The sequence below is a fragment of the Astatotilapia calliptera genome, chromosome 2 (assembly GCF_964374335.1).
Source record: "Astatotilapia calliptera chromosome 2, fAstCal68.1, whole genome shotgun sequence".
Taxonomy (NCBI): Eukaryota; Metazoa; Chordata; class Actinopteri; order Cichliformes; family Cichlidae; genus Astatotilapia; species Astatotilapia calliptera.
The window spans coordinates 10,362,550-10,434,638 of record NC_137423.1 but is presented as its reverse complement, the minus strand read 5'-3'; the positions used below and the strand labels follow the sequence as shown (position 1 = coordinate 10,434,638).

The following is a 72,089-nucleotide window of genomic DNA, read 5'->3' as shown; positions in this document are numbered from 1 at the left end:
TGTGTATGTGTATGTTTGTGCATTCATACAATAAAGCATCTCACTCCCTTTGTCATTGTGCTGTCATGTTTGTTTTATTTGCGTGGAAGACAAGATTGTTATGCATACAACCAGAGTCCCATATAATAACCACATGTTGACACCGAGCAGACCCCAACAGCGTCGTTGTTCATATGTAGAGACGCGCAAACAGCGGCACGAGCAACACTTTTGCGTCGAGTCCTCCGTTGCGGCTGGCGTCGGAACGGCAAACGTTGACTTTGTTGATCGTGGCTTCTATCCTGTCAACTGTGAACATATACCATGGTAATTAACACGTAGTTTATATATTACACAAACATACACACGTGTGGCATTCGGCGGGCTTACGTTTGGCTAAAATGGCATACAGCTGCACCTTGGTGGTGTCCACGGGCTGCAGGGGGACCAATTTGGGTATGGCAATGCGGCAGTCGTCTGTGCACACTAAGGATGAAAAGAGTGCATTGTTATTTTTTTTTACTCGACACCCCATCCAACAACCGTGTCGATATCGTGATATCGCAGAGGGGGGGTAGGGGGGGGAATATGTGCTCACTACGTACAGCGAGTGGTAGTCTGCGGTGTCATGTGCTCGGGTTCCTCTGCCGTGCTCCCAGTGGCAGGATCATCGATTGGATCAGCGTCGTCCGGATTACCGTCGAGAGACCGACTGACTTGTGAACAGGACTGATCCGCTTCAGCACTTTGCCGTGTGTAAATGAAATACTTGTAGTTTACATTGCCGCGCCCCACAAACGTCGTACCGTTTGGGGTTATAAAACAGCCACCGGTCAGCCTTTGTGTTGGGCTCATAGTGTGGTTCCATATCTCTATTACACGCCAGATGTCGGGAGTCTCAACGTGAAACTTGTAAATTGCGCCGACTCCATCTAGCGGAGCGATAACTGCTGTGCTGTCTGTTACGCTACACGGCGTCCTTCCCGTTCCACAGCGCGCCTTTGACGTGTAATAATATATACCTCGATCGATTGGGTTTGCGATGACAGTGAATCTCGCCCCGCCTAACACATATTGCCCTTCGTCATTGCAAGTAAGAAATCGAATGGTGACCTGGTACCCCAATCTAGTGTGTGTCACTTCATACAGATGGTGGCTAGCTGGCCTGACGACCTGACCGTTTTTTCGAAAGACAGAAGTAGGACTTTCCAAATAGCCAGGTAATGAGAGCGAATAAGACAATTTCCCAAATACAGCTACTTGTTCTTGGCCAGCGTAGCCAATCGTACTTTGGTTGCAACACTCCAGCCAAAGTGCTAGCAGGCTGACTAGCACTCGAACGCAAGCTTTTGACTGCCACATGTTTTCCAGCAAACCCACTTGCAATCGACGAACACACCGGTAGTCTTGGGGCTTTATACTCTTGTGAAAGGGTTCGGTGAGTGTGAGTCGGACCGACTGAGAACGAGCAACCGCCGACCTAGAATGCTGACAGAGACAGAGTTTTTGTTCGGTACACACTGTTCTGTTTTTTTTTTTTCCACTGAACATGGTGTATAGTATATGCATTTTGTGTATGCTGCGTACTTTATACATCAAGTGGTACATATGTTGGTCGGTACACTGATGCTTGTGTGTGTTTTTGTGTACCATGTTTTTACAGACGGCCGTAAGACTGGCCGACCTAGACGTCGGGGGCGACCGACCTAGACGTCGGGGGCGGCCGACCTACACGTCGGGAGCGGCCGACCTAGACGTCGGGAGCGGCCGACCTAGACGCCGGGAGCGGCCGACCTACACGTCGGGGGCGGCCGACCTAGACGCCGGGAGCGGCCGACCTAGACGCCGGGAGCGGCCGACCTAGACGTCGGGAGCGGCCGACCTAGACGCCGGGGGCGGCCGACCTAGACGTCGGGAGCGGCCGACCTAGACGCCGGGGGCGGCCGACCTAGACGCCGGAAGACTGGCCGACCTAGACGCCGGAAGACTGGCCGACCTAGACGCCGGAAGACTGGCCGACCTAGGAATATGCTGGCTGCACGTATGGAACACGAGGACGACTTACGGTGCACTTGCTCCGAGACCCAGCTCGCAACTATGGAGAAGAATGACACCCGGTCGGTTTGGGTTTCACCTACACAATGTGCTCACGGTGACCATGTGTCGCTTTGCGACGGCATTGCGATCAGCCGCAAATACCCCGATGAGAAGCATCCTTCTAATCGGTGGAAGAGAATATGCGGTAGCGTAGCAGCTTTACTGAGAACCACCCCGGTGCGTTTCGAACACGGAGCCGGCTGCCTGTCTAGCTTGATCACCGAGGCCAAGGGGATCAGATTCCCCACCATACCTGAGATACTGTCGGTGGAAAGCCGTTCCGGCGTAACGGATTACTACATAGCACACAAGCTATTTGCCGCAAAGGTGGTGCATCTCACAGATGCGAAACCTTCCAACGATTTGGTCGAAGCACTGTCTTGTCGCGATGCGGTTCTTCGCTACAAGGGTGCATCGGGTCTCATGTTCACGTACCCTAGCATCATGTCGGATGAGTACGAAGGTCTGATCGCCAGGTTTCGCGGAGACTATATAATTTACACGGGCGACTTGCATTTCACCGGACACGCGACGACTCCAACTGAGCTGCTGAAACAAATCACCTGGTGTTTCACCGAGCTCATACGTGTCAGCTTCGCAGGCTGGCGTGGGACATCGCACCCAGGGCATCTGGTGCTTTACACGAGAAGGAAACTACACTAAGTCCCTCCGTTAAGAGTTGTGTGCCTCTGTTGCTGGTGGACCGCAGAATGTCACATGTTTCTCTGTGCTATAATACGTTGTTACGTGTAACCTCTCGAATAAAGCCGTTGAGATGTGTGTACAATGTGGACCGTGTCATTGTTTCAGGCCTTATTTTCATTTTGACTTTGATACATTGAGTCGTGATGATATGGTTATACTTTTGCAGGTGGACAAATGTAGACAAGCACCCAAGTACTCGTGCTTAACCTAACATCTAGCTGTCACATAATGTACGAGTCACACGTCAGTTACCAGACGCGTGTGGTTTGAACAGCACACGAATAAATAAAGATGGGACATTCCACACGTTGTTCCACGGTGGTCGTTTATTATCAAATGTGATACAAAAACACAAAGCATGCATCCACCACGGTGGTCGTTTATTATCAAATGTGATACAAAAACACAAAGCATGCAAATTTCATCGTTCGCAGGTCAGTGTCAGCACAGAATCATCGACACACATAATCACTTGCGAGACACACTAGACGGGTTCCGTTTGGCATTTATTTGGAGGACAGTTTGCGGTCTTCTTCGGAATGGCTTTCGTGTCTCCCCAACTTGGGGAGCCCTGCGGTGTGATCTCACCGCGGCACTTTTTCCTCAGTCGCGATACGCCGCCAACCACTCGTACTCGTCGCTGCCAGTCCACTCGGGCCTTGATACCCCACGTTCTCCGGCAGACCGTCTCGGTGGCGGATAAGGATAGCCTTCCTCTAGTTCACGAGTACCTGTCGGGGGCTTTAACTCTCTGCGAACAACGGGACGATCCCCGTGCGTCTCGCGCGCGACCCGGTTCACGCCGGGTTTAGTGTTCCTGTTGACAGGAGGCGGTGGCGGCAACACCAAAGGTCGTCCGCCGTCGTAGGAAGCAGCCTCGCGGTCTGACGTTACTCGTAAGTCTCCCATCATATCGCAGATTCCTTGAGGATACGAGGCCTCTCGGTCGGCCGTTTCCAAGCCTCTGATCATGTCGTAGTGATCTTTATCTACCGCGCGCTCGGTCGCCTGCTTTCTGCAATACAGCGTGAGCGACTCCATGTTCGGAAACACAAAGCGATCGGGGGGTTCGATGCCAGAAGACAAGACATACTCCACGCATTTTCCGTCTGGATCTCGAAACACAATCCGAGCGGTGGACCCACTGCCAGAAGACAAGACGTACTCCGTGCACGTCTCGTCTGGGCCGACTGTGTATTTCCAGATGCACCCCTTGCCTTTAGTGAACAACTCGAACGTGGCTAGGTCGCCGTCGGGGCCGTGCGTCAGGGCAACATACCCCGGTCCCGGCTTAGACATCGCAGAAAAGCATTGGGTTCTGCTTGGGAAGTAGGGAGTCGCACCGGCAACGACGGCACTTCGCCAAGTGGCAAAGACGCACCTGTCACGTTCTCGCATCTCAATCCTCAAGGCTCCTTTTCGGTTAAGCTGCTCCGCCATGGTGTGAAGCTAGAGATATATATATTATATATATGTCCACCGTGGATACACTGAGTTTGTAGGATGTGCACGACTAGTTGTCCGATGAGTGTTAGTACTGTTTCATCGGTACGTGCGGTCTAGCCTACATGGCGGACATTAACATGGTGACTCTGATGCACATTCTTGTGAACCAGTTGTGTTTTACACGCAAGGTGAACAGCGTTTCGTTGCGATCGTGTTCCACCAACCATCGAGCCCCAAGCGACTCCACTCGATCCCGTAGGTCAACGGCGTTGTTCTGGTCCGTTATAAAGTCAAAGTATTTCTCATAGATCGGACTGAGGTACACCAACAGCTGATCCCCGTCGCGAATCTCAATGCCGCACACGTCCCTTTCCTCACACACGTGTAGCTCGCAGCCAGCGAGTTCGTCCGGTTCACCCTGCACGGGCAGCGGGTAGTTGGCATACAGATTATAGAACCTCCCGTTGCTAGACACGCTAGCGCGTTCGCATATGCGGATGAGGTTAGAATAGGCCGACGCGGACTCCCTCATCGTTTGACCACACAGCTCCGGATTGCTGGTCCACAGCGATAGTGCCACGCTGCGGTTTCTAGCTCTGATCGACCGGAATTTCATGTCCTCCGAACTACTTGTCACGTACACCAAATTGCCTTCGCTGGTTAACCAAAAGGCCCTGAGCGCCTCGTGTCGCCGATCGCACCGGCGTTCGAGATCCACGTCGTTGGGCAGCTCGCTCGTCATCATAAGTCTGTTTCGTTTGACCAAATCTCTATCGGTTAATGCATCCCCTCCGTTGGTGAAAATGTAGCCGTTGTCGGTAGGTGTACCCGAAAACAACCAGCAGTATCTGAAGTATATTTTATTCGGAAGGACAAACTGCATCAGAGAGGCCTTGGTGGGACACCTCAGTTCTTTTTCCGTGTGACACAACGCAGGACTATTTGCGAGAAGTCGAGCGGGACAGAGTTCCGCGCCGTCGCCGTGGACGAAATAATTGTCGCTTCCGTCCGCTCGACACTCTCCGGCTGTGGCGATGTTGCACCGCGGTGCGCTGTCCCCGTGCGCGGAGGATACCCAGTGGCTGTTGACAGAGTTCACCAGGGATCCCATCGTTACATCTCAAGTGGCTCCGATCGGGGTGTCGGTGGACTGTATCCGAATCAGACTGTCCAAGATGACGAGAGACAGCGAGAAGGACAGGGAACACACCGAAACGATGGCCGAGTACACGCAGTTGCTCACGAACCGCACAGCGCAAGCCCTTTTGATACAGCGGCTCGGCTTAGAAGGAGCTCGGGCGAGGATGCGGACTTTGCAAACGACCGACGCCCTTAGTAAGCAGGACTCGCATTCTGTCATGTGCAGATTCGGCCGCATGATCGACCGGGTGTTTGAATATTTCCGAGTCAAAGACATGAGATTGGAACCCTTTCAAATTGAACTCCTGCGAGGTGTGGTGTTAGGTGTTACGCTCACCCAACTGGGCGACAATCTCTACAAGTACAAACACGCATTACTGTCCAAACTCGGACTGGCTCCCCTGGGATCCGAGGCGTACGACCACGCGAAACCCACGCAAAGTCACTGGTATCACATAGAGAAGGACTTTCGGCGTTACGCAAATCCGTACACGCTTTGCCTAGCGCCGAGGCAGTGCGGCAAGAGTCTGATGATGAGACTGCTCCTAGCGTCTGTGTTGTTGCACTTGGACATCAACGTTATGGTCCAGGCTCAAAATAACCACATGTGCACTACGTTGAGATTGGGTGTAGAATCTGCCATGGAAGAACTGCAGAGGTTGCCGTCGTTCAAGGAGGAAGAGAAACCAGTCGGCGTGTACGGCAGTCCCGAGAATAGGATCTACAGATTTCGCGATGGATACAAGGGCTCGGCTTTTATCCACTTCCTCGCTTCTAGTAACGACGTACGTATCGCCGTGTTGGTTTCGACGTCTTGTCAACTTGACCTCGTTTTCTGTTTCTTAAAGCTTTTTTTCTTGTTCTTCTTCTTGTTCTTCTTCTTCTAATTCTTCTTCTTCTTCACACACCCACACGTGCATATATGTATAAAAAACCGGGTAAGTGGCGTACACACGGTAAGTGCTATATGTTGCTACAGTTTCTGCACAAACATAACCTTCCAGCGCACCGATGGACATGGACGCCGAGCCCGCTGTTGCGAACCAGACGACACCTAGTCTACAGGAACACTGCTTCTTGACAAGAGGAGCGGAGGCCGATGTGTGGCACCTGTGGAATTCGTCTCGTTCGGCCTTAGCCTTACGCAAAGACGACATCGCCCGCGTCCACGCGGTGAGGTCGGACATGGAACGTACCACGTTCTGTCAACTACGTATCGTGCGAGACGTGGCGGTGCCCGGGTTGAAGGATCGTCGGTGTGTGGCAGGCCATGACATAGAGCTCCAAGAACCTCTCGCCGATGTCTCGCTTGCTGCCGCTGACAGCGAGCTGGTACGAATGTGTATGTCGAAGGGAATAAAATGTGCTGCGTTCCTGGAGCATTACGTTAAACGCGCTGACACCGAGGAACTTGACCTGGGCGAACGCATGCATTCGCTGTTTGTTTGCGCGACACGAGAAATGCTGACCAGGAAGTACGATATTATGCACCATTACCCACTTTTCAACCGGATGATGAGCATGTACTATGTGGAGAAGGACACCACAGCCCCCCCTTCGCTGCAAGATGTAATCGACCACGGAGGGCTGTTGGACAAGAGTGTTGGTGAACACGAGTCCTTACACGGACTTTCGGTCACGGGCCTGGACCACCTAGCCTTCAAACGTTGGAATTACCCTTACGTGAAGGACAACTCGCTAGACGTGACCTGTGGCGAAGACGAACCAGCTGAACCGGCTCAGGTTATTACACCGGAGCTAAAGTTCGAACTGCAGTCCGATCCCAAGTCCGAGTCGCTTACGTCCGACCGCACCTTTGTGAACAGAGATTCGGTGGCGGAACGGGAAGTCAAACCGACCGATGGGGTACACCAACGCCCCACAACCCCCGGTTCACCGTTTCTAACGACGCACGCGCCCTCTCACACCGCGCCTTCGCAGCAGCGGGTGGAACACGACGGCACGATACACTGGTTCAATAACCACCCGGGGACTTTGACGGACAGACCCGCGGCGTTCCCTTGCAGGTTCGCCGTGCACGTGGGACAAGGTGTCACGTTCAACGATCTGATCCAGTACTGCGTGACGCGAGAACCTCAGGCTCAGATTGGATCGCTGCCGTCGCGTAGAGAATGGGGCTCTGTGAACCCAGTGCTGCTTATGGAGGACAATGTCGATCCTGCTACCGGGAAGACTGCGCATTCTTACGTCGTAACATCCAGAGGACACCTCAGCGAGCTGACGACTCGGCCTTGTTACAATGAGGTCTTTCTGCCCGGAAGACCAGTGACTCGGTTGAATCTCGATGTGGACATGAAGTGCTGCGCGTCGTGTCACGCACGGTACACGGTGAAGGCCAACTGCGCGACGAGACGCAAGGTTAGCCGAGCGATGGCGAGTAGTTTGTTGTTGGTGGTAGCCGAGTCGTTACTGTCCATGGTGAACGCAACGCCAACGGCGCAAAGGGCCCAACGGCCCAATAGCCCCCCTGATGGCGTAAGCCTGAAGGAGCTCACGAGAGCAATCGGTAAAGTGGCCGTGTACATCAGATCGTCGTCCGTGCAATCTAAGTTGAGCCTTAGGATGCTGTGGTATCTGCCCGTGGAACTGTGCAGTGTCCGTGGCATAGAGGCGTACAGGCCGTTATTGCAAGAAATGGAGAAGGTTTCTCTGCGCTACCTGTTGCTTTCGTACCCAGAGGAGACACGGGCCTGCAGCCTGTGCGATCTGAGCAAGGCGATATCGCAGAGCGCCTCAAAGAACGACGTTCGCTGTTTGCGACTGAGCGCAGACGCGCCTCGCAAAACGACAAGGCGTTCGGCCATCGACAAGGCTCCGTATGCCTTCAGAAAATCAGTGCGATTGCCCAACTGTTACAAACAGGGCACCGGATTCGAATACGTAGAAACGTTCAACGATCAGATCAATCTCCCCGGGTCCGGGTTCGACCATCATCTTTCTCTTTCTGTGGGACTTTCCTCCAATCCCATCGCCGACGACGTCACGTTTCTGGGTGACCGATTCGCGGACTTACTGAAAGAACGCCAGGGGTTGCCTGCAATCCAATTCGACGCCGAAGAAGACAGCCCCGACGGCGAACGGGTGGAGAATGAGGCTAAACGACTTATGGATTTGTGGGGGGTGCCTGTGACTGTTAGGCAAACTGGAACGGGGTTGTTCTGCGTGCAAGCCACGGAGAAGTCGACGACGTACCCGTGCCCCAAACATAACAGAGTGCACTCTACCTCTAAACTCAGCGCTCTCGTGTTTGCTACACAAACCAAACACAAATGTTTTGTCACTTAACAGTAATAATGCGTTTGGTGTTTGTTATGTATGTACAACAAATAAAGAATCCACTGTGGAAACACTCGTGTTTGCTGTTATTGAGTACGTGTCTGAAAGCAATAATAAGTAAGAAGAGAGACACACCGTGATATTACTACAAAATATACAGTTTATTCAATTCAGGAAACACAACAAAGGTACACGCATACATTGATCACAAAGTAGTACATCATTGACATTAGAAAATATGCTCTCAGCACAGATCATAAAACAAAATAAGTAACACGGTAAGTGACAGGGCCGATGCTATCGTCGTAACCGCATACTCAAGCAGTACGAGGAAGATGTGGCATTAAAGCCCTAATGCGTCTAACGTCGGTGTAACATGAGCAAATGGGACGATGACGATATACAACAAAGCCGACAACAGGCAGAAGTAGTAGGCCGACGACGACAGCTACGATCGCGTAGATCCTGGCTCCATCTGCTGATGTAGAAAAAGCAACAAGGTCACCGCAAACACATACACACACACACACAAAGCGACCAACTGTGAATTGTACACCGAAAGGTCTGAGTGTTGTTCTTTTCTGAGTGTTCTCACCGTTTGTTGGAGTAGTGTCTCGATGATCTGCAGTTGTTAGAGTTTGCAGCGGTGCCTCTGTTGTCGAGTTTCTGACAAACGTCAGCGGTGCCTCTGTTGTCGAGTTTCTGACAAACGTCAAATCTAAACGACAAAAAAAAAAACAAAGAGTCAACGCTCGTCATCACACTGTAGCCTGTGTGAGTGAGCTTGGCACCACACAACACCTTCTTCACCACCAACAACAACAACAAAAAAAAAAAACATTTGCTCTCACCGACTAAAAGTTCGACGATCGCAAATTTCACCCGACTCTGTAGCTTTGGTACAAAACAGCGGTATCTGCCTGCGTCTCCCTCGGACACATTCGTGATCTGGAGGGAAATGTTCCCGTGTTTCATGGCGTCCGCGAACAACTGCGTCCTCTTGAGGTACGACGCGATCTTCATGTCGGGAACATCGTTCTTGTCTCTGTATAGGTGAACGTACCCCACTCGGCTGAGTCGGTCGGACGGGTCAGGTTTGAGGTCGGGTCTGGACCACTCCACCGTCAAACCCCGGACGTCGAACGCGGGCTCCAGGTGACACGGCAGCACCACGGTGTCACCCAGAGCGGCTACGGTTGGATTCGAACCAACCACCAGAATCTCACCTGGACAGAGACAGAAAAGCATACACCGTAAACTAACAGCTACACAGCTCCCCTGTGTTTAAGTCTTCGCAAGGTTACGTTTAGCGACATTGTAGACATAACCGGGGTCCTGATATTATAACACACGCTTTGTGTTGTCGTGAATGAATAAAAAAATGCCGTTGATCAACCAGCATTCGCTTGTTGTCGCTGCTTCACAATAAAGAAGAAGACCACGCTCAATGAGTACAGGTTTCTTTTTTATTTGGTTCACATGTGGAAAACACAATATCAAGATGTACTACAGCATTCAGACGGAGTGCACAGAACACCGCGGACACACAACATTAGATCAGGCCCCTCACGATACAAATAAACGACCATTACATGAACGAAACGGCCGTTAGAACTTGTGCATCTTGCCACGCCTGATGTTCTGTGGCGGTCCGGTGAATCGAGCCGGCGGCTGGGGCGTTTCGCATTCAGTGAAATGGTAGACCCTCTCGGCACAACGCGCCAGAGGTCCGATGGGTAACTCCATCCACGCCGGATCGTCGGAGTTCAACATGGGACTTCTGTATTTTACGTCGATAAGCAGTCCCTTTGTCCCACGCACGTTGCCTGTGGTGCAAATGTACTTCTGTCCTTTACGCCCACATCTATTCAAATCACGGAGATAGAACGCAGTGAGATTGCCGCCGAGTTTCCGCAGCTGGGTTTCGTCTGTCACAATGACATTCATGATAGCGCAGGCACTTGTTAGGGTGATCACGGGACACAGTCTGGGTTCGTGCTCTGCAGACTTCAACAACGCAGCGTAATGTAACCTGTGTACCTCGCCAGCCACGGTAACGTCGGAAGACTCTATGTCGTTTCTACTGTAACTCACAATGGCGCGCGCCGTGTGTTTCACCGGGGCGTCGGGCGGCGGCGGTCTGTCGATCACATCGACGTGGGACACTGCGGCAGTCTCTGTGTCGTCGCGGCTAGCGTTGTAGCGCGCGATGATATCGCGAAGGCCCTTGCTGACCTCTGCTGTGTCATTGGCAATTGCAACCAAGCTGTTTTCCGTTGCCGCGATGATGTCGCGAAGTTCCCTGCTGACTTCTGCTGTGTCATTGGCAATTGCAACCAAGCTGTTTTCCGTTGCCGCGATGATGTCGCGAAGTTCCCTGCTGACTTCTGCTGTGTCATTGGCAATTGCAACCAAGTTGGTCTTCGTTCGATTAATTTGCTCTTCCACTTTGGCAACTAGGGTTAAAGTGTGCAAATCTAGACCTAATGTGGATGTTATCGCAGCCAAGCCCGGGGAACGTTTCTTCCTATCCGTGCGTTTTGACGGCGCGTCGGCCTCGGCGATGTAGTCGTAGTCATCGGTCTCCGACGGGTGTTGTAGGCTTACGTTGTACCAGGACGCGTGCATGTCCACAATCAGTCTATTGCCCGCAGTCCAAGCGCACCAGGATACGTTGACGTCCCTGTACTTTTCCGCTTCTGAGACGTCTATCTTCAAATCCAACGAAAACATTACATCTTTAGAATTTAGGGTAACGTACAACACGTCGTCGTACCAAGACGATGCAATCACGCCAGACCCGGAGTACTCCCCGGACATCTGTACGGCTTTCGCTAACCCTAAGCCCGCCAGGCTTAGTAGAGTTGGCTCTGCTGCGAAAGGTGTCGCCGTGACGTTTCTGCTGAACGGTGGGGGTTTCTGTGGAAGCACGGTGTTTTCGGGATCGACAATCGTGTAGCCTAAGAGCCACGTTCCGTTCTCCGCTCCTACGGGGAGAGGGCCTTTGCACGTGGTGGTTAAATCTCCTCTGTTGAATACGCAGGGAAATGTACCCGACCAATGCTGAGTGGTGTACTCCGAGCAGTTGTCCGATTTCATGGAGATCTGAGTCTCGTCCACGGCGTAATCACCTACGATATGGGCTGTCATCCTCCAGTCGCATCTCGGAGGACTAGGCCCCAAACGCCACCTAACGATCGACTTGTGTGGATCGTACACTGTCACCTGTCGCATGGTAGGGTGTGAGTTCAGACCTTCGAGCATGGCGGCGTGCAGGGATCCTCGGTCGACGATCCCGCCACATGCTCCGGCGATGGCAAGCGCAAGAAGCGCTACGGTAAAGTGTAAGCGTGCCATCTGTGTTCGAGTGGTCCTAATCAAAACCTTCTGCGCTTATCCCCTAGGTAGCCTGTGAATTGACCCTGAAGTGTTTTCGCCTCGGTTGGGAAGGGTTTATCTATACCGCAGCTGGGGGGGGGGGGGGGATCTACAGCCTGTGGTGGCTAGGTTTGTGCTGTAGGTCGGCGGCTCCAAACCCGCAGGTCGGCGGCTCCAAACCCGCAGGTCGGCGGCTCCAAACCCACAGGTCGGCGGCTCCAAACCCACAGGTCGGCGGCTCCAAACCCGCAGGTCGGCGGCTCCAAACCCGTAGGTCGGCGGCTCCAAACCCGTAGGTCGGCGGCTTCAAACCTGCGGGTTGGCCAACCTAACGATTACACAGAAGAGCTGTGTGTAGTGTTACAATAAATCTAATCGTGTGTAGTGTTACAATAAATCACGCTGTGTAATTGTGGTGTCTTTCAACAAATGAATAAAAATAAAGACAACTTTCACTTACAACTCACCATGCCTCAAAGGTTCTTTATTTGTTTGTTTTTTTTGTTTTTTTTTACATGCACAATACACAGCTCAACATGAAATAAAAAAAAAAGACAACGATACACAGACGTACGAGACAAAGGGTTGCATCTATTGCATCTATCGTCCATTCACAGTATCCCACTTTGGCTCCGCTTTCGCCTTGTGTACGCCGTCCCTAGTGCGTGAGGGCGAAGAGTCGACGTGTCGGAAAATAACCTCGACCAAATCCGCAGGATAAGCGTGGAGCTGATCGCGAGTATGGTACCGTTTTCCCGGTGCACCAGGCGACGCTTTAGTATGAGCCCTCGGGCCTCTCTGGGCCACTTCTACATGTCTTCCTCCCACCATGCTAGCACACCTCCCGTTGCACATCAAGCCCGCGAAGGGGTTGTTGGTCATCAGTCTCGTTCGCTTCCTGTACTTGGCCTTGTACTGACAATAATCAAGCCGCATCACATGTTTGTCTCCACGAGACACCTTCGCGACATTAGCTGTCAGCTTCCACTGACTGACTTTCCTGTTCTTGCGGAGCATTGCAGCGGTCACGCTCTTTGGGTGTTTGCCCACGTCATGGTACAGCCTGTGAGAGACCCATCGTTTCCACACCATGCTCGAGTCAGGGTTCTCCACAAAGTACTGTAGCGAGCGGTTTCTTTTGTGGAAATAGTCGATTATCTCCGTGGTTTTAGCCACCAGCGAATCGGCCAACGTCAGATTCCGCGGCGTCTTAGCCGTACTTCTGGCCATGCTGTATTGCTCGCACGGCGGACCTGCGAATATCACATCGGGAGGTGGTCCGGACCAGTCCTTGGACGGATCCCAGTCCAAGATATCCACAACGATGTCAGCGCCGTGTCGACCGTCGACGTCTAGCCTCCGCACCAGCCACCCGTTATCCACGAACGGTTTACATATACTACCAGTGCCATCGAACAGACTCAACAGTGTCCGACGAGGGGAAACGTTAGGCATTGTGGAGTAGACATTGTCTTTTTTACTAATCCGTTTACGTTAACCAAACGATTTGTCGTGGTGCGTGAGTGAAAGTGCACGGCGATGGCTCTGTTCTCGCTCGTGTTCGTCGTCCGCTTGACCATGTTGGCCGTACTGTCGACGGCCCACGAGAGAGCTGCGTATGTAGTACCCGCTGCGTCTAATTTGAGCACCTGTACGCATAACGCCGTCGGCTGTCCAAACCCGACGCATGTCATACTCCACTGCGACAACACCAGGAGGCCGATCTGCAGATATCGGTGTCCGCTGGGGCGACCTCTTCTGCTTGAGGGATGTGGGGACGCGTGCCCTAACGGTTATCACGTTAGGGCGGCCGACCGCCAAGATACCCTCATCCAAACATGCGCCCTGCACAAAACGTGTCCTTCGAACCAGCAAGTCATCCTTCCCGGTTCCCTCTGGCACGATACGATATGTGGCCAGCCGGACGATTACACACCTATGCGCACGTTAGTCGAACCCCCCGCGTCGACGGCATTAGTCGACACCTTGAACGAGCTGACTAAACTCTGGATGGCGGGTCTGACCGAGGAAGAGTTTATGAAACTATGCAAGTACTTTTCACCGTCTACGATATCCGACGAGTGCGGCAAGATCGTCGCGGACCGTTTGTTTGCCGATGGGTCGAGGGTCGCCGAACATCTGTACTCTGCCCTAAACGCATTGTCTTTGCTCGACGCGGCAGCTAGAATGCACAAAGACATATTGAAACCGTTTATGTCACCCGGACTGGATCCTACCGGAGTTAAAATTGAATCGACACACGAAGACCCTTTAGCGGTGGACGTTTCCGGCGACACGCTAATCGTACAGGCCCGCGCAACCGTACCGCTGGGCGGTGAGCGCATTTTCAGATCCGCGGACGTCATGTGGTACGGAGTGCAACGTGTCTCGCCTATGAAAACGACAGCCCCTCTATTGGTGTCCGCGACCGACTCGACCGTAAACCGCGTGGATCGCAGATGTGATATCGCCAAGGGTGCCGAGTGGAATAAGGACTACGCGCGGGGCTTCTTTGTCTACGCGTTTGACATTTCGTTGATCGTCAAGTCTCCGTCTCTCCACGTATTTAGACACTTGGAAGTGGAGTTGTGGTACGACCGGGTTGGCCCTGACGGCAACGTTACAGAAAGTGTAATCACACGAGGAATACATCTGAAATATGTTTGGAAACACAAACGGCACGCCGATTGCCATTGCGCGAACACGGCGGACTACACGGACCGCGACGGGCCTTGTTCACCCAGCTGTGTGCCGTTCTCGCGCGTGATCTCAGGCCTGCCCGGCACCAACAACGATTGGAAGCTAGAGGTTTTTTACAATCATGCAGAATCTACGCTGGGACGGAGCAGAGTCGTACACGGATCCGTCAAACCAAACACCGAGATCTTCTGCGTCGTGACACCGGCGGTTTTTTCATCTTGGCAAGGACCGACCGCAGAAGCACCCTCCGCTCCCTTGGACTTGATGCGATGCGATGTCACGCTGCTAGAATTTAACATTCTCACAATCGGGGGGGACGCGACCGTGCTGCCCATGGACCAAGACAGCGTTGCGAGGGCATCTAAGTGCACCCGTGTACCGGTGAGGTCGCTCGAGGGGGCTCTGGCGAACGGCGAGCTGTGTGTTCCTAGCGCGGTTAAGCACGCTATTGCGATCATCGATCGCCAAAGGTGGAGGACTGAAATCGGAGTGAAACTCCGATTTCACAACGGCAGTAACGCTCTGACGACCCCAACCCAGGAAGAACTGTCCGGTGCGCTAGACTGGCTGGCGCTCTCGAGGAGCGACGTTCAGATTGTCGTGATCGACGCGAGCTTGGAGGAAGGCGCGCTTCTCGACTTGGATCTCGTCAGCACAACGTACGGATCTAGGTTTGACGTGAAACCGGGATTGACCTCTAGCGCATTGGCAGAGCTAATGCTCGCCAGGGGTATTCACGCCGAACTGCTCGCAGGACTGACGCCCAGGCAGACCTCCGCGGAAAACACGTTACGGACGCTGGGACGTGTGGTGTCCCGACACGGTGCGTTTTTAGATCTGACCAACGTGCGCGTCCCATTCGAAAAGCGCTGCTGCGATACGCTCAATCCCCAGATATGGCGAGCCGAAGGGTATTCCGACGAGCACGAGCTCATCGTCGACGTGTCGGACGTTAGGCGTCTGCAACTGTCGGGCCTCTATGTCTTCGACGAGCTGAGCAGACGCTCGAACAATCGAGGCGGCATAATAGTATCTCTGCCGTCTTCTGCGTACGAACTGGGACCCGATTGCGTAGAACCGCCGAATCCGACAAACAGATACAACGCACGCTCGGCGAACGCGTTGATGTACAGCGAACAAGAACTCTCTGTGCTCGCACTAGACATGGCCAGATGGGGTGTCTCTCGGTATGGCTTAGGCTACCTCGACTATACGTTCGCTAGGGCTAGTAGCGTGCCGCTGTTCACCGTGCTGGCCAACGCGGTCGAGGTAGCCGCCACCCGTTTCAGGACGTTACACTACCGCTACACGAGGAACCTCGCGTTTGGCGACGGGGGGTTTTCGTCCGTAGAAGTCAACGGCGTGTACAAGCTAGAGGCAGGAATGTTTTTTAGACGCGTATCGGACAAAAGTCCTCGAGTGAAAAGCTTCGTGTCGATGCCCGGTGTGCCCGAGTTGGAATTCGGGCTGTCTTCCGATATGAACGTAGGCTCCACTTTGCCTATCAGCAAACTCGCAATGGCCAGCGCCGCACGAGAAATGAGCTACATACCGTACGGGGCAAAGACGGTCCTTGTGAATCGGAGCGGAGTTGTCGTGTTTGTGGACACAGACGGGGATGTCATATGTTACCACGTTCCACCACCGACAACACCGGGGGCAGCGCTTCGAACGTTGCCCTTTGGCGTCGCCGTCAAACACGCGGAGCGCAATCTACTGGGCGTCGGGTGCGTTCAAAGCGTACCCGGCGACCGTCGGCACACTTGGGTCGCGGTGACATTGCCCGCGCGGACTGAAACGGAGAAAGAGACGCTACTTGAAAACATACGGCTTATACGCCGATCGATGAGCGAGCCCGTTTTGTCGCTCGAAGACACGATGTGGTTGTCTCACGCGGCCGACATTGAACAGCAGCGCAGCTCTGTCGAGTCAAAGCGAGAGGCTGGTGCGGTGGCGGAAACGCACGCGATTTCCCTCGTCCTTCAATGTCTGCAGCGCTCCAGCTCGTGCCTCGCGCTGGCTAACGTGGTCGAGAACGGTTGGCCTCAAGGTGGAACCGGGTACCCCGTAGACGTTCGGGGGTTTGAGGTGGAAGCGGGAGTGGTGCTAAAAATGATCGTCGTCGCGAACCACGGAGCGCTCACAGTTACTTTGTCCTGCGACCTGAAGCCGTTCGCCTTCGGTTCTCACGACACCAGGGTCAACAGACAAGCGAGCGGATACTACCGACGCGAACGCAGACCGTTGCTCGATCGGGTCGCATCCGAGATCGGAAAGATACAATCGATCAACATACGCGTTTCACGCGTCATTACAGAAGGGTTGTGTCACAATGAGACGTGTGGCGATGATGCCGGATCTCGTGGGGGTTATGCGATGTGGGCGAAGGACTGTGTTTCTGCAACGGAACGGCTCGCCGCTGAGGCGAACGCCACGGTGGTGGCCTTTGGTAAAGTTTCGTACGAGGCTGAGGCGCGCTTACGAAGCAACGTGCCTCGTGTGGCTGCCGCCAAGAGTCGCGTCGCAGCGCTCTCTTTGGTTGCTACTGTACTGGCTTTATTAATCAACGTGGTGTGCATCGTGATGCTATATTGTGTGTACTCGGGCCCTCGATCCAGAGAACACCGATATAGAAAATTACAATGACGGCGAACGATGCAATCGCCTTACTATGCTTCTGCGCGCTGGTGCGCGTTTGCTGCAGCGGCACCGACGGAATCGCACCCAACGCCACAACCGATGCTCACACAACTACGGATGAGGTGGAGCACAGGGTCGTATTGACTCCCGCTCAGTGGAAGATACGAAGAAGCGACCCGCCTATATACGTAACGTACAACTTCGATTTGGGTCCGGCGGATCTCTCAAAGTCGCGAATCGCACACCCTTCGTGTGCACAGATCGCGTGCGAAGGACTTGTCGAATATCACACGGGATGCAACTCGTTGTGTTTGAGTGGAACCTGGAATCAGGTCGACGCGCTTCTCCGGACCGCGCTCCTCGGATACGACCGCGCGGTAGAGTCCTTGGACGCCAGTTACAATGACCTAGCCGCGATACTGGATACTCACATCGTGAACAGGATGCCGGATCACACGGCCGAGTCGCGAACGCACGCCGCCGTAGGCTCGCAGCAGTACAACTCACCGAGAATCATAGATGTCTTGGAATATTACAGGGCCGCGATACAAGGAGGCCTGAGCGAGATCGCCAAAGTTCTACCTGCAAAGCAAACCGACACGGCGTCGCGTTTCAGCAACAACAGTACTCGCCTGTCACACATGTTGGAAACGTGGAAGATCGGAGTGTACACGCTTTCCACGCAGCTGACCACCATGGTCACAATCATCCAAGCGGCCGAACGGCGGCTGATACTGTGCGCCGAAGGCGTAGTGCGATCGGATATGACCGGCTGTGAGCCGAACCTGAGCGTAAAGTTTCACACGGACACTCCGGTGGCGAGCAAATCGGTGTCTGCGTCCAAACTGACTTTGGTCACACACCGGGAAACCTGGGAGCCTTTGTCGTTATCCAGGTGGTACATGTCGTTCGTTGACACCTCGCAAAACAACAGAGTGTGTTGGTTGACTAGTTCCGTGATTACGGACGGCAGCAAAAACTACAAAATGCCTTACTGCGATTCGAGGGGATTGTGCGACCCGTTGCAACTTGACGAGACCACGATCCCCTCGTGTGAGGTCTCTGTCGCCGGTACGCTAGATTTGCTGTGTCCGATACAATGCGGAGCACGTTGCAACGGACCGGTGTGTTACGATACGCACACGGAGACGTACAGTCTTCTTACATCCCAGGAAACGTCAGCCTCCGAGCACGGCTTCAGTCGCACCGCAAAGCCCAGATTGCTCACCCGAGCGCACTCCCTTTCGAACGCAGACCTACGCCAGACCCTCGCCTACATCCACGACATAACAGTGGACACGTCGAGTCTGTGGCAGCGAGCTCAGGATGTGCACGGTCTTATCGAAGACACAAAAACTCAAAGCCTCAAGTATATGGACAAAGTGGACCGAGCTATGCGGTCTCACTGCGAACAGCTGACAGTCGATTACCAGCAGTCCTTCGCACGTCTGAACGTTATGGCTTCTCTATCTGTCGCATTGTCAATTCTGACATGTCCGTTGTTGATTCTCATTTGCACAAGAATGAGGTCCTCGGTCGAACTTACCATCACGAGACGCAGGGATATCGCGGAATTCCCGCTGCTGTAACGTGCACACGTATGCGCGTGCACGACTATTGCTTCACACCCACCCAGCACTCTATATATTAGCCTCGCATACCGTTGGACAAATCACAATCTCACGACCAGCGAGGGTTACCATGGCAAGCGTTGTGCTGAACACACTGGCGGTTGTGCTGTTTCTCGACCTCACGCTGTGTCGAGGCTCGCCCTTGGAATCACGTAGACCTTCGGCCAACGTAACGGCTAACACCCTCGAGTCCGTTGTTTCTGGAAAAGAGGAGCTCGCGCTGACAACAGCGGTCACGTCCCGGCCTGCCAGCGCTGGCGACGAGCAGCTCGCGCTGACAACAGCGGTCACGTCCCGGCCTGCCAGCGCTGGCGACGAGGAGCTCGCGCTGACTACAGCGGTCACGTCCCGGCCTGCCAGCGCTGGCGACGAGGAGGTCGCGACCATCGATTACGGACAGCCAACTCAGGCGAGAGACAATGCTACATGGGTACGGCTGGCGTGTCCTACCGACAACGCGGACCATTTCACGACTACTTCTTGGTATACATGCTCGAACAACGATGTGTTTCGAGGGATCTATCGCATTAACAACGGCGGAAACCTGGCTACATATTCCACGCCAGCGGGGATGTACAATATCACAAATAGCACTGCTTTCAGTGTAACTGAGCGTGAGGCGTGCTCACAGGACCGGGTCTATGTGTGTCGACGCTGGGCGAAGGTCGGCCGGCAGAACCAATGTTGGCTCTTTAAAATAAAGAACTGTACTGTGGAAATGTCCCCATCCTCCCCGTGCCGGTGCACGTCGCCGAGGTCTACTGTAACAACGATTGAATCTAGCAACAAGTCGCCTTCTTTCACAGCTTGTGGTCTGGCGTGGTTAATGTCCATTACCACCTTAATTATCAACATGTAACGCGACGCACACTCTGTCTCTGTTGCACTGTACGCCACTGGCAATATTGTATTGTGGACAACCCGTGGTGTCGCCAAACCGACCGTCCAGGCGCACAACAGCCAAATTCACATTAGCGGGCACCATCTACCAAGTCGCCTTCCTCCGTGGACGATACACTGTGTTATCATTGCCAATATTAACTATTAACATGTAACCCATACTATACTCTCAACATCAATGCCCGTTGCGCGCAGCTAGAACACATTGTCTCCGGACACGCCATGTCGTCAAGAAAAACAACCGCTCCGCGACCCAGGACAGCCAAAGGTACATCGGCCGCCACGGCACCGGTCGATAAGCCCTCACCGACGCCGGCGAGCCAGGCGAAAGGAGCCACGCGAGGCAGAGCTGGACAACTTCCAGCTCCCCTCATCCCCGAAAGGCTTGCGTATGTCTACGACCAGGCGCTTATGAAGGAGCACTACAACAAGCTGTTGCAGATCTCCAAGGCTCACCGTATGAAGTTCGAACCCGTCACGAACGAGCGCGGTTACCAAACCGCCAATTTAGTAACCCTCATATGCAGGTTACTCGAGAAGCGCCACGGCGCGGATGAATGCGAAGACGCCGTGAAAGCCTGTCTGCCTATACGAGAACATCATGTGGCGCTCCTAACGCACACCATGTTCGTGACCATGGTCGGAACTATAGTGGCCAGAGCCTTGGAGCAAGCCAGCGTCGGCGTCGCAGACAGTCCCTGGTCGGATCTACTGGCCGACAGATACTACGTGAGAGACCTACTGATTCACGACTCCAGTAAGACGAGCGGCATAGAATCCGCCGCCTACTCGGGTATCATGGCGTACTTCATGGAGGCGGAAGCGGGTTGCGACCAGCATGCCCACGTCGACGAAAAAACGGTTCTCACCAAAATGGCGAACCAGGGATTCTATCACCACTACGCTCGCAATCCTCATCACCCAGAGCACAAAGGCGGCGCGGAAATGAACGAGCCGGCTGTCATAGAGGCCGTCGTGGACGGGTTGGCCTGTATACTGGAAAGGGGAAAGCAAGAGGATCTCAACACTGCTGTAGATTGGCTCGGTAGGTACAAAACCATCCGTTTTCCCTGTGAGAGCAACCGCACGTTCGCAGGGTGCGTGCTCAACGCTCTCAAACAGTACATCACCGATACCGACTTCAAGCTGTTGATGGACTTTCGCCGCGCCGTCCACGCTCTAACGGGCACATATGTAGCCTGGGCGCCTATTACCATGGATAGGGCTATACCGTCGTGCTGCCCAGACGTGAAATCCCTCGCAAGAGGCCTTCGTAAGCTTGCAGTGTGAGCCGGTGAACAGCAAAAAAAAAACGATAAAGGCCATGTGATTGTAACCAATGTGTCGTCCCACACGATTTGGGAGGTTTTGTTTGTTTTTTTTTATTTTTACGCGATCTTGTTGTTGAGTGCAACCTACGATATTATTTTTTTTTTATTTTCTTTCATTGTGCCCATCAAGGCTGTATGTTCATTTCTGTTTTCTTCTATTACGCCTTCAAGGCTGTATAATCATTTGAGATGTGAAGGTTTTTACGCGATCTTGTTGTTGAGTGTAACCCACGATATTGTTTTTCCAAAACACAAAATCACCGAGTTCTGTTTTCTTCTATTACGCCTTCAAGGCTGTATAATCATTTGAGATGTGAAGGTTTTTACACGATCTTGTTGTTGAGTGTAACCCACGATATTGTTTTCCAAAACACAAAATCACCGAGTCGCGGACTCGGGAACATGACACACGATGTGTTGGCTGTGTTGTGTGCCATTGTTGCTTTACTCTTGTCACCCTACATGTTTTCCAGTTGTACAGTGTGCAAGTTATGCAGTGAATAAAAAGTCTCATCGCTTCATATATTTCCATTGTGTGTTGATCTTTTTTTTTTTAGTGTCTACAAGCTCAATTGGTTTATTTTGATTCAAATGCGGGAACATGACACACGATGTGTTGGCTGTGTTGTGTGCCATTGTTGCTTTACTCTTGTCACCCTACATGTTTTCCAGTTGTACAGTGTGCAAGTTATGCAGTGAATAAAAAGTCTCATCGCTTCATATATTTCCATTGTGTGTTGATCTTTTTTTTTTAGTGTCTACAAGCTCAATTGGTTTATTTTGATTCAAATGCGTCAAAGGCTCTTGCGTGTGGACACTCGGGTCTCAGCCACCGCCTGTGTATGTATGCAATATCGGAGGTCACTAGCGGTGTGTAAAAAAAAACAACAACAAAGTGGTGTTAGCTGTTTTCTGGATACCGATGCCATCACCGGCATCGACATCACAGCTCCAGCGATCGGAGGTCCTCATTTCTAGACTGACAGCAACACGCTACTAAACAGATTTTGGTATCTCAGCGTTGTAAGCACGACAAGGTCTCTAAGTACTAGTTGTTTGGTCGGCGGTTAGGCTGAGTCACACGCAGTGCTTGGCGAGAGTGGTGCGACTATGGCAATCGCGACTGTGCATCAACTGGAAAGGGAAATCCCAGGCCTGGAGTCTCAAACGGAACCCCTTGTGTCACAACCAACGTTCGGCCCAACGTTGTTCGCCTGCGCATTCCACAAAGACACGTTTGGCCTCGGCTGGGACGAACGAGGGTTGTCCGCGCAGGAGATTGCCCAGAAACGGGCCGGAGAGCGCGCGTACGCTGCCAACGCTCCACATGCGCCTCGCGTTCAAATAATACAAGGGGAACCCGTTGTGGTAACGCACACGGATAGTAACCGGTGGTACAACAATCCATCGGAGGAACAGATACTGGCGGACGGTGCCATAATGACACCGGTGCCCCACAGCTACGACACGTACAAATGTAATGACTGTGATGTGATTCTCGCAGGATACAAGAGTGGCGCAGTGAATTTGGAAGAGCACATATGGAAGGGGTCCGCTCGGTGTCGATACATTAAAGCTAAATTCAGAGGTCGAGAGAACCACTTGATCGACTTGCACGGAGGTGTGCGATTCAACAAGGGTCTCGTGGCACTGCCGCAATATCTCCTGTGCTCGAACCAGGGCTATGTCACCGTTGCCGGTCGCAGGCACTGCGTAATATGTTCGATGGCCGAAACGACCAAGTATACCTTTGGGAACGGACATTTCTTAAATTGCAGCACCCTGGCCGAGATGATGACCCGAAAGGCTAAAACTTTAGCTCTCGATGCATCCGGCACCGACGGCCCCGTGTTCCGTCACACGCGAACCGGGGAATTTAAACCCACGCGTGAATCTGCATCCTGGACGGACTGCGTGTTCCAGGCGGACCCCGCCAATATGCGTCACGTATCGGGCACCGTGGAAGATCGCCAGTGCGACGCGTGCGGCATACGAGTAAAGGACTTTGTTGAAAACGACACGCTGCTAGGCGAGCACATCTACCATGTGTACAACGAGAGCGGTTTTTGTCCTTACATCGAGGATAGATTCCGAGGGAAGTGGGCCAACCTACGTCTCATCCTAGGCTACGAGCGTTACAGGAGAGGCCAGATCGCGTTCCCTGAGGCACTGGCTAAGAACAGCTACGGTTTCGTCGAACTAAACGGCCGTTATCGCTGTGTCATTTGTGCAGCGACCGCTGACTACGGGGCACACTACACCTCGAACCAACAACATAGGATTAATTGCAATGAGATCAAGGATTGCGTACTGATGAAGCTGCGTTATTGCAAACTGACCATGTAGAGCTAAATCAAATGTTTTGTGTATTTTGTATATATATATATATATATATATATATATGTCTGTGATTAAACACGGTGTTGTATATCCACTTGTGTGTGTACGTGTTATGTGTTCCTGAACTTTGTTCATTCGACATTTCATGGACTTTGTGGACACGAAAGGCAGTGGTAAACATAACAATGCAAGTCGAACCAGTTAGTTGCTGGTATAACGCGTACAGGTGGTGGGTAGCACAAAGGAAAAAAAAAAGAACAACAGCGTGGCAGATTGCTTACGATTCCTTTTTATTTCAAGATACACAAAAACACATTTATGGTTGGTGTAGGTACACAGTGATGTAGCTACTGCAGGATTTTTGATTTAACACTGCAAATATGCATCGATATAAGGTTACACACATGTGAATTACCACCAGCCCTTAAAATGCAATAAACACAGGACGGATGTCGTGTAGTTGACCCTCCAAGTCGTAGCTTTGCGCGTAAACCAGAGGACCGACCTGAGGTCCGTCGGACGCGGGACTTTCTAGACACTCTTCAGCATCGTAGACCCTCTGTGCGCATTGTGATAGTGTGTACATAGGCAGTTCGACCCACGCCGGATCGTTGCGATTGAGTACAGAGGCTCTGTAGTTTACATTCAGCAGTCCTTTGGTCCCCAGTACATTCCCGGCAATGTAGAAGTGATCAGAATCCCTATTAGCAGACGTGAGGTAAAAGCCTGTTATGTTACCGAGCCGCTCCTTGTCTGTCTCGGCCAAATTGCTAGCGATGCTGCACGCCGTGGCCAGCGTGAGAACCGGACACAGTCGAGGCTCCATGGCAGACGATCGTCCGTGTTCGTTAGACCTGTACTTGTAGACGTTACCGTCTATTGTGATGTCTGAGGACGTCAGATCGTTTGCGCTGTAGCTTACGCTTTTGCGAGTGCCGCGCATTGCGACTGCGGCTTGTGTGTCAGGCGGGGTAGGTACGACGGCAACTTCGTCGACGTACAGCATGTCCACTATCAATTTGTCGCCCTGGACCCAAGCGTACCATGACAAGCGAGTCTCCTGAGATCCGTTAGCTGTAAATGCGTTGTCGAACGCAAAGTCCATGCCAAAGTAAAGCTCCGGACACTCGCCGCCGACGTGAACGTCACCGCCGTACCAACTCGACTCTAGTTTGACAGACCCAGAGTACACCCCGGTGCACTGTATTGTTTTAGCTAAACCCAGCCCGCCTAGACTGTCGAGCGTCGGCTCTGCTGTGAAGGGGGTTGCCACGATGGGTCTCGGCGATGGCGCGGGGCTACGGGGGACCTTGATGTTTTGGGGTTCTATGATAAGGGCTCCGACTTGCCATTGCTGCTGACTCGTGCCCCGTGGTAGCGGGCCGTTGCATGTGGTAGTCAGAGTTTCTCTGTCAAACACACATGGGAATGTCTCAGCCCAGTCGGACTCGTTGTACCGGCCGCAGTCATCGGTTGTCATGTGCACAAAGCTGTTGTCGGCGTCGTAGTCTCCAACGACCAGAGCTCTCATGGTCCATCTACAGCTTCTGCGACGCGAAGGCTTTTTCCGGCCAGGAACATGTTTCGGTCGAACACCCCTGCGCAGCTCCGGTGAACCGATAGTGACCTTACGCACACTTGGGTGCTTTTGCAGAGTATCGACTAGGGCATCTTGTAAGGGGCCCCGGATCGCTACGCTTGCATATGCCGCTGAAAGGGCGATGATCAGAACTGCCGCTGCAAATCCAGCATGTGCCATTGTCGCTTGCTTGCTTGCTTGTGTTCGCCGAAAGTTATAAGCACGCAGCCTAATAAACTTTCGGCCCAGGTCGGCCAACGTTTGTCTGCAAGTCGGTAGGCTTTTGGGGCCAGGTTGGCCAACGTTTGAGCGTGAGAGCACACACTGCTGGCAGTCCGGCTCCTTGTTGAGTGTGAGGCAAATGTAAAATGTAATTAATCTTTGTGTCATATCAATGGGCCCAAACGGCTAACATTCTAACGCCGTGTATGTCGCGAGACAGATTGCAGAATAAAACTCAAAAGAACACGACTCCTTTGTGTATTGTTGTTTGTGTGTGTTTATTTGACATAACAACCAGTTGATTATACAGCATATCGTACAACATGCATTCACAGGTTCATTTCCACGACGCGTGGGTGCGGTGGTAGAAGAACTGCAAATAACTAACTACACGTACTACAACAGTGTACGATGATCTGCACTGTTTACGCATTAGGGCGAAGCCACAGTAGTAGTCTGTGCGCACAGACCATATGCACAACAGAATAGAGAGACATGGCCGTAAAGTCGCTTTGTTTTCTACTGAAAACCTCCGGTGTTCATCGCGCGGCGTCGAACAATGGCCGAGTCATGAGGACTCCGCAGGACGACTGGCATGACGACGTGATATGTCCGACCGTGAGTTTACGCGGTGGCTGTAACAACTTGGCTATGGGGACCATCCATTTCAAGCACGTCGCGTCCCAGATCATGGACGGCGTTTCCTCGCGGCCCAAGGTTGGAGACGTGTGTGTGAGGTTCATGCCGGTCACACCCGGGGACGGGCGGCACTGCGGTATCGTGGACCTGTACAACAGTAACGTCGCGGAACCCAGCAGCGTGATGGCAAAAAGGTTGATGAGCGGGTACGTCGGTATGGAAGAGCTGTACATTCCCGCTATGCCGATACACTTGCTGGTGTCAGAATGGAACAAATCGTTGGGTCGCTTCCACGAAATGATCAGATGCGACGACGCTTCCCGCTCAGCTCGCTCTCTGGAAATCCGCAGAGCTGCGGTGATGCGTAACGTGATGAGCATGGCATACAAAAACGTTCCGGTGTCAAGCGAACACCTTTGGTTTGCAATACACTGTATTGTAGCTAGGCCGCATTTGGTGAAAGAGGTGCTACAGCTGGTAGGTTCGATCGGATCCGTCCTCGGCGATATGTGTCACACGGGCGAGGTTCAGGCTACGACCGTGCCCCGCGACAAGGGCGCTCCGTCGGCTGTAAAATTGTACCTGGTGGCCAAATCGTCTTCTTCTTCGGGGAAGCGCGTTCTCCTAGAAGACCACGCGGGTGTCACCCTCGCTCTCGTGTGGGCAGTAGACGAGGACGAACTCCTTTGCGATTACCTTCGAGATAGCGGACGATGCTACTACGTGCACATCGGGACCGAACACGGCCATACCTTCCGATGCAACGGATCTTGCGTGTGGCGTTACTCAGATCACGTAGGATTCCAGACGATGGTCGCTGTAGCTGATACTGCGGTATCCCGCTGCCAGGACTCTGAGTTATCCGGCAACACAGCAGATTCCGCTAGACTCTTAAGGCATGCCTGTTGATTGCGGTCAACGCGGTATTAATTCACGGTGATAACGCCGCCAAAAAAAAAAAACGTACATTGCGAGAACGACCATGCTTCCCAGAGCGCATTTGCCCGATCAGGAGTTAGTGCTATCTGTCGTACTGAATAAAAACATGACGACTTCGGCCATTCATCCGTTATACCTCCCTCCCGTGGTGTGTTGGATAAATAACACGCACGAACAGGTCCGCTTTTGGAAGCTGAAGTTGTACATGGCCTTACGGTTACTTTCGACATGTCTTATTCTTATCACTACAGTGGCCCACGCTCTGCGTTTGTACAGTTGGGAGTCGCTGAGCGGAGTAGCTGCCATCTGGTCGCTATCGGTGTGCACGACCCTGATTTGGGGTTTGTACATCGGTGCCACGTGCGCCTCGAGACGAACCGACTACGACCACAGTAAAGGCCGCTTGTATCCCGATTTCGGCGTATCTAAGACATCTTCGTTTGCACTGTGCTTTCAATTGATGGTGGCCTACATGTGCACGTGGCTGCATTCGAGGACCCGCCACGAAGGCGAATCTACTCCCGCAGACGCAGCGGAGTCACACCTGTACGCGTGGACGATCGGCGTGTTTGTGTGGATTAACGCGGTTGGCTTCGTCCGGCTGTTTAAGCACATATAACGTGCGTTACGCACAGAAAAAACGACAAGAGAGCACGATAATGGGAGTTAAGGTAAAAATGCAAATGTGCGCCATCGGATTATGCAGCCTGCATGCCTTGTGGACATTGGCAACCGCTCCAGCATTGGACGACTGGTACTACGGATATAGGATACTATTTCTTCTAGCGGAACTGAAAGCCGTGTGGTCCTACTGCACCGTGGAACTCAAGGTGCTAAGCGAGACGCTCAGGCAATTGCAGTACTCTGCCGTAGCGACGACGGGCAACGCGGAGGTGTTAGCACTTTGCAGAGAAGCTCGTGCATTGCACACCACTTTCGACGACCGACGTGAGCACGACGCATTTGGTAGACAAAAGGAGATACCGATAATAAATCGACACCAGCACAATCAGGCCCCTGTCGGTTGGGCTATCCTATCGCTGCTCCTACTGCTTTACAATACGGCTCATCTGGCGTTTAATCCAGTGACAGATTCATCCGCCCTGTTGTTCGGGATCCCAGCGATTGCTATGTACGTGGTGCTCATCAGATTCACGCAGATAGTACTACTACTAGAATGAAACCGCCCCGGATAACGTGTGATCTGAAGCCTGCGCTCACGAGGACCGCGGAGCAGCTCTTGGATTACACTACATTAACTCTGCGGGCCCCTGGTGTGGGCGTCGAGTATACTTTTTCTGCGAGTACGTGCTTACAGATCGCCGCCCGGCACCATGGCCAGTGGCATTCGAAAGTGCAACAAGGAGACCCTGTTGGATTTGGTAGCATTAACTCTGCGTGCCCTGGTATTGGCGAATACTATGCTGTGGTTCGGTAAGTGCTATCTGTACGTACGTGCGTTCAGAGCGACACCAGCGTCATGACCGGTGGCGCGCAGAAAGGCAGGTGGCGCCTGGGCATCTCTTCCCCCTACCGCAACTGCGGCGTATTCACTGGACTACGATGCAGGCCCACCGTATTGGACGACAACGACGAAACCGTACCCTGGGACCTAAATCCCTGGTATTCTAATAAGACCCCGAAAGACAAAGTGCGATTACACCGCCGGGGTTTCGCGACGCAACCGCCGACATCTCGATGGTTACAAGCGTTACACACAGAGGACACAAAAGGCCGTCGAGGGGATCTGCGGAGCAGCAGTAGCAGCAGCGGCAGAGAACCCTCGGAGGATTCCGAACTCGGCGGGCCAAAGAGCACAATCGAAGAGGATACCCCAGGCGACTCGGAGCGCCGAGAACCCCCAGAGCAAACGGTGGTGACAAAGGACAGGTCTGTGGAACACCGCCTGAAACAGAAATTGAAAAGCCATCGCAAAACCCTGCAAGCTGATCGGCTGTCTCACGGTCATCCTTATCGACTCGACCCAACTTACGTCAAGAAGTACTCGCACAGTTCAAATGACTTGCCACGCTAAGTGGATGGTGTATCTCGCAATGTGAATAAAGTACACTCAACACATGTGGGTTGTTGTTTTCATGTCGTTTATTCTTGAGATCAACACACACACACACGCACATAAATACATTTATATTGGTACTGCACAAACGCGTTTGTCACGAAAGCCAACGGTTTACATTCAGCTGTGCGCAGAACCTCTCCCCGGTATGAATAGGACTAGTTGTGTATCCTTTACAAGCTCTAATAACTTGTCCGCAGGCAAACCCCTGGACGCTTTCCACTATGGTCAGGGCATGGCGTATCACAGTTCTCAGATATTGTTTTACGTGACCGTCGTCGATAACTGCTTCAACGTTCGTCTGGTTGAGTTCTCCGTTCGCGGCGTCCGCTGCATTCGCACGACACAGGTCTGGTACACGCTGGTAGCCACCTCCGTTGGCTACCAGGGTAAGCATCGATAGCGTGCTATTTGGCGTGTAAGGCGACATGAGCTCGAACACGTCGAACGCCTCGTCGTCCTTTATAGCGCGTAGCAACTCTTCGACGCAGTCTCCTCCGGTTTCGGTGTTCACCCGCCTAGTGGCCAGCAATCCTCCCCATATGCCCTTATTGACGTGCAGATCATACCCGGGGTCCAAGGGCGCTTCTAACTGAGCGGCCCTGTCGCGTTGGTTTGGTAGCTGAACGGTGAATCGGTCGCCTTGTTGCAATTGCTCGTGGCCCGTGTTGATCAGTTCGACTTCGTACATGTGAGGAGCGTTGAGAAACGGCCTACTGGCCATGGAACTGTTGGCGGAGCACACGGCCACATCCTTTAGAGTTTGAATGTATTCCGCGTTCAGTCCGTGTAGCGTAGGCACATATAGGTCTCCGTCGCGAACAAAGTGGAATAACCCCCCGGGCAAGTCGTTGTTTGCTGAATTGTATTTGTAACTGCCGAAAGGAACATCCTTGGAGGGGTTTTTCCGCTCAGTGAGACCGTGCGTGTAGATCCGTATAGGTCGATGTACTCGCGTGGACGACATGGCTTGCTAGCGCTTATTCGTGGACACTTCAATCTTTGAATAGCAACCTCTTAGCCAGAGTGCGATCGCAGCTGTGCGGTCGCTGTGTAAGGTTAGGCCGAGTCAATACGATTGCCACCGCAGTAAGTATTTCTAGTGCAGTCGTACTGTTGCGACACTTTGACGATCTGAGCAATTTGACCGCGAGCGTGTTCATGTCACAATCAGACAGAGGTCCAAACGACCGAGAGAACCAAGGGCACCAACGAGCAACTATGTACGTCTCCAAGTCATCTTGTGCCAACCGCTTAGGTGGTGTGTTGTTAGCCGCGAAGAGCCGGTCGGTGTGAACCGTGTTATCGGCGCCAGTGTTTCCCCGCGAGCCGGTCGAACATGTCAGGAGTATCATTTCTTCCAACGTCAGTCTGTGCCAACAATCTCCATCCATCTCGGCCTTGTAAAAAAAAAAAAAACAAACCAAAAAACCCCCACACAAGCACCCTTTCAGCACGAGTAGTTCATCTCCACTCTCTTACGATACATCACCAGGTTGTCGTTATAAAAATCAACACGTCCCACCTTGTTAGCAAAGTTACAGTTTGTCATCCGTAGGTTTTCTCGGTTCACCACCCTGGTCAACACCACATACACCGAGGGTTTAATAGGCGAACTCGCAAAGTACTTAGGGGGGTGGTACAGCACCTGACCGTGAACTGTACAGCCTTGACAGTCGTATGTGTTCATGGCCAACAAACACGCCAGCGGGTGGGTGGCCACCACCCAGTTGTGACAGCGCCACTCGGAGGGACTCACTCTGTAGACCGTGCCGCTCTGTGTTCCCCTCACGTGAAACACGTTGAATCCCTCACTCGTTTTTAATTTAATGTCGACTATCACGCCCTCGGTGTCGCTGGCTTTTGCCTCGTTCGCCTGTCGCAGAGACTCTTTGGAAGGCAGAAGAGAGCTGGGCCTTCGGCCACTTGCTATTTGTATCCCGTTCGAATCCATGTGCCATATCAGCCTCACTCTACAGCCGATCCAGAGTCGATCCACGGTGAGATAATCCCTCTCCGTGGGCCGAACACCCGGGCGGTACGGCGGTAGCGAGAACAGTTTCGGCAGTGCCTGAGCGGCCTGTTTCAGAACGTCGTACCAGGCTCTTGGGCCTTCGCGCGAGGCGCCGCAACGTGTAACCTTGAGAAACCTGTCTCCGGTACGTACGTCTTTCGTGTAATGCTTGATGTACGCCGCCGTGTACTCCCTCTGCTGTTTATCCTGATGAAATACACGCAGCCTGTCCGGGTGGTACGTGGGGTCCATCGTGTCTCGTTCGCTGACAGTCGCTTGGCTAGCGAATATCCGTTTGGATTGCTCTGTCACAGTGTTGAATTGAAGATATGTCACAGCCTCGGCGTACTCGGGGTCTTGGAACTGCCTCCTGTTGACAAACAGCGGCGTGCGGTGCGCTAACAACGTCTCGAATCGGCCGTCTTCCCATATCCGTGCAGAAGAACCCACCGGCTGTAGCTGCGAAACGCTACCCGAGAAAATAACCAACGGTCCCTTTCCCGGTCCGTAAAACAACTCCATGCAACGTAACGTACGTTCCAACAGGTCCGCGGTCATCAGGCCGTATTCGTCCACCACGATAACATTGACACCGAGAAACGGAGGGGCGTCTTGCATGGGAGCCTGCTCAGAAGGCTTGGTCGACACCCTTAGTTTTTGAAACAAAGCACTGCAGGTCGCACACGATTCGGGGCTCGCTGTGACGCACGAGTGTCGTTCGTTCAGGTGTTTGTCTTCCATTAGCTTAGAGCGGTACACTTTCGTAAACTTTGCTAGTGCGACGCAGTGCAGTTCCCGGTACGTCTCGGTGAACCGCTCCAGCGACAGGTTGTTATCCAGTAGTCCTTTTCGAAATCCCATGAGCTTGTGTAACGTATACACGTCCTTGATAGAACACATTTCCCCTAGGGTTCCCGCGGCCTTGTTCGTCAGGGCGCTAACGGCCACGCTCACGTTCATCTTGTTCAGCTGCGCGATCAGCAGCGAAATTGCATACGATTTGCCACACCCGGCGTCACCGCTGAGCAACGCCACTGTCAGCGCGCGTCCTCGACACATGTGCAAGCGTGTCATAGCCCTGACCCATTGTTCTTGGCAATATCTAGAAAGCGCTAACATGGCCGCGCGTCTGTTATTATCCACATCACTTTGCTCCGATTCCACGCGTTGTCTTTTCCGAGACGGCTCGCCTGCAGCGTTGCCCGCGGGTCGATTGTCGGCCATGCTATTTGTTGCGATTACGGCCACGGCGAATCGAACACCACCCGTTTGTGTACTCTGGCCGCACTTTCCTGTTGAGACTTATATGCGAGAGCTTGTTGGCTGGTAAATGCAGGGACCCGCCCTGCTTTGCCTTGGTCGTTCACCCGGCTCTTGCGTCTGAGAAAATCCGACAGCGAGTCACCTACTCTGAAGGGGTCGTCTGCGTGTTTTACACCATCCGCAGCGGGGTTGTTCACGTGAGAAGGGGCCTCTATGCCTTCGATGACCGATCGCAAGGCCCTACTACGGACGACCTGCGAGGATGACGACTGCGCGTCGAGATCGCGGCCCAATCCTGCAGTCAGAGACATGTACAACACACCTTGCTCCTTTCGAACCTTGTAAGCCCTGTCTCGCACGCGCTCGAATCGCTCAAAGGCCTTAGACACGGTGTCGCGGAACAAGACGACGTACGCCGTGTACATGGACTTGCCTGTGCACAGAGCCGCGGTTGTCACGCCGCCTTTACCTGTGCTGCTCAACACAGTCTGAAGCCCGGCTAACACTTCGACGAGCGGGGCGTGTGCCCCGTACTCAAACAGCAGCCAGGCGAATTCGTCCGCGTCTATCCTGTCCGCGGAGATGTAGTCGTTTCCGTGGGTGCGGGTTCCGGAGCGAAAACCAAAGTGTTTCGCGTACCACTGCGGGTCCGTGTGCGAGAGCATAATGTTTATATTTTCCAGCAGCACGGTGAACCCGGTGGCCAGTCTACTACCCATTCTTATCTCGTACAGTTTGTGCAAGACCCCCGCCGGAGTAACGGGCTCTCCCGGTTTGAACATGTGGTCTTCGGGAAGAGTCACCGCTAGATAATGGCTGCCTACCCAGTCCAAGCGAAGCAGGGCTTCGAGGTCCGCTTTGTTTTCGGCGTCTTCGGTAGCCGACGATGATGCCGTTTGAACTGTCGACAGTTGGACCCTAAGGGCCTCCCGTTCTTCGCACGCCTCGTCTAAAGCTTGCCTGGTTGCCGCTAGTTCCTTCTTACACAATTCAAGGTCGGCTGCCAGTCGGTGGGATTGGTGCGGCACATTGGGTCTGTTTGACGTTGACTCGGACTCGCGCGCATCTCGCTCCCGGCGTTGCGTACGCTCCAACTCCAAGGTGTTTTGAAGCTCTAGCAGTTCACGTTTCAGGCTGTTGATTACCCGCGTGTGACACCGATCGCTCTTCTCGCTCGAGTCTTCCCGCTGTCCTGGCGGCCCGCATAAAGCTCGACTTCGCCTTACGGACATTCTCGGTTTCGATGTTGGTAATGGTGACGAAAGGCCTCGAAACCGACATGCGCTGCGTAAAGCCGCACAATCACAATAATAATAATAATAATAATAAAAATAAATCACACCCAGAGGCCTTTAGGTTTGGACATTGAGTATATCTAAAATGTATGAATCGCAGGTTGAACATTTTCGCTGGCGTAGAGTTCTATGAACAAATAGCACCAACTCCGCGAAAGTCGAGAAAGCCGTAAAGTTCATTGAAGTCTTTCATGTCAGACAGAAAAGTTGTCATGGAATCTGAAAATGTCACACACACACACACACACACACACACACACACACACACACACACACACACACACACACACTGGAACTCAGGCATAGTTCAACATTTGTCACTGTTGTAAAGTTGTAAAAAAAAAAACAAAAAGCACCAACATCGCCAAAGTGGAGAAAGCCATAACGTTTATTGGGGTCTTTCATGTCAGACAGACAAGTACTCGTGAAATGTGAAAATGTCACAGACACTGGAACTCAGGCATAGCAGTTGACAACATCAAGCAATATGTTCGAATTTTATCTAACACCGCGCAAAGACAAAAGGAAAGGACATTAAGATTCATCGCATTATTACTACTATTCAGCGGCACAAAAAGTCACGGTGACACATCAAATCGTTCAAAGAAGTTCTTAGTCTTGTCTTCTCGTAAAACGGCAAGTTGTTGTTCTTTTACATCAGCAGTTCCCTCTGCGTGTATCTGACAGGAATGACGATGGAGGTACAGTTGGTACACGTGTGGTCTTCCGTGTCATTTTGGGTTACCGCTCCGTATTTCTCGTCCGGGGTAACAAATGATAGACTCGCAACTCTGGTCCGTGTGACAGGAGAGTAAAGCCACCAAGGCATTCATGTGATGATAATGTGTTAACTTCAAGTCCATTGGCCTCTTGACAACGGTTCCTTTTACTCCCATCGTCTCTCCATTTTTAGTTTTTACACTCGACACACGAGCGTGCCGTTCGAGTGAGTCCCTTTCGTGCGCCGTAAAAGTCCTGTCTTTCAAATGCACCCCGTCGTACCAATCCATGTCAAGTCCGTATATGCACGGAGTCTGTAGAGAGGGCTCTTTTGCAACTATGTGCGCGTTGTAATGTACGAAACCCCTCCCTGGGACTCGAGAATCACAAACGTAGCTGTCGCTTGTATCATTTTTGCCTAACTCTCATCACCACTGATAATCATCATGACAATCAATGTGTGACACAGACTCCCCGGCACTGTTAATTTTTAGACTTCTGCCATTATTCTGGGTAAGACACGCGCTTTGCACCGAGATACGCTCGGTGCACGTGTGTATCTAATACGCGGTGTTTTCCCCATGTTATGTCCACCATCTAAGGTGCTCTGTCCTGGGTTGCTGCATGTATCCTCTCTTGAAGAAACATTGTTTCCACGTGCTCTATCGCTCGCCACTGTGTGATGCATGTCTGCTGCATGTCTGCTGGTAGTTAAAAGACAAAGTGTAAGAGACACCTTGTCCTGTACGACCGCTCCACATGATATTATACGTTTCTTGCCTCAGCGTCACCAGGATAAAACCCTGACCATTCTGCCCAGCTGTTGTGCATGTCCACTGAGGGGGGGGGGGGGGGGGGTTAGAGGCAAGCGGATTATCGTGCTGGGAAAGGTGAGCTACTGTAGGCGCACACGCTGAACATCTCGTGAGTTGGTCCGATGTGCAAAACAAAAAAAAAAACATATTGGTAGAATGATTATATTATGGGCCGTTCATATGTGATAACGTTCCTTTTCACCGCTTGTTTGCAGCATAAACAGAAACGAGAGTCGCAAGTTGGAGTGCCTGCACGCACAGCCAATCCGTAAACCACCCCCACCTACCCCTACCCCTACAACTACCCGATGGTTAAACAGAATACATAAAACCGAACCCCTGCTTCTATGTTCACCGGCATTCGAACAAGTCACACCGTCACCCAAGACGTAGGAACTTTGCAGAGGATAGCAACATAATACAAATACACCGAGATGAACCCGACCGCCCAGCTAGTGCTCTTGGACGGTGCGCAATCGTCTGCGACTTCTACCGCAAAACGGCAGGTCTACTTGGACACGTTTGCAGAGTTCGCCAAGACGGTCGAGCCATTTACTTTAACATTCAAGGTCATGATGTCTAACATGTCTCTGTATAGACACTCGCTGAGTGCTACGGGGAACAACAGCTGGTGTCTGGCTATGCTCCGTCACGTGCACGAACACCCCGTCGACCACGCCGATTACGTCAAGGATTTGTATGTCACCGCCAGGACAATAGCAAGGTTTGTGGACAAGTTACACGAGGCTTCGGGCGATCCCAAATGCGCAGGCCACGACAACAATGTGGGCTTGTCCGAGGACGATTACGAAATGTGGTTCACTCTTGAAATGGACCACGACTTCACGGTGAGAGTCAAGGTCGAGCCTACTGCTAAGTGTCCCAGCGAGACCGCTCGCGTCTTGAGACGAGGCGTTGTGGACATCGACCCGGTCTGGAATATCATGGCGGAGGTAACGGGCTATATCTGCCTATACGCTCTGGGCGCAGAGCTAATGGCCTCCGATTCGGCCGACAATGCTGAGAATCAAGCTGCCTCCCGGAGCACGGGCGCCGCAGGCGACCCGGCCATCGCCGAGCCCGACGACACCAACGCATTGCAGCTGAACCAAGCTGCCTCTCAGAGCACCGTTACTGCTGACAAGCCAGCCGTCGTCGCTGAACCCGACGACATCAACGTATTGCAGCTGAGGAATCGCAAAGTCCTCAGAACGCCCGCTGAACCCGACGACATCAACGTATTGCAGCTGAGGAATCGCAAAGTCCTCAGAACGCCGGCTAAAGCGAGACGCGGCGCTCTGCATTAACCTCCTCTCTAGCATAACCTTGTTCACCGAGCGTACAAACAACCCACATACAATGTTGCAGTCTTTGTTTATTGTCAACAATAAAACAATCATGAACAGAAGCATGCAGCATTAGTCCCTTCTTCTGTGTACGTTGTGTTAGTGTGTACATTCAGTCAACATACCGTGGGATGTAAGGGCGGCCTCTGCCGGCCGTGCACCATATCAGCATACCCGGGGACTGTACCAAGGTTTGCGCCGAGGTACTCGTTGGTATCATGTATCAAAATAAAGACGCTGCACAGAAATGTATAATGGTGTTTTTGTTTATTGTGAAATACAGGTAATCACACATCACTCTTTATACACAGTCATAATGTTAAACCTCATGTCTACACAACCGAAGCCCCCACTGAGGGAATAGACACAATCTCCAACAAGCTATAAGGGTCGTCGGTGAAGATGCCAAAGACGTCCAGGTTGTACACGGCCAGAATCAGCGAGATGCTGGCCTTGGTGTCGTCGGGTACCGTGGGGCATCCAAAGAGGTATCTGAGTGCACGCACCTTCCCCGCGGTGGTTTTATATATGTGATATAGCATATATTGTTCATCGGGTAAGATCAGCCGTTCCTCAACCATGATCTCGACTGCGTCGTCAACAGTCGTGATTTTGTCCAGGAAGCTACCTTCTCTGACTGCACGCCGGAAGCTCGGCAACGTCGAGCCGATCATGCGCTCTGCAGCGTCGGTTAACTTCAATTGTGTCAGTTTTCGTTCTGCGGAGATATACACATGAGTATACGAAAAAAAAAAGTGTTTTGTCGGACACGATGGTACTTTGAAAAGAAGTACAGTACCTGTCTTCCCCCTTGGTCCCCGTTCCGCCAAGTCCTGGTACAGGCGGGGATCAATGTGACCGACCAATGACAGTAACACTTTGGCTCGGACCTCATCCTCCATGCAGTATTCGACTAGGGCTTGGAGGCGATGCACGTAGTTTGGTATATCCGTCATATCTGGTGTGTCTGGGAGCTCCCTCGTGTATCTTTCGAAAATACTTTCGGTTAGGTAAACGCACCGCTCTGCAATGTCATGTTGCCACGACTTCAGTCGTTCCACAGCCATAACGGTACCTTATGTGGCGATAGGAGTGTTTATACGTGAGTGGTAATGGGATGACTATATCAATAGCTGTTCTCGCTTACTCGTACAACTTTAGGACAGCTTTATCCGACAATGAAAGGGGTTATAACCAGATCCACACAGTGGCCGACCTAGACGCAGGAGCCAGCCGACCTGCAGTTCCAAAACTCCCGACCTGCAGTTCCAAAGCCCCCGACCTGCAGTTCCAAAGCCCCCGACCTGCAGTTCCAAAGCCCCCGACCTGCAGTTCCAACGCTCCCGACCTGTAGTTCCAACGTTCCCGACCTGCAGTTCCAACGCTCCCGACCTGCAGTTCCAAAGCCCCCGACCTGCAGTTCCAACGTTCCCGACCTGTAGTTCCAACGTTCCCGACCTGCAGTTCCAAAGCCCCCGACCTGCAGTTCCAACGTTCCCGACCTGCAGTTCCAACGTTCCCGACCTGCAGTTCCAACGCTCCCGACCTGCAGTTCCAACGCTCCCGACCTGCAGTTCCAAAGCCCCCGACCTGCAGTTCCAACGTTCCCGACCTGTAGTTCCAACGTTCCCGACCTGCAGTTCCAAAGCTCCCGACCTGCAGTTCCAAAGCTCCCGACCTGCAGCACGGAGCAGCCGACATAGCCACGAGAGTGTCCAACTGACAACTGCTCTCCCATAAGTACACTGCGCAATAATAGAGCAAACCTAGCATTCTAAAGCGTATCCACATTTGGGTTGGTAGCAATGAGCGTGGACAAACTGCAAGCGCACAGGCACAGCATCATCGACAGTTGCTGCTTTGAACCTGTAATATACAAGGAGTTCATTCGTCGTTACCCGGACACCGAGCTATCCAGGTCCCTCGAGACCACGGACCCCGTAACGCGAATCCGGGTACTTGTGGATTACTGTCTGGACAACGATGAGCACGCCGAGGCGTTGCTTCGTATAGTACGGACTCACTGCAAGCATTTATACGCCTGGCTAGAAGAAAACGGCCCGAAAGGCCCCCTAGGTACCATTGACAAACGCACAACTTAAAGAAACTGGAGACGGTCTGTTGGTGTTGTATGTGTTTCATTTTGTATCATGTCTTACGTTTTATTTTTGTTTTGTTTTGTTTTTCACTAGAGCGAACCAAAACCACTCACACCTTGACCCCTGCAGCGATGCTTGCCTTGGGGTGGAAAGGGAAGGGACTCAACGGCGCCGAACTAATGGAGGACATGGAACTACACCAGTTGTTATCCAGAGTCACCACAATCCAGGACGCCGTTGAGGACATGTGGGCAGAAGGCGTGATCCTGACCGAGGAATACGAAGAGCTTGTTCTCGCAACCAAGATGTCGTGTCAGGAAAACACAATTCGCAAGATGCTTAGTGATCCAGACATACCAGTTGCTACAAAGCACAGTATTGGCCTGATACTCATGTCACATAACATGCACATATACGGACTGACGGACGAATGGAAAGGCTATAAAGTGTTTCGAGCTACAGACTCGTAGACTGCGCACCGTAACCAGTGAAATGTATATGTGTCGCTCCCGATGTTATTGTGAATGTGAATGTTGGCAACAGCAAATAAAATCAAGGTGACACACACAGGGTTTGTGTGGTTTCTTTTTATTAGTGTGGTCCGATGTTTATGTTCACAAGTCATGTAGGTACACTGCATGTTACACAAAGGACATTCTTAGTAGGTTTATCATCGCTTCCACAAGCACCGTAGCCGGTATGTTACACACAGCACAGCTCAATTGTGGACACGCCTCACTGAATCCCATTTCATCTCTGGCGTTCTGGATACCAAAACAAAAAGGTGTTCCACTTCAAGGCGTCTTGGTTGGTGTCACACCACAGCAGGCAAGTAGCTTGCTGCGATTCCGTCTCACGGAAAACATCACCTAAACGAGGCACCACACTAAAGCGGTCATCCACCAACTCCCGTAGGTCTTTGTCGATCGCCGCGCTTACGAGTTTCCAGCGGTTGTCTTCAAACCGGCAGTCGGTGTGTCGATCTGCCTCTCCTGGTATCCAGCTGAGCGTGAAGTATTCTTTGTAAGCTTTCCACAACTGCTCAGTGAAGCGCTCTATATCCATCGTGTCGTCTTCCATCAAAAGGGTCAACGTCCACCCTAAGTCAGCGGTGCGATCCACTTGCACGTACCACGGCCAGCACAGGTAATCCCTGTTCGTGTAATATCTCGACCAAAACTGACACAGCTGAAACCCGTCCGTGCTCAGCGCACCCAGGTCTTCCACCTCCAAAAGCTTTATATACGGCAGTAACGTGTGCAGTTTAGGCTTCTCGTCCGCGGTCATCTTGGTCGTCATTGAGCTCGAGAGCACGTGCCTTTTCATAATTTTGTCTAGCCTGGGGCTGTAGAGTCTAGAGAGTTTGTCGATCTTAGAGTCGGGGAACGCCACCCTGGGATGGCGTACGGTGAGTCGATGAGTACCTGGCATTGTAACGACGGTATGCATGTAGTGCGATGTGTGTGGTGACAGTGTCTGTGTATATATATACCTCGCAGGAAACATAAACAACACATTTGAAATCCGGCGGTGACACGGGAGACGTACGCACCATCGGAAGGCTACCGACACACACCTGGGCTGTCAGATACTATAAAAGCTCAACTTGTTTAGAAAGGAGACTCACAGATCCATTCGATCCACCAGAACACAATGCCCTCAGCTTACCACATTACACTCTCCCACCCGGAGGCCGTATGGCCTGGAAAGGTGGACACCGTATCTCGATTCACAAACAAAGGGTCAGACGACATAATGGCATTACACGTTTTACACACCGAGATCAGAGAGAAATTCACGGGTGAGGAGCTACGCTTTTGCCAAGGAGGTCATTACATTGACTACGTTTTGGACGTGGCCGATTTGAACACCGAGAGCCTGCTCGGGTTCCACATGGCGGAGTTCTGGATGAACAATCGCATCAGCTGCACTCCGGATTGGGGCCGGTGGTATATGCAGGTGGACCGAGGTCCCAATAGCTGTTGGCGGCTCCACGTGATGCTGGCAGATGCCGACAAGACCGAGGTCGACGCGGAGCGTTTCGTGGAGACCTTGTGGCGAGCCTACAAGGACTACTTTGGTCGCAGCTGGTTACCCCGAGGCGTCACAAAGACCGCGGCGTACGATGTGACACGACTGTACGAGGACCGGGAGTTCGAGGATAGCAGGGTGCAACTGATCCGTAAACACCCGGAGGAGTTTGACAATGTCATAGAGGGTCATTTGGGCAAACTACCCGCTCTGGGCGATGTGTATCGTGCCCAGTTACAGCACGAAGAATGCATGCTCTGGTGTGACACCAACGATCCTCGTTACACAGCGCCCGCATCTCGCCTGTGGCGTACGATGCTGGTGATCTAGTCTGACTGTATTTGACAGCTTGCTTTTTCTGAATGTATGCTACAAAATTGTGTATGCCGTCGACGGCAACAGCAAACCCCAATAAACTTTAATGTCAACTCTGATTTCTGCCCAAGTTTTTTGTCTATGTGTCTGATCTGATTCTAGCAGTTATTACATTGAATGATATTAGCAAGCAGGAGATAGGAGACGATGCGATGTTGCACACATTCTCTTTATTTATCCGGTTACCCAATTACACACACAAAAAAGACACTGAAACACTGTTAAGTGAATACTAGTATGGCCAAGCAAGTAAATTGAAATCATCATCATTATCATCATCATCATCATCGTCATCAACATCACATTTTACAAGTGAGCCGTTGCTCTGTCATATACCGCTGTAGGTGACCGTATTCATGGCCGCAACTTCGTCGTCCGTCAAATGTACCCAGTGTACAGCACAATTGAACTGTGTGTATTCGTAACCAGCTTCCTTTGTGGGCTGTGGAACGAGTGTTATACGATCAGGTACTTTACAGCGCACCACAAGACCTTGCGCTTTGTGGTCCATGTCTTCCAACCACGTGTGTATAACGGTTATCAGTGTTGGTAGTTGCTCGCTGTGACACAAGGGAAACACAGACTCATCGGTGGGATCGTCGTCCCCTGTGTCATCGGACTGAATGTCATAGTCCTCTTCTTCTTCTTCTTCTTCTTCACCGTACTGTATGCCACTGTCGTCTTCTTCGTCGTACCGTATGTCACTGTCGTCTTCTTCGTCGTACTGCATGCCACAACGGTCTGCATCGCCGCATTCAAGATCGCAGTCGCGCTCGGCTATCAGTTCACAACGGTCTTCCTCAAAAAACCCAGAGTCTTCACAGGCCTGAGCGTCACCCACGAGCGGCTTTAGCACTGGATCTTCGATTGCAGCATTCTCCCCGTACTCTAGCGACTCGTCCTCCCGGTCAACCCATGTGTCACTGCTGATGAACACCGGGCCTTTAGGTTGCTTGTACACGCCCCAGTATCCGGTTACACTCCGTGAGATATCGCCGTGTCTCGCCGAGATGTTCATGTGCTCCGGGACCATCATACCAGTTAACCTACAGGCAATTGCCGCTAGGTTAAAGTAACATCCGTCACTGTGCATATCGGGTTTAGGGAAAGCGGCGTCGTAACCAACGCGGTCGACCAACTCTATATTCCCTGTTAGGAGCACATGTAGTAAATCCAACACACCTCTCAGGGGCATGCATAGCACTTTTGCAAAATACCCCAGGGGCGCCTCGGCGTGCACTTTGCAAGGCCAATTCTCCGAGACGGACTCCGTGAGGGAGGTGAATTTCAGACACGGCACACCAATTGTCGGTGTGATGTACTGAACGGTGAAAGAATGTCCGATCTTCCACTCCCTCGGTCCTATATCGACATATACCCACGGGTGCCGGTCGACGGTCTCCGGGGGATCTTGCTGTGTTTTCTGTCGTTTCGGAGCTGCGATAACCGATGAGGGCACCTCGTCGTCGATGGTGCGTTTTAATGTCGCCATGTCGAACCTCTAGTGCGGTCTGGTGGTAATCTCTGTTGTATGTGCAGATAGATATCCGTGTGTGTGTGTGTGTGTGTGTGTGTGTGTGTGTTTTCAGAAAGAACGCTTTGACTTAGACCGCTCGTATGACAAGGTAACACAAAGAAACAGTGTAGAGTTGAATGTGTTTTATTTCATTTTTTAGATACAGAAAAAAACTAGTGTAAACATTGAAGCGGTGATGAGTATTCCTAATACACAGCTCTTATTGTTGCCGACACCGGCATCGCATTTCATTTCAATATCTCCTATGTTCAAGGACGCGGACAATGTCTCTTGCTGTGAGGACACTCGATCATTGCGTTTCGGCATATACCGTACTGTGGTTCCACGGACACAACTGTATCCTCGTACGAGGTGTGCCACATATCCTTTGGGTTGGAGAGAAGGGGCCAGTACTGGTCCATGCTGGCGAGGGTATACCGATAACCCAGCGCTTCAATGGGCGTGGGTATTAGCGTCATGTTGCTCGGCACGTTGCATGTGACTAATAGGCCCAGTTTCTGGTAGTCTGTTTCCAACCACTTGTGAACAACAGCCACCAGCCCAGGTAGTTGTTCCGTGTGGCATAACGGAAACACATACTCCAGCTCAACATACTCTGTGGCCATCACGGTTGTCTTCTCTCCGTCGTCAGTTTCGATGCCCCAGCCACTGGTAGAAATAAAGATTGGACCTTCGGGTTGTCTGACTATGGTACAATCTATACCTGGAGTCCCAGTGAACCGTAAGTGCTCCTTGGACACTTCTGGGATCTTAGGCGATGTGTTATTGTTACCGGTGGCATCCTGAAGCTTGGGGGCAGCAGTATCACCGTCCTCGAATACCAGCAACGTGTGGTAACACCCTGCATCTGCACACAAAGCAGCAGGCATACCCTTTACCACTTCTCCGGGGTCCTCTTTGCTAGGAAACACATCCGAGTAAAGGTCCTGGTATTTATCTTCATTGTGCGTGAGAACCATGTGCACTAAATCCAGAAAGACCCTGAGCGGAATGACTATTCGGTCGGCGAACACTTGGTTGTTCTGGGTATTATCCGTAAGCTTAACTTTCTGTCCTGGCTTCACTGTTGGATGTGTACTCACCAGCACCACACAAGGAAGATCGTGTGTGACATCATAATTGATAGTAAAGGCGTTTCCCGTGTCCCAATCCCGTCGACCTAACGTTGCTGTTCGCAAGGTTTTCTTGGGCGGCAACGGGCCCCCGGTCATGTCGTCCACGGGCTGTGCATTTGCGCGCTTACGGTTTGCCATATTCAAAGACATGGTCGCTTCAGTAGCCTGCTCGATCTATAGGTCCTTTTGGTCCACCTAAGCACTCTGAATGAACATATCACAGCTCAATTGCGTTTTTGTGACTATATGATGTGCTAGCAGGGATTGTATTTAGTGCTGCTTGAATTGCTGTGTCCGAGCAATTAATATAGTGTATGTGTGTATTTAGAAACCACGCTACGAAATAAAAGACAGTGAAACCACAGGTCGGCAAGCGCCGACCCACAGGTCGGGAAGCGCCGACCCACAGGTCGGCAGGCGCCGACTCACAGGTCGGGAAGCGCCGACCCACAGGTCGGCAGGCGCCGACTCACAGGTCGGGAAGCGCCGACCCACAGGTCGGCAGGCGCCGACCCACAGGTCGGCAAGCTCCGACCCACAGGTCGGCAGGCGCCGACCCCACGTCCCCCGTGGGGATGATTCGTCTTTCTCAGTGGTTGTTTATATTGAGACTTAAGTGTGTTAGCCGTGTGTGTGTCTGTGTGTTTTCAGAAAGAACGCTTTGACATATATATATATAATAAACTTAGACCGCGCGTATGACAAGGTAACACAAAGAAACAGTGTAGAGTTGAATGTGTTTTATTTTATTTTTACATACAGAAAAACAGCGTAAACATTGAAGCGGTGATGAGTATTCCTAATACACAGCTCTTATTGTTGCCGACACCGGCATCGCATTTCAATATCTCCTATGTTCAAGGACGCGGACGCTTCTTGTTGGGACAATGTCTCTTGCTGTGAGGACACTCGATCATTGCGTTTCGGCATATACCGTACTGTGGTTCCACGGACACAACTGTATCCTCGTACGAGGTGTGCCACATATCCTTTGGGTTGGAGAGAAGGGGCCAGTACTGGTCCATGCTGGCGAGGGTATACTGATAACCCAGCGCTTCAATGGGCGTGGGTATTAGCGTCATGTGGCTCGGCACGTTGCATGTGACTAATAGGCCCAGTTTCTGGTAGTCTGTTTCCAACCACTTGTGAACAACAGCCACCAGCCCAGGTAGTTGTTCCGTGTGGCATAACGGAAACACATACTCGGTCTCCTCGCAGTCCCCGGGCATCATGGTTGTTTTCTCTCCATCCTCGGTTCGAATGTGCCAGCGACTGGTGGTGAGAAAGAGTGGACCTTTAGGTTGTCTGACTATAGTGCAACATACGCCTGGAACACCGGTGTATCTTAAGTGTTCCTTTGACACTTCGGGGATCTTGGGCCAGTTGTTGTCATTCCCCTCTTCATCCTGAGGCATGCGTATGCGATCGGCGATGTTGCCGTCGGGGTCTTCTTCCTCCTCATCGTCGTGCTCATCCTCCTCCTCATCCTCCTCGTCGTCCTCAGCAGGACCATTTATTACCACCGTGTGGTAACAACCTGCATCTTTATATATAGCAGCAGGCATGTTCTTTACAACTTCGTCGGGGTTTTCCGTACTAGGAAAGGCATCGGTGTACAAGTACAGATATTTGTCTTCATTATGCGTGAGATGCATATGCAGTAAATCCAGAAAGACCCTGAGCGGGATGACCACTTTATCGGCAAACAGCTGCTCACCAGCGCTGTCAACCGTGAGTAGAACCTTATGGTCAGACTTCACGGTTGGCCATGTACTCATGAAAGTCACACAGGGGAGACCTCTCGTGACATCGTAAGTGATAGTAAAGGCATTTCCAGTGTCCCAATCCCGTCTGCCCAACGTCGCTCTTCGCCACTTTTTCTTGGGTGGCAACAGACTCCCGGTCATGTCGTCCACGGGCTGCGCGTTTGCGCGCTTACGGTTTGCGATATTCAAAGACATGGTCGCTTCAGTTGCCTGCTCTATCTATAGGTCCTTTTGGTCGGTCCACCTAAGCACTCTGAATGAACGTATCACAGCTCAATTGCGTTTTGCGACTATATGATGTGCTAGCAGGGATTGTATTTAGTGCTGTTTGAATTGCTGTGTCCGAGCCATTAATATAATGTATGTGTGAATTTAGAAACCACGCTGCGAAATAAAAGACAGTGAAACCACAGGTCGGCAAGCGCCGACTCACAGGTCGGCAGGCGCCGACTCACAGGTCGGCAAGCGCCGACCCACAGGTCGGCAGGCTCCGACCCACAGGTCGGCAGGCTCCGACCCACAGGTCGGGAAGCGCCGACTCACAGGTCGGTGGTGTCGAACCCACAGGTCGGCAAGCGCCGACTCACAGGTCGGCAGGCGCCGACTCACAGGTCGGTGGTGTCGAACCCACAGGTCGGCAAGCGCCGACTCACAGGTCGGCAGGCGCCGACCCCACGTCCCCCCGTGGGGACGATTCGTCTTTCTCAGTGGTTGTTATATTGAGACTTAAGTGTGTTAGCCACTACATAGAAAGAGAGGAGCACAGCGTGAACCTGGAAAGTTCTGGAGTAACTGGAGCGATTATGCAACTTGGATTCCTATAACAACCAGATGTGGAAGATGATCCAACTGATCCACTTGTGTTTTACCTCTACTGTATAACGCTATATATAACGCAGCAGTATACATGTGTTGTGTCTACAATAAAAGTGTAAATCTCTATTGTGTTATTCGTGTCATTTATTCTACGCTCAAAAACACACACCGATAGCTTGGACAGCACGGTATTATTTAGCATGGGGGTGGTACACGTACACTGTTGTTGGATTGATGTGAATGAAATGCACGCAGACAGTTTGTATGTACACATGGTTGGTTTATTGCTGAATAAAACATTACCTGATACACGTACACTGTTGTTGGATTGATGTGAATGAAATGCACGCAGACAGTTTGTATGTACACATGGTTGGTCTATTGCTGAATAAATCATCACCTGATACACGTACACCAAGGCTTCTTTGCTGTGAGTACCTTCCACGGCGATCCACGTACAACTCTGTGTGGGCAATAACCGATAACCGGATCATCCAAGCAAGCAATGCTACATGTACATTCTGAGAACTTTTTTAACACAGCGGGCACAGACTTTACAGGTAGTATCACAAGAAACACAGCACACATGACCGCAATCCGACAGCCAACACTTGTCCTTTCCACACGATGTGCAAGTCCTGGAGGTTACGCCTGCGGTTGTAATAGTTTTTTTGCCAACGTGTTGCTTGCAAAGAGGACATGTGATCAGCATGGCCTCTTTGTTTCCCAAAGAGGTTATGCACGCTTGGCAACAAAGGTGGCCACACTCTAGGTAGACGTCGCTTTCCTCTCGGCAGACCGTGCATTCGTAAGGGTATGTGAACACGTGATCCTCATCAGGTGGGGGAGTTGTTGTACCTACCGAGCACACGAAACAACTGTAAGCGACTATGACACAGACACACACACACACACAGACCCACACACACACACACACACACACACACACACACACACACACACACACACACACAGTGTCTTACCCACAATGCACAGCTGATTGTGCTGCCACTGACAAATGGGCGACTCTCCCGAAATGGCGACATCAGCTGCGTGCACGTTATGGCCGTCATCGTAAGATGCGGCGAGTCGACAATCAGCGAGAAACCGACCGTCGTTCCTCAGCACATCGGCGATCGTGGACAGCGGGTCGCTGTAATATAACACGGTGGGTAAGGTTGGGTTGGAGTCCTCTTGGGTTAGACCATCGTCCAGGAGCGACGCGCCTCTCGGTACATTCTGCGGTGTCGCATGTATAGAGTACGGCTTGTTTTTCATGGTGCGGTGCTTTGTGCGAACTTTCAGGTGTTTCATGCGATGATTGAACGTGTCCTTAGCCCCCGCTGTGAACCGGCCAGTTATCATACCTGGAGTGGCCTCCGTGTAGATGAGGTCCATGCCATGGTCAGTCAAGGCTATACAGGGAGAGTTGGATGACAGGGACATGGTGTCGTTCCACACCGTATCACAATGTATGTCGTATCTCTTCAGCAGGTCTCGGATGCACATAGGTTCATCGCATCGGATTTGCAGCAACTTAGTATCGCCCGAGTGGCTTTTGACGAGAAGAGTCACGCTATGGGGCTCCTGCACAGGGGGATACATTGCAATTATTATTATTATTATTATTATTATTATTATTATTATTATTATTATTATTATTATTATTATTATTATTATTATTATTATTATCATCATTGTTGTTATTATGTAGACACACATAGCTTACAGTGGGTCAACAGCACCACGACACAAAATAAAACCACCTTACATGTTTACAATGCAGCTGGAAGATAGTGTGAGAATCACAGGCGGTTGTTTTGGCATCCTTCTTCCAACCCTTAGCAGCGACAAGGGCATTGCAGTCATTCACGTGTCTGTAGAACGACGAGCCGGAGCACGGAGTCGTCAGTGTAGTGTAGGTATGTGACACTGTTTTGCTTGCGTCTACATAGGAGTCGAGGATTGTATCAAACCAACCCTCCGTCATAACGACACAACTAGGGTCTACCCACAGATTTTTTGCTCGGCGTAGCAGTTGTTTCTTGATGGCATTAGCCGACAGGGTGTCGATTTGCATGCACACTATCGTCAAATGTTGAGTTGGCAGTTGATAGGCTTCTGCTTCCCATCTTGTCAGGCTCCACTTTCTAACACCTGAATCCTCGGGCGACCACACATTAATGTGAGCTTTAGGTTCCCAGCACCATCGAATGGCCAACGTTATGTACTCCATGGTTGTCAGCCAGCTATAAGTGGGGAAACAGCCTGTGGTAGTGTTTGGGTTTGTTGCACTACAAAAGAGTCTAGCTGAAAACACACTGTGTTACCTCTAAGCTACGAAACTTAAATGTATCTGGGGTTGAGCAGACTCCAAGCGATCTGGTTATATTAGCAGGGATCCAGCCGACCTGGCTACACTATCCAGCCGACCTGGCTACACTATCCAGCCGACCTGGCTACACTATCCAGCCGACCTGGCTACACTGTGGTGTTTGGGTTTGTTGCACTACAAAAGAGTCTAGCTGAAAACACACTGTGTTACCTCTAAGCTACGAAACTTAAATGTATCTGGGGTTGAGCAGACTCCAAGCGATCTGGTTATATTAGCACGGGTCCAGCCGACCTGGCTGCACTATCCAGCCGACCTGGCTGCACTATCCAGCCGACCTGGCTGCACTATCCAGCCGACCTGGCTGCACTATCCAGCCGACCTGGCTGCATTTTCCAGCCGACCTGGCTACACTATCCAGCCGACCTGGCTACACTATCCAGCCGACCTGGCTGCACTATCCAGCCGACCTGGCTGCACTATCCAGCCGACCTGGCTGCATTTTCCAGCCGACCTGGCTACACTATCCAGCCGACCTGGCTACACTATCCAGCCGACCTGGCTACACTATCCAGCCGACCTGGCTGCACTATCCAGCCGACCTGGCTGCATTTTCCAGCCGACCTGGCTGCATTTTCCAGCCGACCTGGCTACACTATCCAGCCGACCTGGCTACACTATCCAGCCGACCTGGCTACACTATCCAGCCGACCTGGCTACACTATCCAGCCGACCTGGCTGCACTATCCAGCCGACCTGGCTGCATTTTCCAGCCGACCTGGCTGCATTTTCCAGCCGACCTGGCTACACTATCCAGCCGACCTGGCTGCATTTTCCAGCCGACCTGGCTGCATTTTCCAGCCGACCTGGCTACACTATCCAGCCGACCTGGCTACACTATCCAGCCGACCTGGCTACACTATCCAGCCGACCTGGCTGCATTTTCCAGCCGACCTGGCTACACTATCCAGCCGACCTGGGGTATAATCTCATTGTGAAGAACGTGTGATGATCGCATTGGACATTCTCGGTGGATCACTGAGAAAATATGGCCATGTTAAGCTGGTTGTCCTTGTGTGTGTTGTGCACTCCAATAATGTCTTTGTCTCTTGACTCAAAAGGTTTGTAGTCACTCCTAAAACACTATTGTTGACGTGCATGTTTGTGAACTCGCTTGAACGCCGTTTGTTTCCTGGATGAAAGACATTGTACATTGTACATAGAACGAACGTAGTGTTGTAACCTTTATGCGAATAACTAACCAAATGCGTTTCTCTCGTTTAGCTGACACATACGTAACGGCGATATGTGGACAAGACGTGGTTCTTCGCTGTCAGGATACTACAGCGAGTCCAGTTACCCTGGTGGAGTGGCGGAAATCAACCGTATCCAGTTGTTACCTGTACTTCTTTCGAAATCTACGTTTGTACGACGACTACCAATGTGACATGTTTAAAGGCCGAGTGAAGCTGCTCGAGCCGTCCGTGGGAAACGCAAACTGGTCTGTGATTCTAAGGAACGTCAGTGTAGCCGACACAGGGCTATATACGTGTGAGCTTACAGCCAAAAACACAACAACTGGCCAGATTGACGTAGAGTCCGAGGGACGTGTCAACCTCACAGTCTCAGAGCTCACAACGGCTCCTTTTTCACACTCTCCACAACCTAGAGGCCGCCCTGGTATTATAGCAGCCCTGATCCTGTTGCTGACCGTCATCGCCGTGTTGTGTGGTGTAGTGTGGATCCGAGCAAACCAAAAACACAAGACCCCTGAGGGCGAAACGTGTTCCAATGTATGAGTCTGACCACGTAATGAAATGTATCTGTACCAAGGGTTTTGCAGAGGTACTTGTTGGTATCATGTATAAAAAAAATAAAGACACTGTGCTGCAATGTGTAATAGTTGTTATTTTATTTGTCAAATACAGTCAAACACCACGCTTCACACTCGTGATGGTACACCACATGTCTACACAACCAAAGCCCCCGCTTGGGGGGTTACAGTCTCCAACCAGCGTTCTGGGAAGATACCGAAGGCGTGTAGGTTGTACACGGCCAGAATCAACGATATGCTGGCCTTCGCCTCGTCGGGTAGTTGTGGGCATTCAAAGAGGCATCTGAGCGCACCCACCTTCCCCTCGGTGGTTTCATACATGTGATATAGCATATATTCTTCATCGGGTAAGATCAGCTGTTCTTGAACCATGAGGTCGACTGCGTCATCTACAGTCGTGATTTTGTCCAGGAAGCTGCGTTCTCTGACTGCACGTCGGAACCTCGGCAGCGACGAGCCGATCATCTGCTCGACAGCGCCGGTTAACTTGAACTGTGTCAGTTTTCGTTCTGCGGAGATATAGACATAAGTATACAAGCAACAAGGTGTTCGTTCAACACAATGTTTTTTTTTTTTTTATTTGCAACGAAAAGAAATACAGTACCTGTCTTTCCCTGCGGTCCCCGGTCCACCAAGTCCTGGTAAAAGTAGGGATTGAGTTCATGGACCGCTGACAGTAACACTTTGGCTCGCACCTCGTCTTGCAAGCTGTATTCGACTAGGGCACGTAGGCGATGCACATGGTTTGGTATTTCCGTTATACCAGTTGCGTCTAAGGCATCGTCCTCGTCCGTGTATCTGTCAAAAATACTTTCAGTTAGGTGAGTGCACCGCTCCGCAATGTCATGCTTCCACAGCCTGAGTTGTTCCACAGCCATAACTGTATCCTACGTGGGGTGGCAGTGTATCTGTATACGCGAATGGTTATTCGAGAGATATAGCAATAGCTGGCTACACTTTCCAGCCGACCTGGCTACACTATCCAGCCGACTTGGCTACACTATCCAGCCGACCTGGCTACACTATCCAGCCGACCTGGCTACATTTTCCAGCCGACCTGGCTACACTATCCAGCCGACCTGGCTACACTTTCCAGCCGACCTGGCTACACTTTCCAGCCGACCTGGCTACACTATCCAGCCGACCTGGCTACACTTTCCAGCCGACCTGGCTACACTATCCAGCCGACCTGGCTACATTTTCCAGCCGACCTGGCTACACTATCCAGCCGACCTGGCTATACTTTCCAGCCGACCTGGCTACACTTTCCAGCCGACCTGGCTACACTATCCAGCCGACCTGGCTACACTTTCCAGCCGACCTGGCTACACTTTCCAGCCGACCTGGCTACACTATCCAGCCGACCTGGCTACACTATCCAGCCGACCTGGCTACACTATCCAGCCGACCTGGCTACATTTTCCAGCCGACCTGGCTACAGTTTCCAGCCGACCTGGCTACAGTTTCCAGCCGACCTGGCTACAGTATCCAGCCGACCTGGCTACATTTTCCAGCCGACCCAGGGTTCCAGGCAACCTGTAACTCTGGGCTGGCCTACCCAGAACAAGAGCTTATTTAACAGAACAGCACAGGGTAGCAGACTTGTGCTGTGTCTACAGTCATGTCCTTGGCAAATAAGCACATCATAGCCGGCATTGTACGCCCCACAACCCCGGACGCCAAGCGGGCACTACCGCGGGCCGTGTACATGAAGCGTTTCCATGTAAGCAAATGGAAATGCGTACAGGATCAGCAAACCAAGACGCTGGCGGTGGTGCACGCATTGGTGCCCGAAAGGAAGCTATTTGCTTACTGCCAAAGGGTACAAAGAACCTTCCTCTCCTGGTTACCACCGTACAACAAGAATTTGTGTTCAAAGTTATCGCTTCAAGACATTCTGGACTGCGAACTCGATTGCGGGGCCGTTTACTTTATCAACACCGTAGACTTCACCGGCCCCGATCCGAGTGATAGGGATTACGCCGAAAGGTCTTGCACCGAGCCTACATTCGGCTTACAGATCCAAAGCTACAATGGAACCGTGCCCACTGGACGTCCTAACTCGTGGGAGACCACGCGTGCACCTGTCATGGACGATCACACCCGACGTGAAATGGGGCTACCTCCCCGCCTTGTGTCTTCTGCTACAGTGCCCGCCGCGGCACAAAGACCTGGGCCTGGGAGCTACAGGGCGGATGGGCCGTCCGTGTCGCAGGAGGTAATAATCGACGTGGACGGACCATCCGTGCAGGAGGCAATCGACGTGGACGGACCGTCCGCGTTGCAGGCGACAATCGACGCATCTTTCAACGAACCCCAACGGTCAACGTCCTCTACGCCTTCTGTGTCAATCGGAAGACCTACGGACCTATACACGTGTCCCTGTTGTTACGAACGGACACACATGTGTGTGTTTAACTGTGGACACGTTGCATGTGAGAATTGCATCCTGAAAAGCGTGACAGTGTCAGGGTTGCGAAGGTGTTTCTACTGTAAAAGCCGGTGGACGTGGTACCGGTTCGTCCGTATGAGTAGCGTGTCACAGGATGTAATCTGTTCGGATTGTGCTAAGGCTAAGATGTACATCAAGCCTTGCGGTCACGCTAGCTGCGAATGTCCTAATCCTGTTTGTTCAGAATGTGTACGCGGAGAAACGGTCAGGTTGTATCTTTAAGTGTAACATGTGTCACGCGTAGACATAGTCTTGCGCACCTGTACTCTACAACGTTTTAGCAAGAGAATGGGCGTGTGTTTGCTTGCATTGTGATGTTTGTACATGTATGTGTTGACATTGTAATCACCATTTGTCAAATAAAACAAAAAAAAAACCAAAAAAACCCACAAAGGTGTCATCGGCTATGTATGAGTACGTGTGCTGTGTAATACCAAAACGTTCACAGACTCAGTTTATAGTACGTACAAGACAAAACTGTATTTGGTTTTATGTACAGTCTGCGGTAGTAACAACAGATGTGATCTTTGTCTTTGGTGTGTCTTTGGACATTTTACAATTTGAACTTGATCTACAACACTGTGATTGATATTAAACCAACAACAATAAAAAGAGACTTTGGTATCCTACACAGGCGTGAATCTTTATTGCTGTTTTTTTTTGCACACTACAACAACAACAACAGAATAGCACTACATCATATAACCAGTTGGTGAATTGTACAGGTTTGAATTTCTGGTGACATATTCCCGCGGCACTGCCATGTTGGTCACAACGTCCGTCATATCCGAGGGGTCAGAGTCACTGTGTTCTTTTTCGTGTTTCCCTCGCAGTACGGATGCCGTAAGTATCATGGTGACCACGTACATCGCGTATATGATGATGTTGAACACCGCAATAGCACATTCGACGTTATGCGACCTATGCTCGTTACTGGTGAGGGGACGATATAGCAACTCCATGCACCCTGCGATCACGGCCATAAACAGTTCCACGTTCATCATCGCCAAGCACGCGTACACAGTCATGGTGCTCCGTGTGACAGGGTTGGTAGAAGTGGCGGCCGAAGCGTCGACCTTCCGTTTGCTGATTGCGGCGAAGTAACTTAGCACTATGCTCACCACCATGGCAAGGCACCCTAGGACGACCAGAGCAATCCCAGCGTGAATGTAAGCGTATCTGTGCTCTTGGTTACTGTCGTCGTCGTTGTCGTACGTCAGCTTGGACGAATGCTTATGGTCGAGGAAATACATGATGTTATTTGGTAGCGTCAGGAAACCCACGATGAGAGATGTTATGACAGCAATCGAGCTTCCGAGGCGGCCTGTGAATCGCGCCATGGACGAGGCTGCGGCGCCCGACACGGGCGCAAATTTTGCCGCGAACATGTCTTTGCCGTTCGACACGAGCGACTTTAACGCGGGCATTCTCTTGCGGTTCATCGTCGTTGCGTGTAACGTGTCTGGCGAACGTGCGGGGTTTTTTTTTTTAGTATCTACTGACTATTAGTACACCATGTCGGCCGATACGCAACGCTTTGCCGAACTGGCCGCTGTTAGTTTTGCTCTGCGCGACGATGTTAGGAAACGCGACGATCGAATTCAAGACCGTGTCAGGCTGCCTGCACGCGAAGTCGACGAATGACCATCGGTGGTACAAAGTGCAAGGCATAACGAGAACGCTGGACTCTATGGCTCAGCAGAGAAGGCGAGGAAACCATAACCTGATAAACATGGACGTGTTCACACGAGCGCTGCAAGACCGACACAGCAACCCCGAAAGTAAGTTGGACTGGGTCGTCGACTACATCAAACAACTGAACGTCTCCGAGAGCAAGGCTTCAGAGTTTCAGGCTGGTGTGCTGCGGATATTTACGTATAGCAAAGTCCCTAGCGTAGCGGCGTGTAGACGGGTGTGGGATAAAACACGTATGTCAACGCACATCGGAGTGGCGGTGGACGCGGATTGCAAAGATGTATTCAACGGGAAAAAAACCAAACCCCAGGTCGGTCCAGTTTCCCAACTTATCCTCACGCAACTAGAGGCCTTGCACCTGCGTCCGATTTGCGGAGGCTTACGAGTGGCCGGCATACCGTCCCCCGACCGCTGCTCGGGTGCAAAAAAGCGGTACACGTACCATAACCGCTGTGTAGCCGGGTGTAAGGGCATACAGCCAGACTGGGGGTTCTACACCGAAATCGACATGGTTGCGTACGACACGGTCACAAACACAGTGGCGTTGCTAGAGCTCAAGACCAGGCATAACGACGTTCTAGATAAAGCGACGCTATGGCGTTATAACACCCAGCTGTGGCTGACGTGGGTGATGTTTTCCGTCACCTACCCCAGCGCGGCTCAGCGCTCCGCCGCCCACTTGGTCATAGTGAGACCCGGGACGAATTTGGTTAGAATACGGAGCTGTACCAAGCCCACCGTATCGAAAAGCATGAGGCGTAATTTCCCTTGGCTGACATGTTTCTGCACACAGGTTCTCAACTGTCTAGCTCCTACTTGTGTGCACATGAGGTCATATAACAGAAGCGATACTATGTACACGGAGGACCTTTGCTCACAAGTCAACCCGGGAGATCTAAGCCACAGGAACATATGTTTCAACGAAGAAAAGAAGAAACTTAAACTCGACAAAGTGCACTCCGACCAACAGCCTCCGCAGCAGCCGACACAAAGCGTGCCTGATCACTGAAGTGTGTGTGTGTGTGTGTGTGTGTGTGTGTGTGTGTGTGTGTGCCCGTGAGTGCGGCTGCTATAATAACGCCAGTCAGGCCGCGACGAGTTGATAGGACGACGTCTGACAATGGGACTGAAGAACCAGGCGCTGCACGTTATGCTCGCGAATCCCCATCTATCGCCGTTCGATGTGATAGAGCGACCCACGGAACGATACGACTGGATGTTAATCGACCATTTGATAATGAGATTTAAGGTCAAGGCTAGCGACTACGTGGAAGGAGATCGGCTAGCGTCCATCGAAAACATGGCAAGAACACTGGCGGAACATTACAATCGAGACAGATGGACGTCAGAGTGTCTGATTCTGGTAAAGGACGGACGGGGAGCGCAAAAGCCGGCGGTTAGAGAAACCAGAGACCGCTACCCGCTTGCACCCCACCTGGATTTCTGTAGACGGAACGCGGACGCTATAGACTATCTCACCTTGAAACTGCTACGCGACACCAACGTGGCAAAAAAGGCAGTGTTTCTGGTCACCGGACGGGACTGGGGTTCTTCCCGTGACATCTTGTGTGAATCTAACAACGAAGACGTGGTGTTGCATCTGAAAAATGAAGTCGACGGCATCGGAACCGTAGCCAGACCGCCCGGAGTCCACGGGGCGTACGTGGCGTCGTTTGCGAATCGACCTCTGGAGGGACACCTCGTGTTTCTGGACGGCGCGTGCCGGAAGAGCTCGAGCACAGAGGCCGATACTCTGATGGTAGAACTGGCCAACGCTCTTCCGGGCACTGTTCTGGTATGCACGGCAGACTCAGACGTGATAGCCGTGCTCACGGCTTGCGGGCGCGAAGGGCTCACACTGCGGTTGGCCAACACGAGCTACGACAGCAATCGACCGATGCACAGCTCCGCGTTTGGCGACCTGCTCGCGGAGGCGCCCACGGTTGGCGGTTTACGGATAACTGACGCGGACTTCGAAGCCCGCAGGCCCAGATTCCGTGCGCTGTACGACATTGCGGAAGACGACGATCACCTCGGGGAAGAAGAGCTCGAGCTCCTGCACGGAGAGTGGGAAAGTCTCGTGGCGGACAAAGACCAAGACTCCACGTTGCCGCAACGATTAGCTAGGTATTTCTATCTGAGTGGAATACGAGGCTCCGTGTACGGCGAATTTCTCACCAGAGTGTTCAAGTTAAATGCAACGGATAAAGCCGAAGTTGCGCGCAAGATACTAGCACGCCTTGCCGTGGTGGGTCCGCGGGGGTTGAAATCGAAATCGGCATTCGTTGACACTTTTGAGTTGTTACCCGCATGTCACGACGCCGTGGCCTCTGAGGGCTCTGCTGTGAATAACAAACGATGTGGGGGAGAGCTCACTGCGGAGGACGACGCGTGTGTCGCGAGCTCAAAGCGACTACTCGAACGCATGAAAAAACTTAGCAAGCTGTACATGGAAGGCAAGGTGCCTCGCTTCAGTCACGGCAGGTACCTGCGACTGACCAAAATGGGCTCTCATCTGTACGTTCGCGTCAAGCAAGACGTCGCGAAGTACCGGCGGCTAAAACATAAACTCCTCGTCCTTCTTATCCTGTTCGGTACGGATTACACCCGCACGTTCCGAGGACTCGGACCCAAGGGGCTTCTAAAGGTTGGTGCGAACGATCGGTTCGCGAGCTGGTGTGACGATCTAAAGGCTGCGTGGGATAACGAAGATCGCGCCGCATCTTTGGAACAGTACCACGTTCTTTATAAGACATTGGCTTTCATGGCTAAGATCCCTGACAAAACGCAAGCCAGTTGGACTCCGACGCGATCGTCGCTGACGTTCAGAACCATGAAATATGTGTACGACCTGTGGAGCTTGACGCATCCAAAAGGAAGCGAAGCTTATGGTTTCCGTGTAGACGAGAACAGTGTTATGACTTTTGCCGAAACGGCGTAAGTTTTGGGGTGGCTGCGTTGTGCTACGTATGAAAGTTGTGTGTTTATGTACATGGGGGGGGGTGGTATGTATCTGTGTGCTAATAAAATTGGGAATAAACCGAGCCTATGACTTGTGTGTGTGTAATTTCTGTTTATTTCACAATCATCAATTCCAACGTACAACACTCGAAATGCTTTACAAAGGCAGCTAATAACAGCAAACATCACACACACTTTCAGGGTCACGTTTTCCGTACTCTTATTCAGCAGTCAGTCGATCCGCATGCAAACCGTGCTCGCCTCCCAGTCATCCAGGCCGTATATGTGCATGTTGTGTGAGAGCAGTATAAGGCTAATGCTGTGTTTAGTAACCGCTGGTATATCCGGATTATGGAGCAGCATGCGAATCATGTCCAGCATTGCATTTTCACACGCATCAATTATGTATTCTCTATCATGTTGATAAACTGTCTGCCACTTGTAGCACGTAAACTGAATATCCAGCAGCCGTGAATTGCCCCTGCGGAACACGACGTCAAAGTCTTCGTATTCTTCTGTCAGTATCACGCGTTCTGCGAACATGTGGTCCACGGCTGCCAGGATCTCGGTGACTTTGGGTAAGAAGCTGTAGTCGGCGAGGGCTTTCGATACTCGGTCGAGCCCGCTTCCAAGCGCTGACTGCGCGTCCTCCGTTAAGGTGTGAGTGGCTTTGGTTCGCTCTAGTGGAAAGCAACAGACAGGGCGACTTAGCATTTAACGTTTAAAAGTCAGCGTGTAACGTGTCATCTTACGAGTTATAGTACCTGGGGGACCTTTTGTCCCGTGCTTTTCCATGCTCTCGTACAACTCCTTGTTGTTAGTCTGCACTATACGAAGAAACTTAGCGGCCCGCTCTTCGTTCTCCAAACAGTGATCGATGATCGTACGGGTTTTCCTCACTAGGTTCGGGGTGGAGAGTAACTTGCACTCCAAGCGGTAGCCTTGGAACGCTTCCGAGGCGTCCTCAACTATGTCGGATAACGATTCGTAGCACTCGACTATGTCGTGCCTGTACGCTTCGAGTTTCTCTAGGCTCATGTTCGCGATCCAAGCTTAGCCTTAGAAAGCTTGTGATGACTACTCGTTCCCGGTCGGCTACTGTGTCTCAGCTGGCTACTTATCTCAATCGGCTACTCGTGCGACGGCTGTATAAGGCTGATGCCGTCTACTAGCCGCTGGTGTATCTGGATTATGGAGCAACTTGTGTGTAAATCCCAGTCGGTCGCTGTAGCCAGGTCGGCTGGGTAATGTAGCCACCAGGTCGGCTGGGTAATGTAGCCAGGTCAGCTGGGTAATGTAGCCTGGTCGGCCGGGTAATGTAGCCTGGTCGGCCGGATAATGTAGCCGGGTAGGCTGAATAATGTGGCTGAATAATGTGGCTGGGTAGGCTGCATAATGTATCCAGGTCGGCTGACTAAGTCGGCCGGTGCCGTAGGTCGGCCACCTTGTTATTTTGGAGTAGGAGTGGGGGGCTTTAGGTGTAACATATAGTGCTTTAGGTGTAACATATAGTGGTTATATGTATAATAAATAACATATCACACTGAGCAAAGTGATCGTGTTCGTTTATTATTTTTTCATTGTTTCAAATACACACAAAGAGCAAAGAGCATTGTGACATGGCAACAAACATACACAGTTTCACAGCGGTACAATGATCCACGTGTGTTGAATACATAACATGGCCTACAAACGAATGTCATTTCTTGTCAAAATATTTCAACAGTGTACCTTTGCTATTGCTCACACGGGTACGTTTCGCGGCGGGCTCGCCATGATCAGAATGTGTTGCGAGGGGTGGTCGGTCAGAGCAAGGTTGCAGTGTTTGGCTGACATCGATTGCTTTTGCCAGCGACTCTAAATATTTGATCATGACGCTACTTTGAGGACCAGGGCACGGTTTTTCTTTTCTGCGCACGGCTGACATAGTGGCCACGGTGTCACAGGGGCAATCGGCGTTTGTAGTTACACACCTCGACCCGGCTCACATAGCAACGATGTGTCCACAAAAGTCCACGCTGTCCTCTAGATCACCGTCGGACTCTACGGGTGCCACTGGGTCTTCCGCAGGGCGATGTGAATCCACAGCAGCGTGGTCGATGTACTCGTCTTCGATGTACTCGTATTCTGTAGGGGCGCTCGTTCTTCGGCGTTTAATCTCTGGAGACTTACACGCACTGGACCCGTCGTCCGTGCTTGAGCTCAGTCTTGGGCGTTTAATCTTTGGAGACTTGCACTTGCTCTCGGGATTACTGGCGTCCGAATCCGAATGAAAAGAAGGTGACTTTCTCCGACGCTTGCCTGGACCTTTCGCTCGATCGCCCTTGTGCTGCTTCTTCCTGCTGGTTGTTGTCTTACGGCTTAAGCGATCAATCGGCGTTTCCTTTACCTTTCTAGGTGGTGACTTTGTAGGAGACTTTGCGGGCGACTTGCTAGTGAACTTTGCACTTGTCGTCGGTCGATCGTCACCATCAGTGTCATCTTCATCGCCGTGGTGTTTGCGTCGTCGCTTTTCTATTCTCGCCGGGGCGGGTTCCTCCTCCTCCTCCTCGGAGTCAGAGGAAAATAACGCGCCTTTATGCACACCAGAGTGTTCGGGGATGTCGTGGTCCGACTCAGCGTCAGAGTCGTCAGCGCGACGGCGGCGGTCAATTCGACCGAAGGCTATCTGTTTCACAGGGCCGCAAGCGTCAGAGTCACTCTCTACGATGCTGTAATCGTCCTCGCTCCTGTCGTCAATGAAGTCGTCCTCCAAGTCGTATTGATCTAGACGCTTGTCATCATCGTATCTGCCCGACAATTCATCCTTGTCATACTCCTCCGTGGCCAGCAACTCTTCGCCTTGGGCCGCTGTGTAATCGTACTCCCCTTCTTCTTCGTCCTGGCCAGATTCCTCATCGGCGTCATCCTCGCAGCTCATTGCTTCCTGGCAAAGCAATTCTTCTCTGTCAGCGTTGGAGCGGGACGTTTTGTTGGCTCTGCTTTTCTTGTTGCACTGATCACGGTCCACCAGCGTGGTCTTTGTTGCGAGCGTACGCGCAAAAGCTCGTTTGCCTTTTCTTGCCTCGGATGAAATTGTGGCCTTTGTTGCGGGTGCACGCGTGAAAGCTCGTTTGATTTTGCTTATCCAGTTTTTGGTCGATATGGCGCCCAAGCGGTCGATCAGAGCCAAACTCAGTTTATCTTGTAAACCGTGGGCGTTCAGCTGTTCTACCACGATGGGATTGCTAGACACCCATTGTTCCAACACCAAACTGTATTTCTCGTGCAGCAGCGTTTTCTCCAAGCCGAGAACGCTGCACACAGCTTCTCGTCTTGTGTTATCTGCGTACAACCAAGCTGCGCTTTGTAATAGAGTCCCTATGTTTCTGACCCACGTGCCCAAAGGGGGGTTGTCAGGCACGATCATAGAAAAGCACCAGGGTTTTTGGGACGGTGATACCGGTCCGGTTGCGACGTCGACGTCGCGTCTCGACGCTTTTTCTGACCTAGGCGAGGCAGATCCGACTGAGACGTTCGACGCTTTGCGGTTGGAGTTACCGTCGTCCGGCGGCGTGTTGCTGTTGTCGTCGTTGTCGTCGTCGTCGATATCGTCGGCGGTCTTGGTGTTCTTCTTCAGCTTGTTAATTTTGTTGTGGTACACCCTCAGGTTGTGGAAGAGCACTTTCATGTTGCTATAATCTCTGCCTCTAGCAGTGTCTTTCGGAGCCGGTGTGTCTTTTATCAGCTGTTGCCACTTCTTAAAGGTGTCGTTTATGTTGTGGGTGCCCAAGTTCCTGAACAGGTCTCTCGTTGCATGCCTTTGCGCTTTGTTGATGACACCGCTGTTCGACGCTCTAATCCGCCTGTCGATGCTGGCCAGGGCGCGCCAGTCTTCCTTGAACTGTTGCTGCAGTAAAGCAATGTTGTTCCTATGAATCTGCGCGCGATACGCGCCGTCTTCGTTGTAGCACTCGTAGGCTCGAACGTACTGGTTGGCTTTTTGCGTATTACACAGTAACAGCTCTGCAACAGCAAACGCATTGGGCACCCTGTCGTCCATTAGCTTGATGCCCAGATCCACTATCTCGCACATTATCGGCTCTTCGATCGCGCAGGCCACGTGTTTTGGGGTGTAGTTACACCAGTTGCTGGCGGGAGGGCTCACCCGTTTTAGGAACGCGGTAAGCGCAGGATTGGTTATGTCCTGATGCAACTCGGGTCCGGCCAGGAAAGTCTCTCTGCCGCTGAGCTCGTTTAGCAGTGTGTAGCAACACTGCAGCAGCTCTCCGCTACCTTTTACGCAGGAGTGTTTCAAGGCCCTGCAAAAGCGTGCGGTGGTAGATATGTATAACGTTCGCTTGTCCTTCTGCTGGTCGCGCAACGAAACCACCGGTGTCATGTTACCTCGCTTACGGCCCACCACGCGTGCCGTGCGTCTGAAGTACACAGTTTTGGCCACGCCGGCGTGACACGTGAATCTCGACAGATCGCATATCACGTCCACGTCCGAGAAACAGTCCACGCTTCCCGGTCGTTTACTGACTTGCAGGTCAGCTGACTCAGTGTCCAGTACACAACACATGGGTTCCACATCAGCAATGGTGTCTCCGGTTTCCCCACACGTCTGCGTAGCAGACGTTCTGTCATTGTCCTCTCCGCTGCGTAACAACTGCATCGGTTGTATGTGCTTGAACGATGGAGTGAGAGCATCCGGATGAGTGGGGACTTCTAGAGACATGTCCCAGAACTCATATCTATCGCCCGTTATGTCCTTTAACAGGTTTAAGCTTTGGACACCCGGCACGATTAGGACCTGCTGCATGAAATAAGCAGCGCTCCCGCTCATCAAATTCACCGTGTACGTGCCCAACATCGATCTGGGCTTGTCACAGAACCGTAGCTCTAACTCCTTGTCCGTTTGGGACCACATTGTCACGACCGGTATGACAACGCGGTCCTCTGCGACGGACTTCAACGCTGTAGAGGGTATGTAAAAGAGGGTGTAGTTTTTCAAAGCCAACATTAGCTGTTTCATACCGGCCCTGTCTTCGGTTGACATACATTCTAAGCCATCGGCTCGCAAGTCCATAATATCCATCAAAGCAGTCAAAAGCGACTTGGAAGGGTTTTGTTTGAAACGGCCGATGTCTTCGATCACCATGTCTCTGACGATTTTCCGTGTCGTCTTGTGTTGAAACGCTTTGCTTTTCTCGGATAACATAGACTCTTTCACTGTCATGGCTTCGGCTACCTGGTCGAATAAACCAACGGTGTCGGTGCACGTGAACGCCCGACTGTCCTTTTGTTCATCTGAGTACCAGGCAGGCTTGTCGGTCACCACGAACTGCATATTCGTCCCGTGTGTGAGTGCTCTGATGTACAAGGGAAAGCAATGCCCCTGCTTTATGTTCTCGCTCCAACCGAGATGTTTCCAATTGCTGTGTGGGATAAGCTCTCTCCTTATCTTCAACTCTTGTGAAATGTCTCTGAGTCACGACAAAACACTCCACACGGTGACGTGAAATGCCTGTCCGACCCACAGCACCAACGTTCCCGACCTGCAGCTCCAACGTCCCCGACCTGCAGCTCCAACGTTCCCGACCTGCAGTTCCAACGTTCCCGACCTGTAGTTCGTTCCAACGTCCCCGACCTGCAGCTCCAACGTTCCCGACCTGCAGTTCCAACGTTCCCGACCTGTAGTTCCAACGTCCCCGACCTGCAGCTCCAACGTTCCCGACCTGCAGTTCCAACGTTCCCGACCTGTAGTTCCAACGTCCCCGACCTGCAGTTCCAACGTTCCCGACCTGTAGTTCCAACGTTCCCGACCTGCAGTTCCAACGTCCCCGACCTGTAGTTCCAACGTTCCCGACCTGTAGTTCCAACGTTCCCGACCTACAGCACTTCTTGTTTTGCTCACAGCAGCTTTGTTGCTGGGCGCAGAGTAAAAGTCACCAAGTTAGTGTGTCACTCCCAGACCGCAACCCGCTCAACTAGGCCTCGTGCTCCTTGTAGCGTTTGCAATTTCTCAGTGCTACACATTTAATTAACTACGGCCTTTGTGAATCATGGACGTCGACTGGATTTCCACATTACAAATGCGCGCAGCTCGCATGCGTCTTAAACTTGTGTATAGGGAAAGTGTGACCGGTGTGAAACACAGACTGGTCCACGTTGTCAACGTACACGTGGAGAACGCTGCAGATCTCAAGGCCACGGGCCGTGGTTCGAGAAAGAAAGAGGCCAAACGCACAGCAGCTAAAGCGCTCTATGCGTTACTACAGGACAGGATCGACCGGCAAACGGCGTCCAAGGCTACCGAACCTTTTCAAGAGCAAATCGACGACAACGCACGCAAGTGTAGCAACCCCTTCCATGAGTACACGGTACTCGATAATAAACGAAAACGGACTGACCTAGAAGCATCCGAGTGTGAAGAAAGTCAACCCGACCCCGACGACTGCACAGAGACACCTCGGTCAAAGGAACACTACCCTCAACAGTCTGATAATCACATTGGACAACTGCAGGTGTGTCAGGCTGCTTGTGTGTATTTACACACATAACGTTACAATTGCAAATATGCTGTACATATAACACATCGTATTGCCTCTTTCAACAGGAAATCTGCCAGCAGACCAATTGGCCATTGCCCAAATATAACTTTGTCTTCACTGAGGGTCCTCGTCGCTACGCATGTCAATGTCAACTTACTATACCCTTGGACGTCCACGCAAGTGATGCCGACTGTGCAGTAGATGCCACGTCTGATCGCGTTCGTACACGACTACACGGTGGGCAACACGGTGGGCAGGCGTGGGATTGCATGTCATATCCATAACATAAATGGCGGTAACAAGTGTAGTAATTCTCTGTGAAACTTTTGTGTTTCCTCACCACAGGCACGGGAGACTCTAAAGGAGCGGCTAAACAAGCGTCGGCTGGGAACACTCTCCTTTGGCTTTACAGACACAAGCTCATCTAGCAATCCAGCCGCATACACCATGCTGAACAACAGTACGACGTGTACTCATCGCCGGGATATGTGGTGTACATGGTCTATGATACTTGTAATGATGGTGTCCGTCCTACTTCTTGTGTATGGTGCGTACTGCATGTGTACGCTTTGCGTCGAAAGAAATAGACACAGGCGAATCGTCAGGTTTCATAGAACTCGTATATAATTTTTGTGTTAGACATGAAATAAAGACAAAAACATTTTCACATTACATTGTTGTCTTCTTCTTTTGCACATACTCATAATAAAAAAAAACTGCACAAAAGTACAAAGAAGGCTTGTTCCGCGACCCGGGGCTCCTCGGACCTCCTGTGTCACAAATGCTGCTTCTAACCAAAAAGTGTGGCGACAGACACACGGTCCAGCAGTGTCAGTCTTGGACCGTCTTGCGATGATGATGTTTCAGCAGTGATTCCTCTTGCTCGGTTACCACGGTCATAACCGATGGACTCTGTGGCCCAACGACGACCGAGTGCCCACCGTCACAGCACTCGTCGTCCATTGCACAGGTGGTGGGTTTGTACACGGCGTTGTATACTGCGGTGCCATCCCCCGGTTTGTAAATGTACGAAGGGGTTCGTCTTTCGTACAGTTTGTAGCTGATCAGTGCCAACCCCAAGACAATGAAGACCGGAGCCGCTATAACTGTGACCTTAAGCCAGTCCTCGTTCTCCGTCCACCACCAATATGGGCTATAATCGTTGTGACCGCTCATGGTTGGTCGTGTAATGTGTGGTGGTATTAGACAAAAATCACAGTCTTGCACAAGGAGCGTCAATGTGTATAAGAGCTTGTTTTTATTAAAAAGCATCATTAGTAATGAGATGTATGCACAGATACATAGGAGCGGTACAACATACAATCAGTGGTGCCTTTTCACAAGGCCAACACCGTTTCAGAAGAGATCCCCAGGTAGACCAGCAGATCCCTACGGTCCAAAAGGTTCAGGATTGCAAACATGACACACTTGTAATATTTTTTACAGTAGTTTAAAATCTTGGGGGCCAGTTCGTAGATGCTCTTTTCTTCCATCCAACCATATGGAATGTGCAGACAATCGCGACTATCCAAAATGTTCCAAGCAAGAAGCATTTTAACCCTACGGATTTCACTGCCGCTGAGTTCACACATCAACTGGCAAAGCATGCGCTGGGCGTGAACGTGGTCGACGTCCTCCAGAACCAGTTGGGTTGGACATGTCGCATTGTAATGCTTGTCGTTTGTCAGCGCGTCGGGATTCATAGCTCGGAACGAAGCTTCGATTGTTTCTCTCGTCACATCGCAGCATAAATGCCGACAAAGGAGTACGATCAGACACTCCGGGTGCCCGTCGGTCTTGTTGTATTTCTCCAAGACGCGTTTGATCTCTTGATGTTGTCGGGTTTCGTACACGAACTCAGTGTCTTCGCTGAGCGTTTTCACCAACCACCGAAAAGCGGACGGTTCTTTGTTCAGGTAATAAGATATGCGGAAATGCCATGATAGTTCCATGTCAGAACACGAGAAGGAGTTCTGACTGCTGTGAAGCTACACTGAATTCAGATGCAACATAAAGCCTGCTTTGAGCTGTCCGGGCTACAGCACGGAGCCCGCCGACCTGCAGCACGGAGCCCGCCGACCTGCAGCACGGAGCCCGCCGACCTGCAGCACAGAGCCTGCCGCCGACCTGTAGCACAGAGCCCGCCGACGACCTGCAGCACGGAGCTGTCGGGGCTACAGCAGTTGCTTGTTGTACAGACGACAGGAGACGTGATGTTTTGTTGAAGTTCAGAGTAACTGTTTATTGATATTATCGTCATTTTATTTGTCTTGCCATGGGCAAACTCACCCGTTTGTAGATTACGCTTTGATTACACAGCAAACCAGAATGTACTATATACATGTGTATATAAACAAAAGCGATTACAATAAGAGACACAATACCAGTAGCATGCGCGTTTTTGCACATAACGCTTTAGGCACCAAGCGAGACACATTCCCTTCAGTGTAGCATTTGTCTTCATCAATTATACCAGATACACATTGGTAAGAAAGACTTTATGGCGAGACACATTCCCTTCAGTGTAGCATTTGTCTTCATCAATTATACCAGATACACATTGGTAAGAAAGACTTTATGGCGAGACACATTCCCTTCAGTGTAGCATTTGTCTTCATCAATTATACCAGATACACATTGGTAAGAAAGACTTTATGGCGAGACACATTCCCTTCAGTGTAGCATTTGTCTTCATCAATTATACCAGATACACATTGGTAAGAAAGACTTTATGGCGAGACACATTCCCTTCAGTGTAGCATTTGTCTTCATCAATTATACCAGATACACATTGGTAAGAAAGACTTTATGGTTTACAACACATGTTGTGCATGTATATCAAAAACCATATAAAAACACGAATATATATATATATATATATATAAATAAATAAATATAAATATAAAAGTACAGTGAGAAAGACTTAGCTTCATGGTTTTACAACACTTATGTTACACGAAAGTGTCAAGTGTATACCCTGTGGTCGTTAGAAGTAAAGTAAAGCTTCGATTGTATTTCCACGTCGTGGTGACATCCAAACTCTTGTCTGATGTCAATTTTGACACCCCCGTCAAAATCATTTGGAGGTTGACTGAATAGTTGCTCTGGGTATCTGTGGTCGATGGTGTAATGCAAATCTGTCTGCGCCCTGCGTTGTGTAATCGCAGGCGAGAACACGGACAAGGCTAAACTTTTAGCTGCCAGCATAGAGATGAAATGCGCAAAGGTTGAGCTCTCGGAAGGCATACAGTCAAACACAACCTCAACGACATCAGCATCACCTTTACCGTAGTGTACGCGGATCCATCTGTGTAGATAATATAGCATAGAGTTGAACGCATTAGACGACGTCAACTGGCGTACTCTCTGGTCCCTTCTGTCTGTGATAGGCAGAACTTCTGCCAAACCAGTGTTGGTTTGTCCTGAGCACCACACGGCCAGTATAGTCTGGTCAACAAACACAAAACAGCACCAGTGGAAATGCAGACCGCCCATGTTCACATCGAACAGTTGTGGCGTGTACACATCGGGCGACAACATGAGTTGCGTGTTAGGCGTGTGGCAACCCATGGCGATGTGATCCCAAAAGCCCGGAATGTGCGGCATGCACACAAATCTGTAGGCCATCGCCTCCGGCATGGGCGAGTTCAGCCAGTACTTGAAAGCCATCTCGTCTCGGTTGTTGATTAATCTCTCGAAAGCTGGAAGACAAAAAAAAATGTTCAAGTGAGCGTAGTGTGCTCTTGTGAAACCATGCAGTGTGTGTGTGTGTGTGTGTGTGTGTGTGTGTGTGTGTGTGTGTGTGTGTGTGTGTGTGTGCAGAACCAACCATTTCTCAGTTCGTCCACAGTCGGAGCACTGCAATGCAGATGCATGATCGTACGCACACCTTCGTCCCCTTCGGTCCTGAAAGCAGCCGTTTGGTCTAGCTCTAGATTCCACTGCACGTGTGCCACGCTAGCTAGCTGGTTGACAGTGACATTGACAATAGCGCGCCTCGACTGCACTTTGTGTATGGCACACCCTTTGTGTTTCGTGTAGCACACAGAGCATATGACACACCCGCAGGCACACTGCAGGGGTCTGTTTAGCTTAATCGTGTAGTCGACACAGAGCACAGTGGCGTTAAATGCACATTGACACACTGTACATTTCACAGCGTTGGAAACTATCTCAAGTATAGACTTGAGTGTTTCGCGGTATTCTCCGTCTTCTAGTATAGACTTGAGTGCTTCGCGGTATTCTCCGTCTTCTGGGTTTACGTGCAGTGTCGGCGGCTGCGGCGGAGCTACAGCTGGCGTACTAACAGGCGACACGCGTTCGCAGGATAATGTATCTGCTGCGTGTGCTAGCATCGCGTGTTCTTCGGTATAGCTCAGATCGTCTTTGCGATCTGAAACACTAGAGTTGCTATAGTACCCATGGCCTGTGACGGCTTCTCCGTTATGTGATGATGTCGATGACAACACATAGTTGGGATTTGGTACGTTTTGCTCATTGTTGCTTCTGTTGCCATTGTCCGTCCACGCTCTCGCCGGGGCAAACCCAAGGTCGTCGTCACCATTGAATGCATTCACGTAATCTGCAGACTCTTGGGCTGTCTCCATGTCCGCGAACCTATTTTGTACACAAACACAGTGTACAAATTAGATGTGAGTGCTTTAGAAAGACGATTGGCGATGTACACACAGACTGTGGGACCCTCGCCATGTAGATGATATAGTACACTTACCTTGCCGCAGGAACCTCGGTTGTCTCCCTGCTTCTCTTGCTGCCAATTAATCTTGGGCTGGTGCTGTGTTGTTGTTGCATTGCACCCTGATATAAAACAACATTGTCTGCTGTCGCTGGGGCCGGTACAACATCTAGGTACCGAAGGATATCGTCGACGGTTTCGTCAGGCGACTCGTGAGGCAACTCGCTGTGGTTTTGGTATTTTGGCACCTCGTCTTGCGGCGGCTGTTCTGCGGGCTCGTCGCTTGTGTTCTTCTTTATAGTAGTGTTACACATGTCTCTCATACACTGTAGGCTCACCACGGCCACAGTAGAATCGGAGTCATCAAAGGGCAACAACTGTGAGCTTGCTTCGCTCGGGCATAGGGGCTCCTCTTCTCTAGGCTCGGTAATGGATGCCAGATGCCGGCACGCGTCGCTTGTTTCGATTGTTTCCTCTTCTCTAGGCTCGGTAATGGATGCCAGATGCCGGCACGCGTCGGTTGTTTCGATTGTTTCGATTGTTTCCTCTTCTCTAGGCTCGGTAATGGATGTCAGATGCCGGCACGCGTCGGTTGTTTCGATTGTTTCGATTGTTTCTAGGGGCTCCGCTTCCATAGGCTTGGCGGGGGAGCGCAGATTCGAACTGATTTCCTTTAGGGCTGCCTCAGCGGCCTTTTGGCTGGATTCTTCTACTTGTACTGAGGCGACCCACCGACATTTAATATCTTGCGCCTGGTTGTTGGATAAAACACGAAGGTCTGGCGTTGTTTGTTGTGTATCAAGCTTGGGTTTTTCACCATTGGGTACTTCCTGACCGTTCACGACACCAGGCTTGCGTTTCCATTGAGGAGTCGTTCTCGCTGCCTGCCCGCGAGCCCTATGCTTGTGGTGCGGCGTTTGCATCGCCGTTCGAGGGCCAGGAGGAGTGGAACGGCTGTGCGTTTCACCTGGTTTTGCTGGAGATGTGACCTTAGTTTGGGTCGTGATGGTTGGCCGTGTGCTCTGCTCTGAAGCGAGTGCGCTGTTGCTGCCGCTTTGAGGCTTGCGGTGGGTGTTGCGTTGATTAGACATTTGTTTGCGCGGCAAGACGCCGACATGCTCCCGCGTACGTGTCCCAGATGATCCTTTTCCAATACCATGAACCTGTCTTGATGTCGTTGCCACGGTTGGAGAAGACCCTTTGGTGGCTGCAACAGCGGCGGTAGTAAGACTGGCCTTTTTCGTGGAGGCTGCGCGCTGACTGTTTGATTTATGTTCTTCGGGTAATGCCACCTCGTCTTCCGAGTCCGATGAGTCCGATGAGTCCGATGACGACGAAGCAGACGGCGTCGCGCTCGATCCAGATGAACTCGAGCCGGACGACCCGGAGTGATGCGATTCTGCATCACTCGCACTGGAATCGGATGATGAGGCATCATCGGCATTGCCCTCCTGGAGTGCTCGGCCGTTCGTCAAAGAGTGTCTTTGGATCTCTGTGTTCTCTTCCTCCTGAGGCGCAGCTCCATAATTATACTCCGTGCTGCGTGTCAACCCGGCATTGTTGTCTTCGTCAGAGTCGCAGTCTTCTGAGTCGGGGGTGCGAGTGAGTTTAGCATTCCTCCACGGTCTTTTCACACTGTTGTTACTTTTCACTCGCGGTGGCGTTTGCTTCGGACTCGGTTGTCTCGTCGATTGAGACGGTTGGGTGGGCACAGTGTGTGAACTGCGAGGCTGCTCTTGGCCGATAGCGCGGCGTCTGATGTCTTGTGCATCGCGCCCAGTAGAACTGAGAGGCGCACGTTGTAAGGTGATGGGCTTTCCTTTAACCCGGAGAGGCTTTGGTTTGTCGTGATGTGGTTGAGCAGCCTTAGCGGGTAGGTATGAGGTGTCCTTCTGCCTATTGCTCCGATTCCTGTCTTGTCCCGCGAGCTTATTGTTTAAGCGACTTGGTGTGACATCCAGACGCTTCTGTTTATACCCAGTCCTAGAATTTGACATAGGTGTGGTATTGGTATCCCGGGACGTAAGGCGCTGACGGTGCTTTTCTTGTGGTTGTTGCCCTTGGTATCTAGACGAAACGGTTTGGTTGCTTTCCACGTTGTATCGTCTCTGTTTAGCTGGGGTGTAGTATTCCTGCCGTGAATGGGTGCGATTCACAGTTGTCGATTCTCTCAAACCTGAGCTCGTGGGACCGCATGGTCGGCTTTCATTGTTGTATATGCGATGTGTCTTATTATTCTCGTATTCTCGTCGCCGCTGCACGTTCCGAAAAACAGAGGATATTCCTGGTGGTCGTACGGGTCCACACCGTTCGCTGTCGTTTTCTTGACGCCATTGGTATGGTGCATAGTACTCTGCCATGTTCCCTAGTGAAAACGAGCTGAGATCCTCTTAAGCACGGTGTGCACACATAAACTAAGGATCTGTATTTCTCTTTGGATACACAACGCCTTCCGGAGAATACACAGGTCCAAATTATGTTGTTCCTGGAACATCAACACATAGCTTAGAGTAATCTGGTGGTCAAAATGCACGAGTGTTACACCCTACCCTGAGAACTATATTCCATAACACTATGTAAAACACACAAGAGACGACTACTTGTGAAAGTTGTATTATGTTCACAGTACACCAATTGCAAAGTGCCCGACCTGTAGTTCCAAAGCTCCCGACCTGTAGTTCCAAAGCTCCCGACCTGTAGTTCCAAAGCTCCCGACCTGCAGTTCCATCGTTCCCGACCTACAGTTCCAACCTTCCCGACCTACAGTTCCAACCTTCCCGACCTGTAGTTCCAAAGCTCCCGACCTGTAGTTCCATCGTTCCCGACCTGCAGTTCCATCGTTCCCGACCTGTAGTTCCAAAGCTCCCGACCTGTAGTTCCATCGTTCCCGACCTACAGTTCCAACCTTCCCGACCTGTAGTTCCAAAGCTCCCGACCTGTAGTTCCATCGTTCCCGACCTGTAGTTCCAAAGCTCCCGACCTGTAGTTCCATCGTTCCCGACCTGCAGTTCCATCGTTCCCGACCTACAGTTCCAACCTTCCCGACCTGTAGTTCCAAAGCTCCCGACCTGTAGTTCCAAAGCTCCCGACCTGTAGTTCCATCGTTCCCGACCTGCAGTTCCATCGTTCCCGACCTACAGTTCCAACCTTCCCGACCTGTAGTTCCAAAGCTCCCGACCTGTAGTTCCATCGTTCCCGACCTGTAGTTCCAAAGCTCCCGACCTGTAGTTCCATCGTTCCCGACCTGCAGTTCCATCGTTCCCGACCTACAGTTCCAACCTTCCCGACCTACAGTTCCAACCTTCCCGACCTGTAGTTCCAAAGCTCCCGACCTGTAGTTCCATCGTTCCC

The 72,089-nt window shown here is 51.6% G+C and overlaps 2 protein-coding genes across 2 annotated transcripts; both read right to left on the bottom strand.

The window, feature by feature from the left end:
• Positions 1–46,445: 46,445 nt before the first annotated feature.
• LOC145420467 (uncharacterized) lies at positions 46,446–48,686 on the bottom strand. Its single transcript, XM_080289741.1, has 3 exons — positions 48,004–48,686; positions 47,216–47,819; positions 46,446–47,090 (listed from the first exon to the last, which is right to left on the bottom strand). Exons 1-3 carry the CDS (start codon positions 48,466–48,468, stop codon positions 46,741–46,743), a joined length of 1,419 nt encoding a protein of 472 aa, XP_080145867.1. The 5' UTR covers positions 48,469–48,686; the 3' UTR covers positions 46,446–46,740.
• Positions 48,687–66,137: 17,451 nt separating this feature from the next.
• Positions 66,138–69,765, bottom strand: LOC145420466 (uncharacterized). The gene is made up of 2 exons (XM_080289738.1): positions 67,872–69,765; positions 66,138–67,743 (listed from the first exon to the last, which is right to left on the bottom strand). Exons 1-2 carry the CDS (start codon positions 68,647–68,649, stop codon positions 67,007–67,009), a joined length of 1,515 nt encoding a protein of 504 aa, XP_080145864.1. The 5' UTR covers positions 68,650–69,765; the 3' UTR covers positions 66,138–67,006.
• Positions 69,766–72,089: the final 2,324 nt, after the last annotated feature.

Coding starts and splice junctions, on each gene's coding strand:
- LOC145420466 (XM_080289738.1), bottom strand. CDS start 68,649: ATGGAGACAGCCCAAGAGTCTGCAGATTACGTGAATGCATTCAATGGT. Junction 67,744..67,871: donor TGTGGACGAACTGAGAAATG/GTTGGTTCTGCA, acceptor TTTGTCTTCCAG/CTTTCGAGAGATTAATCAAC.
- LOC145420467 (XM_080289741.1), bottom strand. CDS start 48,468: ATGGAGTACATAACGTTGGCCATTCGATGGTGCTGGGAACCTAAAGCT. Junction 47,820..48,003: donor TCCAGCTGCATTGTAAACAT/GTAAGGTGGTTT, acceptor CCCCCTGTGCAG/GAGCCCCATAGCGTGACTCT. Junction 47,091..47,215: donor CAATCAGCTGTGCATTGTGG/GTAAGACACTGT, acceptor TGTGCTCGGTAG/GTACAACAACTCCCCCACCT.